At 47.1% G+C, this 68,360-nt stretch overlaps 11 protein-coding genes, 1 non-coding gene and 1 pseudogene across 13 annotated transcripts in view; 11 read left to right on the top strand and 2 right to left on the bottom strand.

Moving 5' to 3' along the window:
- LOC148163446 (leucine-rich repeat-containing protein 37A3-like) overlaps positions 1-1,309 on the bottom strand; it is a 21,642-nt gene extending 20,333 nt beyond the window's left edge. Inside the window, exons 1-2 of one of the 2 annotated variants that reach the window (XM_088028224.1) lie at positions 1,214-1,309; positions 569-643 (exon numbers count right to left, since the gene is read on the bottom strand). In XM_088028224.1, coding sequence (XP_087884350.1) covers positions 569-639 — 71 coding nt within the window. In that variant the 5' untranslated portion in view covers positions 640-643; positions 1,214-1,309. The remainder of the gene's footprint in view (positions 1-568; positions 644-1,213) is intronic. The other variant, XM_088028225.1, reaches the window with a different exon arrangement.
- Positions 1,310-19,574: 18,265 nt separating this feature from the next.
- On the bottom strand, positions 19,575-19,647 carry TRNAQ-CUG (transfer RNA glutamine (anticodon CUG)). Its single transcript has one exon. It is a non-coding gene; the product is annotated as a tRNA-Gln (tRNA).
- Positions 19,648-33,330: 13,683 nt separating this feature from the next.
- Positions 33,331-34,263, top strand: LOC148163444 (uncharacterized). The gene has a single exon (XM_088027099.1). The coding sequence runs from the start codon at positions 33,331-33,333 to the stop codon at positions 34,261-34,263; it is 933 nt and encodes a 310-aa protein (XP_087883225.1).
- A 208-nt stretch (positions 34,264-34,471) lies between these two features.
- LOC148163443 (uncharacterized) lies at positions 34,472-37,511 on the top strand. Its single transcript, XM_088028227.1, has one exon. The coding sequence runs from the start codon at positions 34,498-34,500 to the stop codon at positions 36,967-36,969; it is 2,472 nt and encodes an 823-aa protein (XP_087884353.1). The 5' UTR covers positions 34,472-34,497; the 3' UTR covers positions 36,970-37,511.
- LOC148163442 (uncharacterized) lies at positions 37,106-40,698 on the top strand. The gene has a single exon (XM_088027098.1). It carries the CDS (start codon positions 37,106-37,108, stop codon positions 39,482-39,484), a length of 2,379 nt encoding a protein of 792 aa, XP_087883224.1. The 3' UTR covers positions 39,485-40,698.
- A 354-nt stretch (positions 40,699-41,052) lies between these two features.
- Positions 41,053-43,607, top strand: LOC148163441 (uncharacterized). Its single transcript, XM_088027097.1, has one exon. It carries the CDS (start codon positions 41,079-41,081, stop codon positions 43,605-43,607), a length of 2,529 nt encoding a protein of 842 aa, XP_087883223.1. The 5' UTR covers positions 41,053-41,078.
- A 136-nt stretch (positions 43,608-43,743) lies between these two features.
- On the top strand, positions 43,744-46,417 carry LOC148163440 (uncharacterized). The gene is made up of 2 exons (XM_088027096.1): positions 43,744-44,253; positions 44,512-46,417. The coding sequence occupies exons 1-2, from the start codon at positions 43,744-43,746 to the stop codon at positions 46,120-46,122; spliced, it is 2,121 nt and encodes a 706-aa protein (XP_087883222.1). The 3' UTR covers positions 46,123-46,417.
- Positions 46,418-48,059: 1,642 nt separating this feature from the next.
- Positions 48,060-50,614, top strand: LOC148163439 (uncharacterized). The gene has a single exon (XM_088027095.1). The coding sequence runs from the start codon at positions 48,086-48,088 to the stop codon at positions 50,612-50,614; it is 2,529 nt and encodes an 842-aa protein (XP_087883221.1). The 5' UTR covers positions 48,060-48,085.
- A 136-nt stretch (positions 50,615-50,750) lies between these two features.
- On the top strand, positions 50,751-53,424 carry LOC148163438 (uncharacterized). Its single transcript, XM_088027094.1, has one exon. The coding sequence runs from the start codon at positions 50,751-50,753 to the stop codon at positions 53,127-53,129; it is 2,379 nt and encodes a 792-aa protein (XP_087883220.1). The 3' UTR covers positions 53,130-53,424.
- A 1,642-nt stretch (positions 53,425-55,066) lies between these two features.
- Positions 55,067-57,131, top strand: LOC148163437 (uncharacterized). The gene has a single exon (XM_088028231.1). The coding sequence runs from the start codon at positions 55,093-55,095 to the stop codon at positions 57,121-57,123; it is 2,031 nt and encodes a 676-aa protein (XP_087884357.1). The 5' UTR covers positions 55,067-55,092; the 3' UTR covers positions 57,124-57,131.
- A 2,373-nt stretch (positions 57,132-59,504) lies between these two features.
- LOC148163436 (leucine-rich repeat-containing protein 37A2-like) lies at positions 59,505-61,349 on the top strand (annotated as a pseudogene).
- Positions 61,350-62,102: 753 nt separating this feature from the next.
- On the top strand, positions 62,103-64,258 carry LOC148163435 (uncharacterized). The gene has a single exon (XM_088027093.1). It carries the CDS (start codon positions 62,687-62,689, stop codon positions 64,256-64,258), a length of 1,572 nt encoding a protein of 523 aa, XP_087883219.1. The 5' UTR covers positions 62,103-62,686.
- A 136-nt stretch (positions 64,259-64,394) lies between these two features.
- On the top strand, positions 64,395-67,068 carry LOC148163434 (uncharacterized). Its single transcript, XM_088027092.1, has one exon. The coding sequence runs from the start codon at positions 64,395-64,397 to the stop codon at positions 66,771-66,773; it is 2,379 nt and encodes a 792-aa protein (XP_087883218.1). The 3' UTR covers positions 66,774-67,068.
- The last annotated feature ends 1,292 nt before the right edge of the window (positions 67,069-68,360 follow it).

Genomic DNA, 68,360 nt, shown 5'->3' with positions numbered 1-68,360 from the left:
AGTATTTTACCTCCCCCAAAATGAAAACATACGCTCACACAAAGACCTGCACGTGACTGCTTTTAGCAGCTTTATTCATAATAGCCAAAAAACTAAGAACAACTCAAATGTCCATTAACTGATGAATGCATAAACAAACTTGTGTATCCATACAACTGGAATACTACTCAGCAATAAAAAGGAATGAACTGCAGATAGATGCAACAAGCTGGATGAATCTCAAAAGGATTATGCTGAGTGACAGGAGCCAATCACAAAAGACTACATACTGTATGATTTCATTTATAAGACATGGTGGGAAAGGCAAAACCTCAGGGACAAAAATGAGGCTGGTGGCTGCCAGGGGCTGATGGTGGGAAAAGGGGACTGACTGCAAACAAAAATGTTCTGTATCTCAGATGTGGTGGTGGTTACGTAACTATATGTTTGCCAAAACTCATCAAACTGTATACTTAAAAAGAGTAAGTTTTATTTAATGAAAATTATACCTCAATAAATCTGACTTAAGAAAAGAATAAAACAAACATAAACAACTAAGTGAAAATAAACATAAGAAAAATCAACTTACAGTTTTTCCAATTCAAGGGTCATCATGAGGATGCTCTCAATTGTTGGAAGTGACACCTGTGTTGTTCCCATGTCTCTGAAGGAGAAAGTCCAAACATGAATGATACCCAACACAAAAATTCTATACTTAAAAGGAGACTTAACAACATGTGATTAGTTAAATTCCGTCAAGCCAGCTCAAGAGTTAACTTGCTATGGACAATAATTTCAGAGAACATTTATTGAAGAAATTTAAATTTATGTGCATCATCAAATTAATCCCCGTGGTGATGAACAGTACAATCTCTTTTTACCATTATCCTACTTCTCATTCTCAATTGCATCCACCTCTCTTGATTAATCTTTTTTTTAAAAATAATGTACATCTTATTCCACTTTGCTTTTTGAGACAAATGATATTTCTACATACATGATAAATGATATTTCTGCGTACATCTGCATGTTCCATATCTGTATGTGTTCTTCAATACTGCTTTCTTCCTCTGCAGGCTGTCTTGCCCACACACATTGTTTCTTTGCCAATAATTCTTATTTCAATAACCCAGTTAAATTTAAATTATGACTTTTTAACCAAAATGCAAAACACTTAATCTTTAAAAAACAGCAGAAATCATCTCATGAGCCATGAGATTGTTGTAATACTTACAAATATTTTAATGCCGGCAATTTAAAAAGATATGAATCTTCAACAGTTGTCAGAGGGTTACGACTGAGAATTCTGAAAAATGCAATGGAATTAAAATTATCTGCATTTTCAACAACTACCATGAAAGTTTATGTTCCTTTTTTTGGTATGGGACTTGAAGGTTAAAAGTAATCATTTCCTGCCTTTGCCTATAAATCTGTAAAGCAGTCTCCCTTTGGGAACTACCCAGGTCTCTGAATGATAAAGTGGAAAAGAGAAAAAACATTTTTTTTTAAGTGGATGGCAAAGAACTTTTCAGGTTGAAAACCCCAGAAGAGACTACACTAGTAGGAAGCCCTGGCTCTGTAGGAAATACTATTTCTAGTGTCCTCCATGATTTAAGGTGCTTTTCTCTTATCTCTAGAAATTTAAAAAATTCCACAGTTTAAACCACCCAGGTAAAGACAAAAAGAGGACCAATTCCTCAGTTTTGGAGCCAAACAATATGGGCTAAATGTAGGAGGAACTGGTGAAAGCTATACTCCCACCACATGTTCCGTGTACCCTTGTATCACAGCCTTTGTCATGGCATGTCATCACCTATTTCCTTGTCAATCTCCTGGACGGTCAGCTCCTTGAGGGCAGGGACCATACTTGATTGTCATTGTCCCTGTGCCTGACATAGTGCTTGTTATTTACTAGTTATTTAATGAATGTTTGTTGAATAAGTAAATAACATTTTGTCATTCTTTGACACAAGTTTTTATTCCAAAATGTTGAATAAATTTTCTTCTCAATGCTTTAAAAACAAAAAAGGTGAAAGAAATAAGATGAAAGAAAAGAAAATCTTCCTTGAGGTTGACTCTACTCAAGAATCATTGCTGTACTTTTGCCAAATATTAGAAAGATAATCATCACAACCAATGCTATTGGACTGTAAGGTATCTGTGATCCGCATTTCACATTTAATCCTCACAATAGCCTTATGTGATAGATATGATCATTACCCCATTTTATAAATGAGGAAACTGAGGTACAGAGAGGTTATGTAATTTGTCCTAGATTGTCAAGAGAGTCAGAAGCAGAGCTGGAATTTGAATTCAAGTTTTGACTTCAAAGCCTGAGTTTAACTCGTATGAAGCAAAGGGGATTTAAAAATAGTGTTACCTTCAACTTAACTTTGAGAGCACTAAATATAGATATACTTTGTTGAACTTCATCTCTCCATCTGGGAGAGCTTCTCTGAGAATTACATTTTCTATTTTTATTCCTTTTCTCTAATCGTCTCCCATGATTAAGTGTTTAATTAGCCAATGGTCATTGAGACTTTAGAGATTTAAAACCATGTTATAGGCAAATCAGTTAAAATGGGAAAGTGAGGACATCTGAAAATTCATCTCTCATAAAAGCAACAACAACAATGACAAAAACTGGCAAAAATGGTCAGAATTAACTTTTTTAGAAGTTTGGAAAATTTAACCAACGGGCTTGCAGCAACCCAGAGAGCATTTATTAAATAAAAACTAATTTCTATAAGAACAGTGAGATCTGTTGTTTTAACTTGTCCTAGACCTCTGCTCTCTATCCTGATGGTCACCTTGAAAAATAGCCCACATCCCGGGGGAGCAAAATGGAGCTGGATTTCCTTAAAGCCTCATTTTCAAAGAGCTGTCATTGTTTTAACTGTATAGTGGGTTCCCTGGAAAACCTCACTTGAAAAGCTTGTCTTTGACCTCACTGAGAGCTGCACAATGCTAAAAGCCTCTTCTTCTCAAGGGGCATTTTTAAAAAACAATTACAGGTAAAGGTTTTATCCTGGTGGTCCTGTGAGGCAATGGATTAACAGGAGGGACAGAAAAATAGCCTAACCAAAAAGCTTAAAAGGAAAAAGCTGAGAAATAAGATGTCCACAGAGACTTTGAAATGCTTCAACATATTCCTGGGAAACCAGAAGACCACGAGACATATTCCTAGGAATGTAGGAAAAAGCTTAGCACTAATAAATGGGGTCAGCAAGGTTACACGATCCAAGATCGATGTGTAAAAATCAGCTGTATTTCTATACACTAGCAATGAGTAGTCCAAAATGAAATTAAGAAAACAATTCCATGTGTAACAATATTAAAAAGAATAAAATACTTAGGAAAAAAATTAACCAAAGAAGTACAAGACTACACTGAAAACTATAAAACATTGTTGAAAGAAATTAAAGAACATCAAAATAAATGGAAAGATATGCCACGTTCATGGATTAGAAGAAAATATTGTTAAAATGGCACTATGCCCCGAATTGAACGACGGTTTCAGCACACTCCCTATCAAAATCGCAGCTGACTTCTTTCCAGAAATTGGCAAGTTAATTCTAAAAATCATACATCAAATCAAAGGACCCAGAATAGCCAAAACAATCTTGATAAAGAAGAACAAAGTGGGAAGACTCATGTGTCCTGGTTTCAAAACCCAATTCAAAGCTATAGTAATCATAGTGTGATACTGGCATAAGAATAGACACATAGGGGCGCCTGAGTGGCTCAGTCGTTAAGTGTCTGCCTTCGGCTCAGGTCATGATCCCAAGGTCCTGGGATCGAGCCCCGCATTGGGCTCCCTGCTTGGCGGGAGGCCTGCTTCTCCCTCTCCCACTCCCCAAGCTTGTGTTCCCTCTCTCACTGTGTCTCTCTGTCAAATAAATAAATAAAATCTTTAAAAGAAAAAAAGAACAGACATATAAATCGATGGAACAGAACCGACTGTCCAGGAATAAATACTCACATTTATGTTCTATTAATTTTCAACAAGGATGCCAAAACAATTCAGTGTGGGAAGACTGGTCTTTTCAAATGGTGCTGGGACAACTGTATATCCACATACAAAATAATGTAGTTGGATTCTTACACTTCATACCATATATAAAAATTAACTCGAAATGGACCAACTACCTAAATGGAAGAGCTCAAGGTATAAAACTAGGAATCTTTCTGACCTTGGATTAGGCAACAGCTTCTTAGACATGACACCAAAAGTACAAATAACCAAAGGAAAAATAAATAAATTGGACTTTATAAAAAACAGACTTTTATGCTTCAAAGGACATTATCACAAAAGTGAAAGACAACTCACAGAATGGGAGAAAACATTTACAAATCATATGTCGGATAAAAGTCTAGTATTCAGAATATCCAGAATATAGAGAACTCTAACAACTCAATAAAAAGAAAAATAATCAAATTTTTAAATTGGCGAAGGATTTGAAGAGATGGTTCTCCGAAGAAAACACACAAATGGCCAATAAGCACATGAAAAGACGCTCGATGTCTTAAGTCATTAGACAAGTACAAATCAAGGCTATAATGAGATATTACTTTACACTCACTAAGATGGCTATAACCAAACAAACAGACAATGATAAGTGGTAGCAAGATTATGGAGAAACTGGAACCTTCATACATTGGTGGAAACATAAAATGGTGTAGTCACTTGTGGAAAACAGTTTGGCAGTTCCTCAAAAGGGTTAAACACAGAGTTACCACATCACCCAGCAATTCCACTTCTAGGAATGTACCCAAGAGAATTAAAAACCTATGTCCACACAAAACCTTGTATATGAATACTCAGCAGCATTATTGATAATAGTCAAAAAGTGGAAACAATCCAAATATCTAATAACTGAGGAATGAACAAAATGTGATGTATGTATACAAGGGAATATTATTCAGCCTTAAAAAGGAATGAAGTACTGAGACATGCTACATGGATAAACCTCGAAGCTAACATGCTGGGTGAAAGAAGCTAGACACACATTTCTACGAAATGTCCAGAAGGGGCAAATCTACAGGGACAGAAGGTAAATTAGTTGTTGCCAGGGCCTGGGAGGAAGGGAGAATGGGGAGTCACAGGTGATGGGTATGGTATTTCTTTGTGGGGCTGATGGAAATACCTTGGCATTAGTGCTGACTATTGTCTGTCAAAGTATACCATTGGACTGTATATTTTATGATGTTGCATATTATATTATGTGGATTCTATGTCCATTTAAAAAAAAAGAACCATATTGTGATAAATAGAGCACCAGTTGTCAGAAGACCAAATGTGTTGGTAGGTGGAGAAAAGGGGAGTAAAGGCTCAGACTCTTCCACAACGGAGGTCGGAGGGTGCCAATGGTGAGGCTGGGAGCCATGCTTTTTCTGGGCGGGGGTGGGGGTTGGGAGGCAGAGGGGGGTGGGGGGGTGGGGGGGTGGGGGGGTGGGGGGGTAGGGGGTGGGAAGAACCATGCATTTTTGTTCTTGCCTTGGAAACTCCCCTATTCTTCTTATTCTAGCCCATTCGTCTAGATTTTTTTCAGTACCATTAACATGTTGGATTTGTAACACTAGTTAATATTGAATAAGATAATGTTATAAAGAGGAAGAATGTGAGTGTCACATGTCTGGTTAAGCACAGTTCCTCAACTTTGAGGCTTTGGATGTCCTTTGCTTTGAAAAAAAATTGGCATTAAAATCTATAAGCTCATTGGTGGGCTCTGTGCAAGTGAGTTCCTCCACCTGTGCATGTTTCTCTGTTTTCCAAAATGACTATAATGCGTTATGTAGCCGAAACCATTTAGCAATTAGTTATCCTTCCCCCCCAAATTATCTCAGTTCTCTAACCCTCCACTCCTTCCTGGGTGCTCACCCATGGCCTTGTATCCATCAGCTCAGTGTTTCCTCTTAACCAGACCGCCCTTGTCCTACTGAGATTAACATCCTGCGTTTATCCCTAGTGAAACCAAAATATAGGGCCACTCTAAATTATCCTATTTCCTCCTCCTGTCTTTAGTGCTGTCTTTCCTTCATGAAAGCTGTGCCTGGGGGAAGGACAGAATGAGAAGTGACCCAACAGTTTACATATGGGGGACTCCACAGTAACTGTTTTTCTACAAACCACAAAACGAATGGTTTTAGAGGCACTGAGGACATCACACTAGAGACCATTTCCCTTTCAGTTCAATTCCCTCATTTTACAGATAAAAAGTGTGCTGACTCCTAGTCCATCAGCTTTTTGATATTCACGGACTTAATCTTTATAGGAGTAAAACATAACAACAGTTATGAGGCTTCAAAGGCTGTCTCATAATCAAAGTTGAAGGAATATTGTTCTAAATGATTTTTAAAAATATGCCTTATTTGAAGAGGAAAACTCAAGTATTTTTGCAAAAGCCTTTTGCTGTAGAACAACGGGACAGATTAAAGGTAGCTCACAAAATATATTTTCCTGTTATTTTTTTTCCTCCAAATTCGTCTATACAGGTCCAGACGGATGGGCTATGTTTCCTTTCTATTAACTGAGGAGACAGAGAAGAACTGAGGACTGAAGCATGTCATCACTGTCCTGAATGTACTGAAATCCTAACAGCCTTAGCTGAAAACATGTCCAAAGCAGGCAGTGAAAATAAATTTAAAATAGGACCAACTCCAAACTATCTATGCTAGAATCCGAAGGCAGGCAGGGAAAACTGGCTCCTTGGAGGAAGGCAGTCCAAGAAATAAGCAGAGTGACCTAGAACCTGTTCCAGTATGTTTGAAGTACTTGGGGATGGAGTAACCCCTTTCCTTTATTCATCTACATAGGTCCATGAGCCACGAGAACATGACCCCCCCTGTGAAGCTCCTCAATACAAGACATCTAACTTCATGACGTAAGTCCTTTCTCGGGGCGGGGTGGGGGAGGGCGAAGTCTAAAGAATCTGAAATGGTGGGCCTATATTTTAATCAAAGTTCTGAGAATAGCTTTGAAGAAGAGTTCCTGGCAGTGAGGAACAGCAAAAGAAGCAGGGGCCCCTGGAATCAGGAAGACCTAGGTTTGAATTCTGGCTGTCACATCCTGGTGAAGTGACTGGAGTAACAAACATCTCTGAGTCTCACTTAGCACCATTTACCTCATAAGGCAATCTGAGGATTAAATGAAAGAGCATGTGCAAAGCACCTCACATAAGGCCGGGCACAGAGTAGGTGCCTAGTAATAATGATGCTACATTTGCACTGGGCAGTGAGCAGAAAATCTGGGGATGCCCAGAGGTGGCATGGCCAGGAGCTCCAGAAGCATGGGACTGCCATAGGGAAAAGGAGCTCTCTGCTCTAAAGGTCCTATTCCAGTTAGAAACCAACTCCAAGAGACAACGCACAAAACGCCAAAGAGTCATCATTCAGCTCCTACTCCAAGGGAATGAGGAGCTGCCTTACTTGCAAAGCTCCTAGGCGGCTCTGCCACTTATGAACAGTGTGAACCTAGTCAAGTGACCCAATGTCTCTGAGTTTCAATTTCCTCGTCCCCAAAGTGGGGATAACGATATCCACATTGCAAGAGCTGTTGGAAACATGAAAATAAGATATAGTGTGAGAGAGCATGTATTGAGCATTTCCCATGAGCCAGGCACTATCTGAGAGTGTTGGGCACACTATCTTGCTTGTACAATACGTAAAGGTCCCTAGCCTACTGCCTGGAACACAGTAAGTGCCTACTAGAGGTAGGTAATAAAGAAATGTTATGGGGCAGAGGAAGAACTACTCTGCTTCCAAGAGAAAGAAGATGTGTTGTTAGGTACGTGGGAAGAATAAGATGCGGCTGGGAGAAGGAAAGTATAGTAGTTGCTGGGTAGGACTATGTCAAACCTTTTGAACTATTACAAATAGAAAATAATAAAACAGCCACCCGAAGTTCCCTCAAAGGACAGACCTGAGTTATTATTTTCATCCTGAACGTTTATGCCTTTCTGAATCGGAGAAGAAGCTGCCAGGATTTCCAGTACATAGCAAAAAGTGATGACGATACCCTGCAGTGTATAAACTTGTGTGTGCACACAGCCGTCTAAAGGAAACCGATACTGGATGACGGGGGAGCATTAGGGTGTCTCTGTGACTGCAGCTCGATTTGCCTTCACAGTGTGGCCATAACTACCTCAATGGTATTCTCAATAGTGGGGTAAATAATTCAGTAGGGGTAAGGCTTAGATTTTCCTCATTCTCTCTTAGTGCTTATGTTCTTGGCACAAGACTGATGCACCACAGACAAGCCGGCATGTGGATGTGATCTACGTGGATAAGGTAGAGGCCTCTACATTGTAGAGTCCTTCAGTTTCTAAAATCATGGAGCTTGTACTGTTAGAACCAATGAAGTGACTAAAAGAATTTTAAAAAATAAGCCATCAGTCTGGACCTGTGTAGGTGAATGAAGGAGAAGCACTTTAAAGTCAGAAAAAAAAAAATATACTTAACATTTAGGATTATCAACCACTGCTGGTTTTCCATAATATATTTCATTCCTGATTTCATCTGAAAGAGATATGATTATTACTAGCATTCAAAAAGTGGTAGCTTATTGAAACAAAATGAAACAGAAAGCCCCAAAAGTGGTACCTTCTTAAGAAGTTCTTGGAATGTCTTTGAGCTGGGTTTCAGATTTTTGTTTTGCCAGCACACCAGAGAACAGGCTCATTGGGTTTCTCCACCAAGAGGTATAACGTCTCAAACTCACCACCTTTACCAAGCACGCTATAACACCAAGAGTCTCTTACGAGAGTCTGAATTTCATTATAGTTAGGTGGGCAACATAGGAAAAAATCGGGTGGAATCAGGTGATAAAAATTCATGGATTCACTGAAAAACATTCACCGAGTGCCATGCCCACTCAAAATAGACTTTACCACACTGCTAACTAGTTCACTCTGTGTTTATCAATAACTTAGAGGCTTCATTCAAGAAACTTCCTGAGTTATAATTACCTGAAACCCAGGGGTAAATAAAGGATCTTGGGGGGCCTGAACCTCATCTACTTTGGGAAATCCTGTCTAATAAAAGCATGCAAAATTATGAATACAAAAAATTGCTAGGACCCCCTCCCAAGACCTTGGAAGGGGCCTGTGTAAATGAGGAGCCCTGAAGTGTAAGTTTGAGATAAATCTACCTCAGCTGGGGCCTCTAAGTTTCACAGACTAAGTTAATGCCAGAGAAAATATCGCTTCAACTTATAGAAACCAACTCCAAGAGACATAGGTTATATGTCACATAGGTAATAACATGACCTAATTCAAGGGGTAGCATCTTCCCTTGGCAACTTGCCTTTGAAAAGAGATGCAATAAAGTCTATATCTCACTATGGCAAACATTTCCTGAAGCGGACTAGCTTTGTCTATTAGAAAAATGTGGCTCCAAACAAAGGAGCCTCGCCCCCAATACACACTTACTATATTGTGATTTCTTTCAGAAGGAACCGTGAATTCGTTTCAGTAGAGCAGCTCTATTCAAACCATGTGACATGTGTATGAATTTATTTTCAACGCCAGCTAGCTCTGGTTCTTTAATTACCTTTTTCTGTCATTTAAGATGCACGCAGAAACTCAACACAAACAAGTTGTTGCCTCATCCATTACGAATCTTTCCTATCCTGCAACCCGTTGCCTACTTTGTCACCCCCCCACCTTGTGACCCTGCTGTACAGATGCCCGCATGACTCCCATGTGCTTTTCCCTCAACACCCATCTTCCTCCTCTGGTATGAAAGTTTCTTGGGGGCAGTCTTCTTTGCACCCCCAGTATTTAGTACAGCGTCGACACGTGGTGGGCATGGCACTCGGTGAATGTTTTTCAGTGAATCCACGAATTTTTATCACCTGATTCCACCCGATGTTTTCCTATGTTGCCCACCTAACTATAATGAAATTCAGACTCTCGTAAGAGACTCTTGGTGTTATAGCGTGCTTAGTAAAGGTGGTGAGTTTGAGACGTTATACCTCTTGGTGGAGAAACCCAATGAGCCTGTTCTCTGCTGTGCTGGCAAAACAAAAAACTGACCCTGAGGACTCCTTCCACGAGTGAGGCATCAGCAAATTGAGAGGAGAGAGGAGGCTGCTACAGATGGACGTCGGCGGCAACAGTTACTCAGCTCCAGACACACCCTCAACACCTTCATCCATTCTACAATAAACGGTGTGAAATTGTATTTCTGAACCACGAGACAGGTAAAATAGTCTTTTCCAAAGTCAGGTTTAGAGGAAGATCTTCACCTTGTGTCTAAACTGCCCCTCAGGCCATTGAACATACCCACTATGACTTGATATGTCATAGAGAAATCACGGAATTTTCCAGCTGAAAGCGAATAACAGGCTTCTTACTGAAGAACAGTCAGGAAAGAAAGCATATGAAATTAGGCTACAGCAATGTATGTTCTTTATGAATGTTTTCCCACACTACAACTTAACATAAACGCATTGTTTTCTGTACCTCAAAGGTTCCTACTGCCCCCGGATAGTTTACTTCAGAGGTATATACTTTTTGCTCTGGGTGACTGGGGAGAGAAGTGCCTTGTGGTAAGTTTTCAGGAGTTCTTTCTGCTTTACCATTTAAAAGAAGCTGATGGATGAGGAAGGACCCACACTTTTGCTCCCTGGACAACTCCGTGCTAAACTTAGTTCTTCGAAGCTTTATTTTGCATGAATTGAAGCAGTTAGGAACTTTGCACATGAGCAGGAATCAAAGTTAAATTCAAAAGTGGAATTTCAAGGACCATGCACCTGTTGGAGAAGCATCATTGTCATGGAGTCCCAGGATAATGCTGATTTGGCTGTTATTTGCTTGGGGTCTTTTATTGCCCACACCAAAGCTGAGTACTAGAGAAAGCGGAGTGTGCCATTTATGAGACAGACAAGTCTCTTGGCCTCTTTGTACCTTAGTTTCCTCATTTGAAGAAATGAATAGATTTTAAGACATACTTTTCAGAGTTCATACTAGGCTTATTACACCCACTGAACCAATAACTGTATGGTGTTTTTACACATAGTTATTTTTTTTTACATGTATTCATTTTCTATTTCACTTACAACTTGTATAAAAACTGCATTCCATGCCAGGCCTGAAATGTTCCAAAGCTCAGTTCTGTGAGTAAATTGCAACCAAGATTTCTAAAAAAAAAAAAAAAGACACAAGCAAAAGAAGAACAAAAGATATTCTTTCAGAACATTTATCCTTTGGCAGTGATTCCAATTTACATATGATGAAACATAACCTCAATACTCTCTCCATACACTGAAGAAATCTCACTATGGAAGATACTTTTTAAAAAAATTTTGCATGAAAGATTTATACTTTCATGTTTATACCTGTGGTGCATTAGATACAAATCAGTAAATGTTCAATAAATACTTGTGTTAAGTAATCTTTATTTCTCTAGAAAAATGTTTCACAACAACGGTACTAATGACATCTATGGTTGGATCGTCTTTGTTAGGAGGGACGGTCCTGTGCACTGGGGGTTGTTTAGCAGCATCTCAGGCCTCTGCCCACTAGATGCCGTAGCTCATCTACAGTCTGACGACCATAAATGTTTCCAGACACTGCCAAATGTCACCCGGGTGCAAAATCACCCCGGTTGAGAACCACTGCTCTAGAATGATTCAGTCTGATCTGTATACAATTCTCACACTAATCTTTGCCTCAGGCAAAAAAGATTTGCTACATAATTTTAGTAGCTTTCTACTAATAAAATTTCAATCATATTTCAAAATGATTCTAACAAAGAGGCTTACAATTAAGTTCAACAAAAATTCCAAGTATAATGAAATTATATTTGTAACTTACATAAACTGTAAAAAAGGTAGCGGTTCAAATGCACGTCTTTCAATAGATTGTATTTTATTGCAGGATAAATCTCTAGGAAAAGTAAAAGGAAAATATTGCCTCAATTATCTATTAGATATCTAATTAGTAGGATGACAGTATTGAATAAGTAGCTTTTGCCTACACTCTGAATCTCAGGAATTGTTTCTTGAACCTTCCAGAGCCCCTAACTCTACTTACCCTCTCCTCACCTCTCTTAAGAGAGTCTCACCTTCAAGATCTTCATAAATAAAATCCACAACTATAGATCTTGATAGATCTTGGAAGTAACCTCTCCTGAGAGCAGAAGAATTGATTAGAGGATCTTTTGTGGTCTCATCAATTTCTAGATTATGAGGTCAAGGTTTTTATCTCCACATACAATTATAATTTCTTTTTTCAAAGGTTTATTTATTTATTTATTTCAGAGAAAGAGAGCGAGCGAGCGAGCGAGAGAGCACAAGTAGGAGGGGCAGAGGGAGAGGGAGAGAGAATCCCAAGCAGACCCCGCACTGAGCACAGAGCCCAATGCGGGGCTCCATTTTAGGACACTGAGATCATGACCTGAGCTGAAACCAAGAGTCAGATGCTCAACCAGTTGTGCCACCCAGGTGCCCCTTATTTTATATATATATTTTTAATTTTTTTATTGTTATGTTAATCACCATATATTACATCATTAGTTTTTGGTGCAGTGTTCCATGATTCATTGTTTGTTCATAACACCCAGTGCTCCATGCAGAACGTGCCCTCCTCAATACCCATCACCAGGCTAACCCATCCCCCCACCCCCCTCCCCTCCAGAACCCTCAGTTTGTTTTTCAGAGTCCATCATCTCTCATGGTTCGTCTCCCCCTCTGACATACTCCCCTTTTCTTCCTCTCCTGTTATCTTCTTCTTTTTCTTTTTTCTTAAAATATGTTGCATTGTTTGTTTCAGAAGTACAGATCTGTGATTCAACAGTCTTGCACAATTCACAGCGCTCACCGTAGCACATACCCTCCCCAATGTCTATCACCCAGCCGCCCCATCCCTCCCACCCCCAACCACTCCAGTAACACTCAGTTTGTTTCCTGAGATTAAGAATTCCTCATATCAGTGAGGTCATGTGATACATGTCTTTCTCTGATTGACTTATTTCACTCACCATAACACCCTCCAGTTCCATCCACGTCGTTGCAAATGGCAAGATCTCATTCCTTTTGATGGCTGCATAATATTCCATTGTGTATATATACCACCTCTTCTTTATCCATTCATCTGTCGATGGGCATCTTGGCTCCTTCCACAGTTTGGCTATGGTGGACATTGCTGCTATAAACATTGGGGTACACGTACCCCTTCGGGTCCCTACATTTGTATCTTTGTGGTAAATACCCAGTAGTGCAATTGCTGGATCGAACGGTAGCTCTAATTTCAACTGTTTGAGGAACCTCCATACTGTTTTCCAGAGGGGTTGCACCAGCTTGCATTCCCACCAACAGTGTAGGAGGGTTCCCCTTTCTCCACATCCCCGCCAACAGCTGTCATTCCCTGACTTGTTAATTTTTGCCATTCTGACGGGTGTGAGGTGGTATCTCATTGAGGTTTTGATTTGGATTTCCCTGATGCCGAGCGATGTTGAGCACTTTTTCATGTGCCTGTTGGCCATTTGGATGTCTTCTTTGGAGAGATGTCTGTTCATGTCTTCTGCCCATTTCTTGATTGGATTATTTGTTCTTTGGGTGTTGAGTTTGATAAGTTCTTTATAGATTTTGGATACTAGCCCTTTATCTGATATGTCATTTGCAAATATTTTCTCCCATTCTGTCGGTTGTCTTTTGGTTTTGTGGACTGTTTCTTTTGCTGTGCAGAAGCTTTTTATCTTGATGAAATCCCAATAGTTCATTTTTGTCCTGGCTTCCCGTGCCTTTGGCGATGTTTCTAGGAAGAAGTTGCTGCGGCTAAGGTCGAAAAGGTTGCTACCTGTGTTCTCCTTTAGGATTTGGATGGACTCCTGTCTCACGTTTAGGTCTTTCAACCATTTGGAGTCTATTTGAGTGTGGTGTATGGAAATGGTACAGTTTCATTCTTCTGCATGTGGCTGTCCAATTTTCCCAACACCATTTGTTGAAGAGACTGTCTTTTTGCCATTGGACATTCTTTCCTGCTTTGCCAAAAATAAGTTGACCATAGAGTTGAGGGTCCATTTCTGGGCTCTCGATTCTGTTCCATTGATCGATGTGTCTGTTTTTGTGCCAGTACCATACTGTCTTGATGATGACAGCTTTGTAATAGAGCTGGAAGTCCGGAATTGTGATGCCACCGGCTTTGCTTTTCTTTTTCAGTATTCCTCTGGCTATTCTGGGTCTCTTCTGGTTCCATACAAATTTTAGGATGATTTCTTCCATTTCTTTGAAAAAAGTGGATGGTATTTTGATGGGGATTGCATTGAATGTGTAGATTGTTCTAGGTAGCATTGACATCTTCACAATGTTGATTCTCCCAATCCATGAGCATGGAACGTTTTTCCATTTCTTTGTGTCTTCTTCAATTTCTTTCCTGAGTATTTTATAGTTTTCTGAGTACAGATCCTTTGCCTCTTTGGTTAGATTTATTCCTAGGTATCTAATGGTTTTGGGTGCAATTGTAAATGGGATAGACTCCTTGATTTGTCTCTCTTCTGTCTTGTTGTTGGTGTATAGGAATTCCACTGATTTCTGTACATTGATTTTATATCCTGCTACTTTACTGAATTCCTGTATGAGTTCTACCAGTTTTGGGGTGGAGTCTTTTGGGTTTTCCACATACAGTATCATATCATCTGCAAAGAGTGAGAGTTTGACTTCCTCTTTGCCGATTTGGATGCCTTTGATTTCTTTTTGTTGTCTGATTGCCCTGGCTAGGACTTCTAATACTATGTTGAATAGCAGTGGTGAGAGTGGACATCCCTGCCGCGTTCCTGACCTTAGGGGAAAAGCTCTCAGCCTTTCCCCATTGAGAATGATATTCGCTGTAGGTTTTTCATAGATGGCTTTTATGATATTGAGGTATGTACCCTCTATCCCTATACTCTGAAGAGTTTTGATCAAGAAAGGATGCTGTACTTTGTCAAATGCTTTTTCTGCATCTATTGAGAGGATCATATGATTCTTGTTCTTTCTTTTGTTAATGTATTGTATCACGTTGATTGATTTGCGGATGTTGAACCAGCCTTGCAGCCCAGGAATAAATCCCACTTGGTCGTGGTGAATAATCCTTTTAATGTACTGTTGGATCCTATTGGCTAGTATTTTGGTGAGAATTTTTGCATCCATGTTCATCAAGGATATTGGTCTGTAATTCTCTTTTTTGATGGGGTCTTTGTCTGGTTTTGGGATCAAGGTAATGCTGGCCTCATAAAATGAGTTTGGAAGTTTCCCTTCCATTTCTATTTTTTGGAACAGTTTCAGGAGAATAGGTATTAATTCTTCTTGAAATGTCTGATAGAATTCCCCTGGGAAGCCATCTGGCCCTGGGCTTTTGTTTCTTGGGAGATTTTTGATGACTGTTTCAATTTCCTTAGTGGTTATAGGTCTGTTCAGGTTTTCTATTTGTTCCTGGCTCAATTTTGGTAGTTGATACATCTCTAGGAATGCACCCATTTCTTCCAGGTTATCTAATTTGCTGGCATAGAGTTGCTCATAATATGTTCTTATAATTGTTTGTATTTCTTTGGTGTTGGTTGTGATCTCTCCTCTTTCATTCATGATTTTGTTGATTAGGGTCATTTCTCTTTTCTTTTGGATCAGTCTGGCCAGGGGTTTATCAATCTTGTTAATTCTTTCAAAGAACCAGCTCCTAGTTTCGTTGATCTGTTCTACTGTTCTTTTGGTTTCTAGTTCATTGATTTCTGCTCTGATCTTTATGATTTCTCTTCTCCTGCTGGGTTTAGGCTTTATTTGCTGTTCTTTCTCCAGCTCCTTTAGGTGTAGGGTTAGGTTGTGTATTTGAGACCTGTCTTGTTTCTTGAGAAAGGCTTGTATTGCTATATACTTTCCTCTCAGGACTGCCTTTGCTGTATCCCAAAGATTTTGAACAGTTGTGTTTTCATTTTCATTGGTTTCCATGAATTTTTTTAATTCTTCTTTAATTTCCTGGTTGACCCATTCATTCTTTAGTAGGATGCTCTTTAGCCTCCATGTATTTGAGGTCTTTCCGACTTTCCTCTTGTGGTTGAGTTCTAGTTTCAAAGCATTGTGGTCTGAAAATATGCAGGGAATGATCCCAATCTTTTGGTACCGATTGAGACCTGATTTGTGACCTAGGATGTGATCAATTCTGGAGAATGTTCCATGGGCACTAGAGAAGAATGTGTATTCCGTTGCTTTGGGATGGAATGTTCTGAATATGTCTGTGAAGTCCATTTGGTCCAGTGTGTCATTTAAAGTCTTTATTTCCTTGTTGATCTTTTGCTTAGATGATCTGTCCATTTCAGTCAGGGGGGTGTTAAAGTCCCCCACTATTATTGTATTGTTGTCAATGTGTTTCTTTGCTTTTGTTATTAATTGCCTTATATAATTGGCCGCTCCCATGTTCGGGGCATAGATATTTACAATTGTTAGATCTTCTTGTTGGATAGACCCTTTAAGTAGGATATAGTGTCCTTCCTCATCTCTTATTACAGTCTTTGTTTTAAAATCTAATTTGTCTGATATAAGGATTGCCACCCCAGCTTTCTTTTGGTGTCCATTAGCATGGTAAATGGTTTTCCACCCCTCACTTTCAATCTGGGGGTGTCTTTGGGTGTAAAATGAGTCTCTTTCAGACAGCATATTGATGGGTCTTGTTTTTTAATCCAATCTGATAGCCTGTGTCTTTTGATTGGGGCATTTAGCCCATTTACATTCAGGGTAACTATTGAAAGGTATGAATTTAGTGTCATTGTATTACCTGTAAGGTGACTGTTAACTGTCTGTTGTCTGTGTTCGTTTCTGCTCTTTGCTGCTTTTAGGTTCTCTCTTTGCTTAGAGGACCCCTCTCAATATTTCTTGGAGGGCTGGTTTCGTGTTTGCAAATTCCTTTAGTTTTTGTTTGTTCTGGAAGCTTTTTATCTCTCCTTCTATTTTCAATGATAGCCTAGCTGGATATAGTATTCTTGGCTGCATATTTTTCTCGTTTAGTGCTCTGAAGATATCTTGCCAGTCCTTTCTGGCCTGCCAGGTCTCTGTGGATAGGTCTGTTGCCAATCTAATGTTTCTACCATGGTAGGTTACATATCTCTTCTCCCGAGCTGCTTTCAGGATTTTCTCTTTGTCTCTGAGACTCGTAAGTTTTACTATTAGATGTCGGGGTGTTGACCTATTATTATTGATTTTGAGAGGGGTTCTCTGTGCCTCCTGGATTTTAATGCCTGTTTCCTTCCTCACATTAGGGAAGTTCTCTGCTATAATTTGCTCCAATATACCTTCTGCCCCTCTCTCTCTCTCTTCTTCTTCTGGCATCCCAATTATTCTAATGTTGTTTCGTCTTATCGTATCACTTATCTCTCAAATTCTGCCCTCGTGATCCTGTAGTTCTTTCTCCCTCTTTTTCTCAGCCTCTTTATTTTCCATCATTTGGTCTTCTATATCGCTGATTCTCTCTTCTGCCTCATTTATCCTAGCATGTAGTGCCCCCATTTTTGATTGCACCTCATCAATAGCCTTTTTGATTTCGATTTGGTTAGATTTTAGTTCTTTTATTTCTCCAGAAAGGGTTTCTCTAATAACTTCCACGCTTTTTTCAAGCCCAGCTAGTATCTTTAAAGTCATGATTCTGAACTCTAGGTCCGACATCGTACTAATGTCCGTATTGAGTAGGTCCCTGGCTGACGGTACTACCTCTTGTTCTTTTTGCTGAGGTGATTTCTTTCGTCTTGTCATTTTGTCCAGAGGAGAATAGATGAATGAGAGAACAAAAGGCTAACAGGTTTACAACGTCCCCAGCAAATATACTGTATACAAATCAGAAAAGACCTGAAACCAGGGGAAAAGAAAGGGAAAGAAAGAAAAAAGAAAGAGAAAAAGAAAAAAAAAGATAAAATCAAAAACAAAACAATTCAAAAAAGGAGAATATGATCAAATATGATCAGGCTAGTGCATAGATCAGTGCCACACACTAGATTTTGGGCGTATTTTGGTCTGGTAGAAAAAAGTGCCTCCTAAAATTTTAAAGGAAGAAAGACATATATGTACAAAATAAGGGTTGATACAATGAAGGGATGGAAGATGACTGTAAAGATGAAAATTATAAAAGATTTTATAAAAGGACTTGATAAGATAAGTTGTTTGAAAAAAGAAAGAAGATTTAAGGAAAAAAAAGAAAAAAAAAGGAAAAAGGGAGAGAATGTGATCAGGCAGGAGACTAGGACAAAGCCATACACTAGTGATTTAGGGTATATTTTGATCTGTTAGAAGAAACTGTACCTCAAAATTTTAAAGAGAGAACAACTTATATATATATGCCAAAAACAAGGGTAACTACTATGAAGGGATAAAATATGACTCTAAAAATGAAAAAAAAATAAAAAATGTTTTTTTTTTTAAAAAAAGGGATTTATAAGATGTTGGTTGAAAAAGGGAAAAAGAAAAATAAAAAAAGTCAACAAAAATTAACTTTGATGAAATAATGAATCATGGTAAAAAAAAAAAAAAAAGCCATGAATCTATGTGCAGTATTCCCCTACCGCTGGAGTTCTCCTATTCTCCTTGATCGATCAACTTGGTCTTGGCTTGCTGGCTGTTTGTGCTCATCTTCTGGGGGAGGGGCCTGTTGCTGTGGTTTCCAAATGTCTTTGCCGGAGGCGGAATTGCCCCGCCCTTGTCGGTCCGGGCTAAGGAAGCTGCTCCGGTTTGCTCTCAGGAGCTTTTGTTCCCTGCAAGCTCTTGGTACAGCTTTGGAGGACCAGAGTGAAAATGGTGGCCTCCCAATCTCCACTCGGAGGAGCTGAGAACTCAGGGCCCCGCTCCTCAGTGCGCCCCCAGAGAAAAGCAGTCACTTCCGTGTCCCCGGTCTCCGGCCGCACTCCGTGCTCACCCGGCCTGTGATCGAGCGCCGCTATCTCTGGCACCCGACCCCGCTCGGAGTCTCCAAACCCAGCAGATCCCTGCAGTGCGTTCCCGCACCGCTCCTCCCCGGGAAGGAAGGGGAGTCTCCCCGGATCTGCTGCTTGTTGGGTCCCTGCTGGGGGAGCCGTGCCCCGACTGGGCCGCAGATCACAGTTTATGGCAACCCCGAGCTGAAAGCCCGCGACTCTGCTCCGTATCTGCAGCCGGCTTTCCTGCTCTGATACCTGGGAGCTCTGGCGCACTCAGGCACCCCCGGTCTCTCTGTGACCCCAAGGGTCCTGAGACCACACTGTCCCGGGAGGATTCCACCCCCCGCTTAGCCACTGCAGCGACGTCCCTCCGCCGAGCCAACTTCTAAAAGGTCCGATTTTGTGCTCCGCAGCTCTGTCACTTGCCAGAAGCGGCCGGCGGAGGCCCCTCCCCCGCCGTCTATCCTCCCGAATATCGCCTCGGATTCACTTCTCCGCACGCCCTACCTTCCAGTAAGTGGTCGCTTCTCTGTTCAGAGAGTTGTTGCTACTCTCCTGTTCGATCTCCTGTTGAGTTCGTAGGTGTTCAGAATGGTTTGATCCCTATTCAGCTGAATTCCTGAGACCAGACAAAATCTAGGTCTCCTACTCCTCCGCCATCTTGCTCCGCCCCCCCCTTATTTTATATTTTTTTAAAAGATTTTATTTTTCTCAAGTAATCTCTATACCCAATGTGGGTTTCGAACCTACAACCCCGAGATCCAGAGTCACTTGCTCTACCAACTGAGCCAGCCAGGCACACCTTAACCATCATTTTAAACACCTATTTTTAATATTGGTATAAGAATTCCCACACTGAAATCCTTAATCTGTTCTCTTGGTAGCTTAATATGTATTGATAATTGATAATACTGCTTACATAATTTACCTGCTTAGTTAAATATTTAATATTTAAATATTTATTTTAGCTTAAATTATAAAAAAATTCTGGGTTAATGGCATTCAAATTAATCTAAGTGTTCTATATTTTCTTGTCCTGTAGGTGATAATTTGAGGTTACCTTTAATTCCTCTCATTTTATTAAACCAACTTTTAGAAACCTTTTCTGTAAAAGCCAGATAGTAAATATTTTGGGCTTTGCAGGCCACATGCCATTTCTGTTGCATATTCTTCTCTTTCTCTTCTTTTCTCTTTTATAGCCCTTTAAGAATGTAAAAATCATCCTTCACTCATAGGCTGTATAAAGACAGACCATGGGTGGGATTTGATCCATGAGCCATAAACTAAATATAAATGTAAGCAGATGGTATATGAACACTTAGGAAACAAGGTTCCTATGGGTGTCCATAATTGCTCAGACCTCATTACCCCTTTCGCTCTGTAGGGTTTTTTTTCTGTCTATATCTTGTATATAAAATTTAAAAAACTGAAAACGCATAGAAAATATTTAATGCTAGAGATGGGCTGGGGCCCTACAGACTTACAGAACTGTAGAATTTTATTGTTAGAAGAAATTGTCACAATTATCTAATTTGAATCCCATATTTGTTTTATAGATAACTAAAAAGTCATAATAAATGATTAATTAACTTACAAATACTGGAGTGATAGTAGGCCTTCAAATGAGTCCTTATGTAATTCGGTCAAATAATTTTCCCTGAGAATTCTGAAAAATGAAAAGGTTATTTTTGCATCAAAATGCAAAATAACTACAACTATTTACTACCTAGGACTAACTTCCATATGGGAGAGGAAACCTGGGTAATGGTGCCCCCTAAATACATTAATTCTTATTTAATTTAGGAGTACTGATCTCTGCTGTGTTTCCATTCAAATCCTTCTTTTCATGTACTCCTTGTGTCCATCTCTCTCCATCTCTCTCTTCCCCCCCCCCCCCCACACACACATACTCCTATCCACTCTTTGCACCAAAATGCATATTTAAAGCCTACTCTCTGGATCACAAAGTCTCTGCTAGAACCCAGCTCTCGGTGCCAACAACCCTGGCAGAACTGCCATTTCCTCCTCTCTCTTCCCAAATTCTATTTGGAAGCCCCATATACAACTATAGCAGTGTGGCAGAGAAAGCCATTCGTTTATTTTCTCCCCGACTAAAAAATATTCTTGAGAACTAAAAAAATGTTCATTAATAAATGTTCAGTTTAGTAATTATCAAGCAAATACTCATGTAACACTATTCATGTCAAAAAGCCCTGCCTGCATCCCAGAAGCCCCCAGTGTGCCCCTTCCAATCACAACCCTCTCTCTGATTCCCCAGAAGTAACCACTATCCTGACTTTAATAATAATTTCCTTGCTTTTTGGGTTTTTTATTTTTTTCAAGATTCATTAATTTGAAAGATAGAGGGAGTGGTAGAGGGAGAGGGAGAGAGAGAGAATCTGTAGCAGACTCCCCACAGAGTGTAGAGCCCTGTCCCACGACCCTGAGATCATGACCTGAGCCCAACTCAAGAGTTGGGTGCTTAACCAACTGAGCCACCCAGGCCCCCCCAATTTCCTCGCTTTTTAAATGTAGTTTTACCTAACATATGGCAGCTGTAAACAACATAATTTAGTTTTGCCTCTTCTTGAACTCTATATAAATGGAATCATATTTTATGTATTATTTTCTATGATGCTTCTTTCATTCAACGTTATCTTATAAATTCATTATATTGTTGCGTGTAGCTGAGGTTGATTCATTTCAATGCCTAGTATTGCATGTCTTGCTACATGTGGCTACCGAATACTTGGGAGTAGCTAGTGTGACGGAGGAGCTGAATTTTTAATTTAGTTAATTTCAATTATTTTAAAATTTAAATTAAAAAACTGATACTCAACAGTTATTAGAAAATGTTTAAATATGTTTGCAAGGATGTGAGGTTAGCTTTTCAACTGTAAATTTTATGAAATCTAAATACAGTCAAGTATCTCTGATAAAAAAATTAGTAACCAAATTGAGATTTCAAAGAGGCAGTATGGGAAAAAGAACATAAACTCTCTCATTAACAATTTTTATACTGAGTACATGTAGAAATCATAATATTTTGGATATTTTGAAGACAGTTTAAATGTAGACTATCTTATTAATAATGTATCTAATGATTACACGTTGAAATGATAATATTTTGGAGATAAGAGCTAAACAAAATATATTAACATTTAGGTCATCTCTTTTTACTTTTAATTTTTAAGTGGCCACCAGAAAATTTGAGATGACTTGTGTGGCTTACGTTATATTTCAAATGAATTGTATTCCATTTTATGATGATACCACACTTTATTTATTCATTCTACTGTTGGTGGATACTAGAGTTTTCTAGTTTTTAGTTATTACAAACAGTCCTGCTTTGAACATTCTTGTACTTGTGCCTAAGTTTCTCTAGGATTTAATAGGGGTACAAAATTATTTTCCTAAGAGGTTGTGCTATTTCAGGTTGGCAGATGGAAATATGCCAAGTCTCTACCCTCCCAACCTCCACCAAAATCCCTAAGAATGATAGAAAAGATAAATTAAAAAATCCACAGCCTTAGCTCAAAGCCACGGGAGTAGCTAGTCCCTTGAGGCAGAGGTTCCTAACTATGGCAGGGAAGGAAGGCCCTCTCTGACTTGCCACTAGAAGTCACCTCCCACCTCTTCCTTAATTCTTAGGGGAATCCACCACAGAAAAACAAGCCCCAGCAGCTCATTCCACCTCTTCCCTAGTGCCAGAAAACAGAAGCGGTATAATCTCAACTACAAAGATAAATTGCACTCAGCAATGACCAAACAGTATGAGAAAGCCAGCTCCACTAAGGACAGAAAATAAAAACAAACATAAGAGCTCAAAGCCAATGAATCAAACTTAACGGGGAAAGCCCAAGGGGAGTTTAGAATAGCATAATTAATATCCTCAGACAGGTGTAAACAGTACCTCAACTCAAGATTATATGAATGAAAAGTGTTATCATTAATAAAAAACTCAGTCTATGAGCAGCAGAAATTGTAGTTGAATAATTAGAAAACAGAGCTCTGGCTTCTTATCAGTACTTGAAATTATATCTATTTATTATATTTACATATTTGATTTTATATTATATATTTGTAAACCCCTCGAGAACTGGGATATTTGGTCAATTTTATTCTTGAGCCTCTATCCCAGGCATGTAAAAACAGTTCCTGGCACATAGTAGATGCTCCATAAATATTTGTTGAATGACTAAGTGACAGGTATCAATATGCAAACATACTACCTTTATTTAAAACAAATTATCCATTTATTATCACTGATGAGGATAAGTACAACTTAATAATAAATAATAATGTCTTTAAATAATAAATTATAATAATTTATAATAATAATAAATGTCTTTCTCCACCCCCACCCCTTAATTTGTGACTCAATCTCAATCTTTTGAGACAAGAGACTTCTGAGAATTTCATAAAAGCTATGGACCTTTTCCCTAGAAAACTGCACTTTCTTGAATATCTGCAAAGGTGTGCACGTGATTTCAATTTGGGAATCATCCCTTCAGGGCACAGGTCTGTGAGGAGAATGGATTGAGTTCGGAGGAGGGCCAAACTTGGATGGATAATAAAATGATATATCACATATTGGTTGTAGATATCTCAAAATATCATTTATTCTCATCACTACCTTGAAGTTATAATTGTTATTGTACCTACCACTGTATCTTGTTATTTAATGTGTTAACAGAAGCAGGTTTATTGCTCTATCACTAATCTTTTTTAAAAAGTATTTTGAAAACTGTATTTCAATATAATTTCCTTTTACGATATATTTTAAATTATTATACATTTAAAAACATTATCCCAAGAACACAGGCTTCTGCAGATCATCAAATAGATATATGGAAAAAAAAGGTTAAAAATCCTGCCCCAGGGGACCAGTGATCCATAGTTAGGAACCTCTGCCTCAAGCTGAATTAGAAATCTGCAAATCTTACTGGATTCATGTTCTAGTATACAAACTCCCAAACACATGCTTTTGAAAAATTAATTTTTAAATTTCTATTTTTTTAAATTTTTTTATTGTTATGTTAATCACCATATATTACATCATTAGTTTTTGGTGCAGTGTTCCATGATTCATTGTTTGTTCATAACACCCAGTGCTCCATGCAGAACGTGCGCTCCTCAATACCCATCACCAGGCTAACCCATCGCCCTACCCCCCTCCCCTCTAGAACCCTCAGTTTGTTTTTCAGAGTCCATCATCTCTCATGGTTCGTCTCCCCCTCTGACATACTCCCCTTTTCTTCCTCTCCTGTTATCTTCTTCTTTTTCTTTTTTCTTAAAATATGTTATTTGTTTCAGAAGTACAGAACTGTGATTCAACAGTCTTGCACAATTCACAGCGCTCACCGTAGCACATACCTTCCCCAATGTCTATCACCCAGCCACCCCATCCCTCCCACCCCCAACCACTCCAGTAGCACTCAGTTTGTTTCCTGAGATTAATAATTCCTCATATCAGTGAGGTCATGTGATACATGTCTTTCTCTGATTGACTTATTTCACTCAGCATAACACCCTCCAGTTCCATCCACGTCGTTGCAAATGGCAAGATCTCATTCCTTTTGATGGCTGCATAATATTCCATTGTGTATATATACCACATCTTCTTTATCCATTCATCTGTCGATGGGCATCTTGGCTCTTTCCACAGTTTGGCTATGGTGGACATTGCCGCTATAAACATTGGGGTACACGTACCCCTTCGGGTCCCTACATTTGTGTCTTTGTGGTAAATACCCAGTAGTGCAATTGCTGGATCGAACGGTAGTTCTAATTTCAACTGTTTGAGGAACCTCCATACTGTTTTCCAGAGGGGTTGCACCAGCTTGCATTCCCACCAACAGTGTAGGAGGGTTCCCCTTTCTCCACATCCCCGCCAACATCTGTCGTTCCCTGACTTGTTAATTTTAGCCATTCTGACGGGTGTGAGGTGGTATCTCATTGAGGTTTTGATTTGGATTTCCCTGATGCCGAGCGATGTTGAGCACTTTTTCAGGTGCCTGTTGGCCATTTGGATGTCTTCTTTGGAGAAATGTCTGTTCATGTCTTCTGCCCATTTCTTGATTGGATTATTTGTTCTTTGGGTGTTGAGTTTGATAAGTTCTTTATAGATTTTGGATACTAGCCCTTTATCTGATATGTCATTTGCAAATATTTTCTCCCATTCTGTCGGTTGTCTTTTGGTTTTGTGGACTGTTTCTTTTGCTGTGCAAAAGCTTTTTATCTTGATGAAATCCCAATAGTTCATTTTTGTCCTGGCTTCCCGTGCCTTTGGCGATGTTTCTAGGAAGAAGTTGCTGCGGCTAAGGTCGAAAAGGTTGCTACCTGTGTTCTCCTTTAGGATTTGGATGGACTCCTGTCTCACGTTTAGGTCTTTCAACCATTTGGAGTCTATTTTTGTGTGTGGTGTAAGGAAATGGTACAGTTTCATTCTTCTGCATGTGGCTGTCCAATTTTCCCAACACCATTTGTTGAAGAGACTGTCTTTTTGCCATTGGACATTCTTTCCTGCTTTGTCAAAGATGAGTTGACCATAGAGTTGAGGGTCCATTTCTGGGCTCTCGATTCTGTTCCATTGATCGATGTGTCTGTTTTTGTGCCAGTACCATACTGTCTTGATGATGACAGCTGTGTAATAGAGCTGGAAGTCCGGAATTGTGATGCCACCAGCTTTGCTTTTCTTTTTCAGTATTCCTCTGGCTATTCTGGGTCTCTTCTGGTTCCATACAAATTTTAGGATGATTTGTTCCATTTCTTTGAAAAAAGTGGATGGTATTTTGATGGGGATTGCATTGAATGTGTAGATTGCTCTAGGTAGCATTGACATCTTCACAATGTTGATTCTCCCAATCCATGAGCATGGAACGTTTTCCCATTTCTTTGTGTCTTCTTCAATTTCTTTCCTGAGTATTTTATAGTTTTCTGAGTACAGATCCTTTGCCTCTTTGGTTAGATTTATTCCTAGGTATCTAATGGTTTTGGGCGCAATTGTAAATGGGATAGACTCCTTGATTTTTCTCTCTTCTGTCTTGTTGTTGGTGTATAGGAATGCCACTGATTTCTGTGCATTGATTTTATAGCCTGCTACTTGACTGAACTCCTGTATGAGTTCTAGCAGTTTTGGGGTGGAGTCTTTTGGGTTTTCCACATACAGTATCATATCATCTGCAAAGACTGAGAGTTTGACTTCCTCTTTGCCGATTTGGATGCCTTTGATTTCTTTTTGTTGTCTGATTGCTGTGGCTAGGACTTCTAATACTATGTTGAATAGCAGTGGTGAGAGTGGACATCCCTGCCGCGTTCCTGACCTTAGGGGAAAAGCTCTCAGCCTTTCCCCATTGAGAATGATATTCGCTGTAGGTTTTTCATAGATGGCTTTTATGATATTGAGGTATGTACCCTCTATCCCTATACTCTGAAGAGTTTTGATCAAGAAAGGATGCTGTACTTTGTCAAATGCTTTTTCTGCATCTATTGAGAGGATCATATGATTCTTGCTCTTTCTTTTGTTAATGTATTGTATCACATTGATTGATTTGCGGATGTTGAACCAGCCTTGCAGCCCAGGAATAAATCCCACTTGGTCCTGGTGAATAATCCTTTTAATGTACTGTTGGATCCTATTGGCTAGTATTTTGGTGAGAATTTTTGCATCCATGTTCATCAAGGATATTGGTCTGTAATTCTCTTTTTTGATGGGGTCTTTGTCTGGTTTTGGGATCAAGGTAATGCTGGCCTCATAAAATGAGTTTGGAAGTTTCCCTTCCATTTCTATTTTTTGGAACAGTTTCAGGAGAATAGGTATTAATTCTTCTTGAAATGTCTGATAGAATTCCCCTGGGAAGCCATCTGGCCCTGGGCTTTTGTTTCTTGGGAGATTTTTGATGACTGTTTCAATTTCCTTAGTGGTTATAGGTCTGTTCAGATTTTCTATTTTTTCCTGGTTCAATTTTGGTAGTTGATACATCTCTAGGAATGCACCCATTTCTTCCAGGTTATCTAATTTGGTGGCATAGAGTTGCTCATAATATGTTCTTATAATTGTTTGTATTTCTTTGGTGTTGGTTGTGATCTCTCCTCTTTCATTCATGATTTTGTGGATTTGGGTCATTTCTCTTTTCTTTTGGATCAGTCTGGCCAGGGGTTTATCAATCTTGTTAATTCTTTCAAAGAACCAGCTCCTAGTTTCGTTGATCTCTTCTACTGTTCTTTTGGTTTCTAGTTCATTGATTTCTGCTCTGATCTTTATGATTTCTCTTCTCCTGCTGGGTCTAGGCTTTATTTGCTGTTCTTTCTCCAGCTCCTTTAGGTGTAGGGTTAGGTTGTGTATTTGAGACCTCTCTTGTTTCTTGAGAAAGGCTTGTGTTGCTATATACTTTCCTCTCAGGACTGCCTTTGCTGTATCCCAAAGATTTTGAACAGTTGTGTTTTCATTTTCATTGGTTTCCAGGAATTTTTTTAATTCTTCTTTGATTTCTTGGTTGACCCATTCATTCTTTAGTAGGATGCTCTTTAGCCTCCATGTATTTGAGTTCTTTCCGACTTTCCTCCTGTGGTTGAGTTCTAGTTTCAAAGCATTGTGGTCTGAAAATATGCAGGGAATGATCCCAATCTTTTGGTACCGATTGAGACCTGATTTGTGACCTAGGATGTGATCAATTCTGGAGAATGTTCCATGGGCACTAGAGAAGAATGTGTATTCCTTTGCCTTGGGATGGAATGTTCTGAATATGTCTGTGAAGTCCATTTGGTCCAGTGTGTCATTTAAAGTCTTTATTTCCTTGTTGATCTTTTGCTTAGAGGATCTGTCCATTTCAGTCAGGGGGGTGTTAAAGTCCCCCACTATTATTGTATTGTTGTCAATGTGTTTCTTTGCTTTTGTTATTAATTGCCTTATATAATTGGCCACTCCCATGTTCGGGGCATAGATATTTACAATTGTTAGATCTTCTTGTTGGATAGACCCTTTAAGTAGGATATAGTGTCCTTCCTCATCTCTTATTACAGTCTTTGTTTTAAAATCTAGTTTGTCTGATATAAGGATTGCCACCCCAGCTTTCTTTTGGTGTCCATTAGCATGGTAAATTGTTTTCCACCGCCTCACTTTCAATCTGGGGGTGTCTTTGGGTCTAAAATGAGTCTCTTGCAGACAGCATATTGATGGGTCTTGTTTTTTAATCCAATCTGATAGCCTGTGTCTTTTGATTGGGGCATTTAGCCCATTTACATTCAGGGTAACTATTGAAAGGTATGAATTTAGTGTCATTGTATTACCTGTAAGGTGACTGTTAACTGTCTGTTGTCTGTGTTCGTTTCTGCTCTTTGCTGCTTTTAGGTTCTCTCTTTGCTTAGAGGACCCCTCTCAGTATTTCTTGGAGGGCTGGTTTCGTGTTTGCAAATTCCTTTAGTTTTTGTTTGTTCTGGAAGCTTTTTATCTCTCCTTCTATTTTCAATGATAGCCTAGCTGGATATAGTATTCTTGGCTGCATATTTTTCTCGTTTAGTGCTCTGAAGATATCTTGCCAGTCCTTTCTGGCCTGCCAGGTCTCTGTGGATAGGTCTGTTGCCAATCTAATGTTTCTACCATGGTAGGTTACATATCTCTTCTCCCGAGCTGCTTTCAGGATTTTCTCTTTGTCTCTGAGACTCGTAAGTTTTACTATTAGATGTCGGGGTGTTGACCTATTATTATTGATTTTGAGAGGGGTTCTCTGTGCCTCCTGGATTTTAATGCCTGTTTCCTTCCTCACATTAGGGAAGTTCTCTGCTATAATTTGCTCCAATATACCTTCTGCCCCTCTCTCTCTCTCTTCTTCTTCTGGGATCCCAATTATTCTAATGTTGTTTCGTCTTATCATATCACTTATCTCTCGAATTCTGCCCTCGTGATCCTGTAGTTGTTTCTCTTTTTCTCAGCCTCTTTATTTTCCATCATTTGGTCTTCTATATCGCTGATTCTCTCTTCTGCCTCATTTATCCTAGCATGTAGTGCCCCCATTTTTGATTGCACCTCATCAATAGCCTTTTTGATTTCGATTTGGTTAGATTTTAGTTCTTTTATTTCTCCAGAAAGGGTTTCTCTAATAACTTCCACGCTTTTTTCAAGCCCAGCTAGTATCTTTAAAGTCATGATTCTGAACTCTAGGTCCGACATCGTACTAATGTCCGTATTGAGTAGGTCCCTGGCTGACGGTACTACCTCTTGTTCTTTTTGCTGAGGTGATTTCTTTCGTCTTGTCATTTTGTCCAGAGGAGAATAGATGAATGAGAGAACAAAAGGCTAACAGGTTTACAACGTCCCCAGCAAATATACTGTATACAAATCAGAAAAGACCTGAAACCAGGGGAAAAGAAAGGGAAAGAAAGAAAAAAGAAAGAGAAAAAGAAAAAAAAAAGAAAAAAAAGATAAAAACAAAAACAAAACAATACAAAAAAGGCAGAATATGATCAAATATGATCAGGCTAGTGCATAGATCAGTGCCACACACTAGATTTTGGGCATATTTTGGTCTGTTAGATAAAAGTGCCTCCTAAAATTTTAAAGGAAGAAAGACATATATGTACAAAATAAGGGTTGATACAATGAAGGGATGGAAGATGACTGTAAAGATGAAAATTATAAAAGATTTTATAAAAGGACTTGGTAAGATAAGTTGTTTGAAAAAAGAAAGAAGATTTAAGAGAAGAAAAAAGGAAAAAGGGAGAGAATGTGATCAGGCAGCAGACTAGAACAAAGCCATACACTAGTGATTTAGGGTATATTTTGATCTGTTAGAAGAAACTGTACCTCAAAATTTTAAAGAGAGAACAACTTATATATATATGCCAAAAATAAGGGTAACTACTATGAAGGGATAAAATATGACTCTAAAAATGAAAAATAAAAAATGTTTTTTTTTTAAAAAAGGGATTTATAAGATGTTGGTTGAAAAAGGGAAAAAGAAAAATACAAAAAAACAGTCAACAAAAATTAACTTTGATGAAATAATGAATCATGGTAAAAAAAAAAAAAAAGCCATGAATCTATGTGCAGTATTCCCCTACCGCTGGAGTTCTCCTATTCTCCTTGATCGATCAACTTGGTCTTGGCTTGCTGGCTGTTTGTGCTCATCTTCTGGGGGAGGGGCCTGTTGCTGTGGTTTCCAAATGTCTTTGCCGGAGGCGGAATTGCCCCGCCCTTGTCGGTCCGGGCTAAGGAAGCTGCTCCGGTTTGCTCTCAGGAGCTTTTGTTCCCTGCAAGCTCTTGGTACAGCTTTGGAGGACCAGAGTGAAAATGGTGGCCTCCCAATCTCCACTCGGAGGAGCTGAGAACTCAGGGCCCCGCTCCTCAGTGCGCCCCCAGAGAAAAGCAGTCACTTCCGTGTCCCCGGTCTCCGGCCGCACTCCGTGCTCACCCGGCCTGTGATCGAGCGCCGCTATCTCTGGCACCCGACCCCGCTCGGAGTCTCCAAACCCAGCAGATCCCTGCAGTGCGTTCCCGCACCGCTCCTCCCCGGGAAGGAAGGGGAGTCTCCCCGGATCTGCTGCTTGTTGGGTCCCTGCTGGGGGAGCCGTGCCCCGACTGGGCCGCAGATCACAGTTTATGGCAACCCCGAGCTGAAAGCCCGCGACTCTGCTCCGTATCTGCAGCCGGCTTTCCTGCTCTGATACCTGGGAGCTCTGGCGCACTCAGGCACCCCCGGTCTCTCTGTGACCCCAAGGGTCCTGAGACCACACTGTCCCGGGAGGATTCCACCCCCCGCTTAGCCACTGCAGCGACGTCCCTCCGCCGAGCCAACTTCTAAAAGGTCCGATTTTGTGCTCCGCAGCTCTGTCACTTGCCAGAAGCGGCCGGCGGAGGCCCCTCCCCCGCCGTCTATCCTCCCGAATATCGCCTCGGATTCACTTCTCCGCAAGCCCTACCTTCCAGTAAGTGGTCGCTTCTCTGTTCAGAGAGTTGTTGCTACTCTCCTGTTCGATCTCCTGTTGAGTTCGTAGGTGTTCAGAATGGTTTGATCCCTATTCAGCTGAATTCCTGAGACCAGACGAAATCTAGGTCTCCTACTCCTCCGCCATCTTGCTCCGCCCCCTTGTTATCTTTTTTAATTGATTTGTAGAAAAAGTCAATGTAGACACAAATGATTTTGGAAAAAACATTACACTCAAAGCAATTAACTGGCATTTTTCATGACAGCTTGTGTATCGTATCATTAGTTCAACTTGAGTAGATAAGTCATAAATGACTCCTGAATTAGTAATAAAAGACATAGTAGTCATAGTAATCTAAACATAAGAATTATGATCCCACTAAAGTAGATCCCCCACCCTTCGTCTGATATTTTATCGGTAAGGGAGAAATGCTAAAACCAAGCAAATTTTCTTTTATTTTATGAATTTCTTAGATACTATTTATAATTTGTATTTCCCCATGATAGTGTCTGACTTGGAGATTTTATTTCCCATACTTGTAAGAAAACTGAAAGTAATTTGGCCCAAGAAATAAATAACATTACTTTTCTTTAGGGAGTGGAGGGCGATGGGTAGGCTGAGGGACAGGAGTAGCAGAAAAACTTTGAATTGTGTACTATATACCTTTTGAATTATGAGCCATGTGAATACATATATATAAAACATATTTTTAGAAAATAAATAGAAATTTAAAAATTAATTTTTCAAAAGCATGTGTTTGGGAGTTTGTATACTAGAACATGAATCCAGTAAGATTTGCAGATTTCTAATTCAGCTTGAGGCAGAGGTTCCTAACTATGGATCACTGGTCCCCTGGGGCAGGATTTTTAACCTTTTTTTTCTATATATCTATTTGATGATCTGCAGAAGCCTGTGTTCTTGGGATAATGTTTTTAAATGTATAATAATTTAAAATATATCGTAAAAGGAAATTATATTGAAATACAGTTTTCAAAATACTTTTTAAAAAAGATTAGTGATAGAGCAATAAACCTGCTTCTGTTAACACGTTAAATAACAAGATACAGTGGTAGGTACAATAACAATTATAACTTCAAGGTAGTGATGAGAATAAATGATATTTTGAGATATCTACAACCAATATGTGATATATCATTTTATTATCCATCCAAGTTTGGCCCTCCTCCGAACTCAATCCATTCTCCTCACAGACCTGTGCCCTGAAGGGATGATTCCCAAATTGAAATCACGTGCACACCTTTGCAGATATTCAAGAAAGTGCAGTTTTCTAGGGAAAAGGTCCATAGCTTTTATGAAATTCTCAGAAGGCTCTTGTCTCAAAAGATTGAGATTGAGTCACAAATTAAGGGGTGGGGGTGGAGAAAGACATTTATTTATTATTAGTATAAAGACATTATTATTTATTATTAAGTTGTACTTATCCTCATCAGTGATTATAAATGAATAATTTGTTTTAAATAAAGGTAGTATGTTTGCATATTGATACCTGTCACTTACTCATTCAACAAATATTTATGCGTTGGGGCACGCAGTTGCTAACAGTGCGCGCATCACGGGGCTGCCATAACGGTTCGGCTTCCACTTGCGCGCAGCGGGAGATCCCCGAGGAGCCTGCGCCCACCCCAGCGCAACCGGAGGCCCCGGCTCCGCCTGCAGAGCGCCCCGAGGAGGCTGGGCCCACCCCAGCGCAGCCGAAGGCCCCAGCTCCGCCAGCAGAGCGCCCCGAGGAGGCTCGGCCCACCGCAGTCCAGCCGGAGGCCCCGGCTCAGCCAGTAGAGCGCCCCGAGGAGGCTGCGCCCACCGCAGTCCAGCTAGAGGCCCTGACCTGGTTCGCTGCGCCCCAGAGCCTCCGCGTGTCATGTCCCGACTGCGCCTCTGGGTCCTGCTGCTCCTCCTCACGTGGCAATCATTGTGTCTGCTGGTCCAGGCAGCTCAGCCTCCCGAGTGGGCCCTGGACCCTGCCCAGCTGACCGCCGACCTCCTGGGGCCCACTGAGCCCTGGTCTTCGCACTCCTCTAAATTCCCGCCCGAATCGCCCCAGGTACTTACACCCCCAGCAGAGCCGGGGGTCTTTCATTACTTGGGGTCCTCAGCTCCAGCCCAGATGTGGGCGCTGCCTAAGGAGTTGACTGAAACTTTGGTTCCGTTTCCCGACACGATATAGTTGGTGAGCTGCCCCCAGAGGCAGATCAGGATCTGAATGACAAGCTAACCCAGCTTTTTGAAGGGTTCCCAGAGGTGGTTCCAAGGCTAGGTTGGGATCAGAATCAGACCATAGCTCCGCCTCCTCCACTCCAAAGTAAGATTAAAACTGTAGGTCTAGATCAGGCTGAAGATCACCAATCATTTGAAATACTTGCTCCGCCTCTGGATAGTCACAGTTCAAAGCCAACAAAGTTCACTGTTTCACGCCCAAACCTGGAGAAAGATCTAGCTCAGCATCAAAGGCTTGCCAAAGTTGTTGGAACTCCAAACCAATTTACAAATAAAGACCACCTAGAACAAGAGTTGCAGGATGATTATTCAGATTCCAGTATGGATATCCTATATCCTGAGGAGAACCTACCAATGGATTTCCCAGGGGGATCAGATCAACCTCCAAAGCTCCCTGAGGAGGTTGAAATTCCTCCACTCCGGCAGAAGACCCCAAATCATCTAGAGTTGCCTGAGGAAGCTGAATCTTTTTTGTCTCAGGTGGAGTCAAAGGCCCAACATCCAGAGCGCCCTGAAGAGATAGAAACATCTCCAATTCAACAGGGGTCTCCATCTCTGCCTCCAGAGATCCTTAAGGAAGCTGTAAACCCACAGGAGGCCCCAGCTGAGCCTTCAAGTACCGTTGAAGAGATCAAACCTTCAGTCCAACAGGAAGCCTCCGATCACCCTACACAGGCCCCTGAGGAAGTAGAACCTTTGACCCCTCAGGAGGCCCAAGCTCAACCTCCAGAGCCATCTAAGGAGACGGTACCTCAACCAACAGCACATGAGGGGAATGTGCCATCTCTAAGTAAGAATGAAGCTCAGTGGCCAAACTTCTCCAACGTCACTGTTAAACCTGTGGATCTGGTACTTACTGTAACTCTAACTCAGCCTCCAGAGCGCACCGAGGAGGCTCAGGCTTCTCCAACCCAGCAGGAGGCCCCAGCTCAGCCTGTAGAGCGCCCCGAGGATGCTGTGCCTACACCAGTCCAGCTAGAGGCCCCAGTTGAGCCACTAGATCTCCCCGAGGAGGCTGGGCCCACTGCAGTCCAGCTGGAGGTGCCGGCTTGGCCAGCAGAGCTCCCCGAGGAGGCTGGGCCCATCCCAGCCAAGCCGGAGGTCCCGGCTCAGCCTGCAGAGCGCCCTGAGGCTGCTGGGCCCACCCCAGCCCTGCCGGAGGCCCCGGCTCCTGCTGCAGAGCGCCCCGAGGAGCCTGGGCCCAACCCAGTGCAGCCGGAGGCCCCGGCTCCGCCAGCAGAGCGCCCCGAGTAGCCTGGGCCCAATGCAGCGCAGCCGGAGGCCCCGGCTCCGCCTGCAGAGCGCCCCGAGGAGCCTGGACACACCCCAGCGCAGCCGGAGGCCCCGGCTCAGCCAGCGGAGCGCCCCGAGGAGGCTGGGCCCACCCCAGCCCAGCCAGAAACCCTGGCTCAGCGTGTAGAGCGCCCCGAGGAGGCTGGACCTAGTCCAGTCCAGCAGGAGGCCCCAACTCTAGTTCCATAGTTTCCTATGGAGTATCTACTTCAACCTTCAGTAAGTGATGAGGTGATAAGTCAACCTATCAGCCACTATCTAACTTATTTAAGGTTTTCCAGTGTTACACATAAATCTGCGGATGTGGAACTTACCATAACTCCAGAGCCGGCTAAGGAGGTTGAATCTTCTACAGCCCAGCAGGAGGCTCCACCTCAGCCTCCTGAGCAGACTGAGGAAGCAGAGCCTTCTCCAACCCAGCGAGAGACCTCAGCTAAGCCTCCAGAGGCGGTTGAGCCTTCAAGTGAGCAGCAACCAGCTCAGCCTTCTCAGTCTCCTGGGCGGCTTGAACCTTTTCTAACTCAGCAGGAGACCCCAGCTCAGTCTTCAGAGCCTCCTGAGGAAGCTAAGCCTCCAAGCGTACAGGAACCACCAGCTCTGCTTTCTGAGCCTAGTGAGGAATGTGAACTTTCTCTGACTCAGCAGGAGATCCCAGCTCAGCCCCCAGAGAATCCTGAAGAGGCAGAACATTCTCTAGCTCAGCAGGAGCCCCCAGCTCCGCTGCCAGAGCCTTTTGGAGAAGCTGAATCTTCCTCAACCCAGGAGGAGACCTCAGCTCAGGCTGCAGAGCTCCCTAATGAGGCAGAATCTTCAACCCAGCAAGAGACCCCAGCTCAGTCTCCAGGAGAGATAGAATCTTCAGCAACCCTGCAAGAACAACCAGCTCAGCCTCCAGAGCTGCCTTCTGGGGAGGTGGAACCTTCTCCAACCCAGCAGGAGCACCCAGCTCAACCTCTAGGGCATCATGAGGTGACCGTTTCGCCTCCAGGTCACCATCATGTTCAATATTTAAACCTGCCCAATGTCAGTGTTAAACCTGCAGATGTGCAGTTTACTATAACACCAGAACCCATTACAGAGGTGGGACCTTTGCCAGTTCAGGATGAGGCTGCAGCTCAGCCCTCTGTGCCCCTTAAAGTGGAACCATTTGCAATGCAGCATGAAGCCCCAACTCGGCCTCTACAGTCCCCTGAGGAAGCTGAACCTTTGCCAGTTCAACAGGAGACTCCAACTGAATCCCCAGAATCTACCACACAGGAGAAACCTCCAACACAGCAGGAAACCCCAGTTCAGCATCCCGAGGGTCCTGGAGAAGTTAACCCTCCCACAACCCAACAGGAGGCCCTGGCTCAGCAATCACAGAGCCCCGAGGGTGAACCATATTCCACCCAGGAGGAGGCCCTGGCCAAACCTCCAGAGACCCAGGAAGAGGGTGAACCTTTTCCACCCCAGCAGGAGGCCCCAGCTGAGCTTCCACAGACCCCTGTAGAGGCCGAACCTTCCTCAATACAGGAGGAGAGCCAGGGGCATCATCCACAGACTCCTGAGAAAGTTAAACCTTCAACCCAGCAGGAGACCCCAGTCCAGCATCCACAAGCCCCCGAGGAAGGAAAACTGTCTCCATCCCAGGAGGAGGCTCCAGCCCAATTTCCACAGACCCCTGAGAAGGGTGAATCTTCAACCCAGGACGAGAGCCAGGGTGGGGATCCACAGACATCTGAGCAGGTTGCACCTTCTCCAACCCAACAAGAAGCCCCAGCTGAGCACCTGCAGACCCCTGAGGGGATCAAACCTTCTACAACCCAGGAGGAGTCCCCAGTTCAGCACCCTCAGGTCCCAGAGGAGGGTGAGCCTTTTCCAACCCAACCGGAGACCCCAACGGAGTATCCAGAGTCTCTTGAGGGGATTGAACGTTCTCCAGGCCATTCAGAGACCACAGTTCAGCATCCAAATCCCCTTGGGGAGGTTAAACCTGCAACCCATCAGGAGGCCCCAAGTCAGCATCTACAGACCTCTGAGGAAGTTAACCCTTCTGCCATCCAGCAGGAAGCCATAGCTCAGCATCCAGAGCCTTCCGGTGAGGTTGAACCTCCTCCAACCCAACAGGAGGAGGTCCCAGCTTACTCTCCAGAGCATCATGTGGTAACAGTTTCTCCTCTAGGTAGGAGTCAAGCTCAGCTTCTGCTGTTGCCCAGTGTCACTGTTAAACCTGTGGATCTGGCACTAACCATAACTCCAGGGTCCACTAATGAGGTTGAAACTTTTCTACCCCAACAAGAGGCCTCAGCTCAGTCTGCGGTGTTCCCTGAGCAGTTGGAACCTTCTCCAATCCAGCAGGAGGCCCGAGATCATCCAGCACCCCCTGAAAATGTTGAACCTTCTCCAATCCAGCAGGAAGTCCCAACTCAGCCTGAAGCTCTTCCTGAGGAAATTGAACCATCTCCAATCCAGCGGGAGGTCCCAGATCAGCCTCCAGCACCCCCTGAAAATTTTGAACCTTTTCCAGTGCAGCAGGGTGTCCCAATTCAGCCTGAAGATCTTCCTGAGGAAATTGAACTTCCTCCAAGCCAGCAGTGGAGCTCAGCTCTGTGTCAAGTGTCTGTTGTGGGTGTAGAACCTTCTCTAGGTCCAGCACGCGGTCCCAGCTCAGCGTCCAAAGCCCAGTGAGGGGATCGGGCCTTCTCCAGTTCAGTATGAGCACCCAGCTCAGTCTCCAGAGTCCTCTACAGATATTGTATCTCAGGCTCCAGTACATCATGAGGTGACATTCTCACCTCTAGGTCCCGGTCAAGCTCAGCATCCAATGTTGCCCAGTACCACAGTTCAACCTATAGTTCTGGAGGCTTCCATAACTCCAGTGCCAACTAAGGTTGAACATTCTCCAGTGCAACAGGAGATCCCTGCTCAGGCTCCAGTTCCCCCTGAGCAGATTGAATTTTCTTCAATCCAGTTCAAGCCTCTTTCCCACTCTCCAGAGATCCCCAAAAATGAATCTCTTCCAGGCCAACAGGAGCTCATAGCTCAGACTCCAGACCCTCCTAACGAGGTAGAACCTGCTTCAGGCCAACAGGAGGTCCTAGCTGAGCCATCAGAGCCCCCTAAGGAGATTGAACCATCTGCAAATGAACATGCAGTCTCAGCTCATCCTCCAAAGCCCACTGAGAAGGTCAAACCTCCACCCCAGCAGGAGGCTCCAGCTCAGTCTTCTGTCCTCCAGCAGGCCCTAGCTACATCTCCTGAGCCCCCCAAGGAGGTAGAACTTTTTCCCACACAGCCAGATTCCCCATCTCAGCCTCCAGAGCCCCCTGAGAAGGTAGAACCATACCCACTCCAGCAGGAAGCCCCTGCTCAGCCTTTAGAGCCCCCTAATGAGGCAGAATCTTCAACCCAGCAGGAGGCTCTAGCTCAGTCTCCAGTTCACCAACAGGCCCCAGCTAAATCTCCTGGGCCCCTTAAGGAGTTAGAACTTTCTCCAACCCAGCAGGAGGCCCCAGCTCAGTCCCCTGTCCCCCAGCAGGCCCCAGCTATATCTCCTGAGCCCCCTAAGGAGGTGGAATCTTCTCCCACACAGCCAGAGGCCCCAGCTCAGCCTTCAGAGCCCCCTGAGAAGGTAGAACCATCTCTAGCCCAGCAGGAAGCCCCAGCTCAGCCTCTAGAACTCCCTGACAAAGTGGAACCTTTTCCAGCCTCTCAAGAGACCCATTCTCAGCTTCCACAGTCTCCTGAGAAGGTAGAATCCTCTCCAGTCCTGCAAGAAGCCCCATCTCTACCTCTAGAGCCCCTTAAGGAGGTAGAACCTTCTCCAACCCAGCAGGAGGCTCTAGCTCAGCCTCCAGAACCACCTAAGGAGGTTGTAGCACAACCTCCAGTCCATAATGAGGTGACAGTTCCACCTCTAGGACAAGCGCAAGCTCAGCATTCAAACTTGCCCAGTGCCACTGTTAAACCTGTTGATCTGGAGCTTACTGTAACTCCAGAACCTACTACAGAGGCTGAGCCTTCCAAGGCCCTGCAGCAGACTCTATCTCTTCCAGAGGACCCCGAGGTGACACTTCCACATCCAGAGCACGTTCAGGCTCAGCAAGAGCATTTGACTGAAGTCACAGCTCAACCTTTAGACCTGGAGCTTACCGTAACTCCAGAACCCACTACAGAGTTTGAACATTCTACAGCCCTGAAGAAAACTACAGCTCCTCCAAAGGACCTCGAAGTGACATTTGCACACCTAGAGCAGGTTCAGACTCAGCATCCAACTTTGGCTGAAGTCACAGTTCAACCTTTGGACCTGGGGCTTACCATGACTCCAGAATTCACTAAGGACACTGAACTTTCTCTACCTAGGCGGGGGACCCCAATTCAGCCTCCAGAGCCACCTAAGCAGGTTGTTGTAGCTCAATCTCCAGTATATCAGGAGGAGATTGTTCAGACACCAGGTCAAGATCAAGCTCAGCATCCATCATCACCCAATGTAACAGTTCAACCTTTGGACCTGGAGCTTACTGTAAGTCCAGAACCCACTAAAGAAGTTGAACAGTTTACAACGCTGAAAAAGACTACATCTCCTCCAAAAGACCTTGAGGTGACACTTGCACTTTCAGAGCAGGTTCAGTCTCACCATCCAACCTTAAATAAAGTCACAGTTAAACCTTTGGACCTGGAACTTACCATGACTCCAGAATCTGCTGCCGAGGTTGAACCTTCTCCAGCCATGCATGAGATCCCAGATCAGCATCCAGAGCCGACTAAGGAACTTGTATCCCAACCTCACATATATCAAGAGGCAGCAGTTCCAACACCACATCAGGATCAAGCTCAGCATTGGTGGTCACCAAATGTGACAGTTCAACCTTTGGATCTGGAGCTTACCATAACTCCAGAATCTACTACAGAGGTTAAACAGTCTACAACCCTGCAGCAGACTACAATTCCTCCAAAGGACCTTGAGGTGACATTTCCACAGTCAGAGCAGGTTCAGGTTCAGCATCCAACCTTAAATAAAGTCACGGTTAAACCTTTGGACCTGGGGCTTACCATCACTCCAGAACCTACTACAGAGACTGAAACTTCTCCAACCATGCAAGAGACCCCAGCTCAGCCTCCAGAGCCACCTAAGGAGGTTGTAGTTCAATATCCATTTCATCAGGAGGTGACAGCTCCACCTCCAAGTAAGGATCAAGGTTAGCATCCAGCATCACCCAGCACCACATTGCATCCTGTGGACTTGGGGCTTACCATTACTCCAAAACCGATTACAGGGGCTGCACGTTCTACAACCATGAAGAAGACTATAGCTCCTCCTCCAAAGGACCTTGAGGTGACACTTGCCCATCCAGAACAGGCTCAGAGTCAACATCCAAACCTGACTAAAGTCACGGTTCCACCTATGGACCTGGAAATTACTGTACGTCCGCAACCAGAGTCATCTGAGACAGTTTTTCCCCCAACGACCCAGCATTCAGTGCTGCATTTTGTAAAATATACCCCAGAAAAGTCATACGCAACTTTAACTGAGCAACCAGAAGAGAATGCTACCACGAACATCAACATATGTGAGCTCTGTATCTGCAAAGATGAGACGCTGTCGTGTACTGGTTTCAGCCCAAAGCAGAGGCTCCACAGAGTGCCTGTGCCAGAGCCCAGCACCTACAATGGCACCTTCACCATCTTGTAAGAATTGCCTTTCCTCATTTGTTCTCTGCCTCCTGCTTGCCATGGCAGCCTTTTCTTCGAGGTCTTCCTGGGCCTTCCTCATCTCCCCAACCCATGTTGACTTTCTGTTTTTACCTTTTCTCTGTCAACTGTCCCTTATCTTGGTTTTGCCAATTCAGCAGGGGTCTCCATCTCCACCTCCAGAGATCCTTAAGGAAGCTGTAAACCCACAGGAGGCCCCAGCTGAGCCTTCAAGTACCGTTGAAGAGATCAAACCTTCAGTCCAACAGGAAGCCTCCGATCACCCTACACAGGCCCCTGAGGAAGTAGAACCTTTGACCCCTCAGGAGGCCCAAGCTCAACCTCCAGAGCCATCTAAGGAGACGGTACCTCAACCAACAGCACATGAGGGGAATGTGCCATCTCTAAGTAAGAATGAAGCTCAGTGGCCAAACTTCTCCAACGTCACTGTTAAACCTGTGGATCTGGTACTTACTGTAACTCTAACTCAGCCTCCAGAGCGCACCGAGGAGGCTCAGGCTTCTCCAACCCAGCAGGAGGCCCCAGCTCAGCCTGTAGAGCGCCCCGAGGATGCTGTGCCTACACCAGTCCAGCTAGAGGCCCCAGTTGAGCCACTAGATCTCCCCGAGGAGGCTGGGCCCACTGCAGTCCAGCTGGAGGTGCCGGCTTGGCCAGCAGAGCTCCCCGAGGAGGCTGGGCCCATCCCAGCCAAGCCGGAGGTCCCGGCTCAGCCTGCAGAGCGCCCTGAGGCTGCTGGGCCCACCCCAGCCCTGCCGGAGGCCCCGGCTCCTGCTGCAGAGCGCCCCGAGGAGCCTGGGCCCAACCCAGTGCAGCCGGAGGCCCCGGCTCCGCCAGCAGAGCGCCCCGAGTAGCCTGGGCCCAATGCAGCGCAGCCGGAGGCCCCGGCTCCGCCTGCAGAGCGCCCCGAGGAGCCTGGACACACCCCAGCGCAGCCGGAGGCCCCGGCTCAGCCAGCGGAGCGCCCCGAGGAGGCTGGGCCCACCCCAGCCCAGCCAGAAACCCTGGCTCAGCGTGTAGAGCGCCCCGAGGAGGCTGGACCTAGTCCAGTCCAGCAGGAGGCCCCAACTCTAGTTCCATAGTTTCCTATGGAGTATCTACTTCAACCTTCAGTAAGTGATGAGGTGATAAGTCAACCTATCAGCCACTATCTAACTTATTTAAGGTTTTCCAGTGTTACACATAAATCTGCGGATGTGGAACTTACCATAACTCCAGAGCCGGCTAAGGAGGTTGAATCTTCTACAGCCCAGCAGGAGGCTCCACCTCAGCCTCCTGAGCAGACTGAGGAAGCAGAGCCTTCTCCAACCCAGCGAGAGACCTCAGCTAAGCCTCCAGAGGCGGTTGAGCCTTCAAGTGAGCAGCAACCAGCTCAGCCTTCTCAGTCTCCTGGGCGGCTTGAACCTTTTCTAACTCAGCAGGAGACCCCAGCTCAGTCTTCAGAGCCTCCTGAGGAAGCTAAGCCTCCAAGCGTACAGGAACCACCAGCTCTGCTTTCTGAGCCTAGTGAGGAATGTGAACTTTCTCTGACTCAGCAGGAGATCCCAGCTCAGCCCCCAGAGAATCCTGAAGAGGCAGAACATTCTCTAGCTCAGCAGGAGCCCCCAGCTCCGCTGCCAGAGCCTTTTGGAGAAGCTGAATCTTCCTCAACCCAGGAGGAGACCTCAGCTCAGGCTGCAGAGCTCCCTAATGAGGCAGAATCTTCAACCCAGCAAGAGACCCCAGCTCAGTCTCCAGGAGAGATAGAATCTTCAGCAACCCTGCAAGAACAACCAGCTCAGCCTCCAGAGCTGCCTTCTGGGGAGGTGGAACCTTCTCCAACCCAGCAGGAGCACCCAGCTCAACCTCTAGGGCATCATGAGGTGACCGTTTCGCCTCCAGGTCACCATCATGTTCAATATTTAAACCTGCCCAATGTCAGTGTTAAACCTGCAGATGTGCAGTTTACTATAACACCAGAACCCATTACAGAGGTGGGACCTTTGCCAGTTCAGGATGAGGCTGCAGCTCAGCCCTCTGTGCCCCTTAAAGTGGAACCATTTGCAATGCAGCATGAAGCCCCAACTCGGCCTCTACAGTCCCCTGAGGAAGCTGAACCTTTGCCAGTTCAACAGGAGACTCCAACTGAATCCCCAGAATCTACCACACAGGAGAAACCTCCAACACAGCAGGAAACCCCAGTTCAGCATCCCGAGGGTCCTGGAGAAGTTAACCCTCCCACAACCCAACAGGAGGCCCTGGCTCAGCAATCACAGAGCCCCGAGGGTGAACCATATTCCACCCAGGAGGAGGCCCTGGCCAAACCTCCAGAGACCCAGGAAGAGGGTGAACCTTTTCCACCCCAGCAGGAGGCCCCAGCTGAGCTTCCACAGACCCCTGTAGAGGCCGAACCTTCCTCAATACAGGAGGAGAGCCAGGGGCATCATCCACAGACTCCTGAGAAAGTTAAACCTTCAACCCAGCAGGAGACCCCAGTCCAGCATCCACAAGCCCCCGAGGAAGGAAAACTGTCTCCATCCCAGGAGGAGGCTCCAGCCCAATTTCCACAGACCCCTGAGAAGGGTGAATCTTCAACCCAGGACGAGAGCCAGGGTGGGGATCCACAGACATCTGAGCAGGTTGCACCTTCTCCAACCCAACAAGAAGCCCCAGCTGAGCACCTGCAGACCCCTGAGGGGATCAAACCTTCTACAACCCAGGAGGAGTCCCCAGTTCAGCACCCTCAGGTCCCAGAGGAGGGTGAGCCTTTTCCAACCCAACCGGAGACCCCAACGGAGTATCCAGAGTCTCTTGAGGGGATTGAACGTTCTCCAGGCCATTCAGAGGCCACAGTTCAGCATCCAAATCCCCTTGGGGAGGTTAAACCTGCAACCCATCAGGAGGCCCCAAGTCAGCATCTACAGACCTCTGAGGAAGTTAACCCTTCTGCCATCCAGCAGGAAGCCATAGCTCAGCATCCAGAGCCTTCCGGTGAGGTTGAACCTCCTCCAACCCAACAGGAGGAGGTCCCAGCTTACTCTCCAGAGCATCATGTGGTAACAGTTTCTCCTCTAGGTAGGAGTCAAGCTCAGCTTCTGCTGTTGCCCAGTGTCACTGTTAAACCTGTGGATCTGGCACTAACCATAACTCCAGGGTCCACTAATGAGGTTGAAACTTTTCTACCCCAACAAGAGGCCTCAGCTCAGTCTGCGGTGTTCCCTGAGCAGTTGGAACCTTCTCCAATCCAGCAGGAGGCCCGAGATCATCCAGCACCCCCTGAAAATGTTGAACCTTCTCCAATCCAGCAGGACGCCCGAGATCATCCAGCACCCCCTGAAAATGTTGAACCTTCTCCAATCCAGCAGGAAGTCCCAACTCAGCCTGAAGCTCTTCCTGAGGAAATTGAACCATCTCCAATCCAGCGGGAGGTCCCAGATCAGCCTCCAGCACCCCCTGAAAATTTTGAACCTTTTCCAGTGCAGCAGGGTGTCCCAATTCAGCCTGAAGATCTTCCTGAGGAAATTGAACTTCCTCCAAGCCAGCAGTGGAGCTCAGCTCTGTGTCAAGTGTCTGTTGTGGGTGTAGAACCTTCTCTAGGTCCAGCACGCGGTCCCAGCTCAGCGTCCAAAGCCCAGTGAGGGGATCGGGCCTTCTCCAGTTCAGTATGAGCACCCAGCTCAGTCTCCAGAGTCCTCTACAGATATTGTATCTCAGGCTCCAGTACATCATGAGGTGACATTCTCACCTCTAGGTCCCGGTCAAGCTCAGCATCCAATGTTGCCCAGTACCACAGTTCAACCTATAGTTCTGGAGGCTTCCATAACTCCAGTGCCAACTAAGGTTGAACATTCTCCAGTGCAACAGGAGATCCCTGCTCAGGCTCCAGTTCCCCCTGAGCAGATTGAATTTTCTTCAATCCAGTTCAAGCCTCTTTCCCACTCTCCAGAGATCCCCAAAAATGAATCTCTTCCAGGCCAACAGGAGCTCATAGCTCAGACTCCAGACCCTCCTAACGAGGTAGAACCTGCTTCCGGCCAACAGGAGGTCCTAGCTGAGCCATCAGAGCCCCCTAAGGAGATTGAACCATCTGCAAATGAACATGCAGTCTCAGCTCATCCTCCAAAGCCCACTGAGAAGGTCAAACCTCCACCCCAGCAGGAGGCTCCAGCTCAGTCTTCTGTCCTCCAGCAGGCCCTAGCTACATCTCCTGAGCCCCCCAAGGAGGTAGAACTTTTTCCCACACAGCCAGATTCCCCATCTCAGCCTCCAGAGCCCCCTGAGAAGGTAGAACCATACCCACTCCAGCAGGAAGCCCCTGCTCAGCCTTTAGAGCCCCCTAATGAGGCAGAATCTTCAACCCAGCAGGAGGCTCTAGCTCAGTCTCCAGTTCACCAACAGGCCCCAGCTAAATCTCCTGGGCCCCTTAAGGAGTTAGAACTTTCTCCAACCCAGCAGGAGGCCCCAGCTCAGTCCCCTGTCCCCCAGCAGGCCCCAGCTATATCTCCTGAGCCTCCTAAGGAGGTGGAATCTTCTCCCACACAGCCAGAGGCCCCAGCTCAGCCTTCAGAGCCCCCTGAGAAGGTAGAACCATCTCTAGCCCAGCAGGAAGCCCCAGCTCAGCCTCTAGAACTCCCTGACAAAGTGGAACCTTTTCCAGCCTCTCAAGAGACCCATTCTCAGCTTCCACAGTCTCCTGAGAAGGTAGAATCCTCTCCAGTCCTGCAAGAAGCCCCATCTCTACCTCTAGAGCCCCTTAAGGAGGTAGAACCTTCTCCAACCCAGCAGGAGGCTCTAGCTCAGCCTCCAGAACCACCTAAGGAGGTTGTAGCACAACCTCCAGTCCATAATGAGGTGACAGTTCCACCTCTAGGACAAGCGCAAGCTCAGCATTCAAACTTGCCCAGTGCCACTGTTAAACCTGTTGATCTGGAGCTTACTGTAACTCCAGAACCTACTACAGAGGCTGAGCCTTCCAAGGCCCTGCAGCAGACTCTATCTCTTCCAGAGGACCCCGAGGTGACACTTCCACATCCAGAGCACGTTCAGGCTCAGCAAGAGCATTTGACTGAAGTCACAGCTCAACCTTTAGACCTGGAGCTTACCGTAACTCCAGAACCCACTACAGAGTTTGAACATTCTACAGCCCTGAAGAAAACTACAGCTCCTCCAAAGGACCTCGAAGTGACATTTGCACACCTAGAGCAGGTTCAGACTCAGCATCCAACTTTGGCTGAAGTCACAGTTCAACCTTTGGACCTGGGGCTTACCATGACTCCAGAATTCACTAAGGACACTGAACTTTCTCTACCTAGGCGGGGGACCCCAATTCAGCCTCCAGAGCCACCTAAGCAGGTTGTTGTAGCTCAATCTCCAGTATATCAGGAGGAGATTGTTCAGACACCAGGTCAAGATCAAGCTCAGCATCCATCATCACCCAATGTAACAGTTCAACCTTTGGACCTGGAGCTTACTGTAAGTCCAGAACCCACTAAAGAAGTTGAACAGTTTACAACGCTGAAAAAGACTACATCTCCTCCAAAAGACCTTGAGGTGACACTTGCACTTTCAGAGCAGGTTCAGTCTCACCATCCAACCTTAAATAAAGTCACAGTTAAACCTTTGGACCTGGAACTTACCATGACTCCAGAATCTGCTGCCGAGGTTGAACCTTCTCCAGCCATGCATGAGATCCCAGATCAGCATCCAGAGCCGACTAAGGAACTTGTATCCCAACCTCACATATATCAAGAGGCAGCAGTTCCAACACCACATCAGGATCAAGCTCAGCATTGGTGGTCACCAAATGTGACAGTTCAACCTTTGGATCTGGAGCTTACCATAACTCCAGAATCTACTACAGAGGTTAAACAGTCTACAACCCTGCAGCAGACTACAATTCCTCCAAAGGACCTTGAGGTGACATTTCCACAGTCAGAGCAGGTTCAGGTTCAGCATCCAACCTTAAATAAAGTCACGGTTAAACCTTTGGACCTGGGGCTTACCATCACTCCAGAACCTACTACAGAGACTGAAACTTCTCCAACCATGCAAGAGACCCCAGCTCAGCCTCCAGAGCCACCTAAGGAGGTTGTAGTTCAATATCCATTTCATCAGGAGGTGACAGCTCCACCTCCAAGTAAGGATCAAGGTTAGCATCCAGCATCACCCAGCACCACATTGCATCCTGTGGACTTGGGGCTTACCATTACTCCAAAACCGATTACAGGGGCTGCACGTTCTACAACCATGAAGAAGACTATAGCTCCTCCTCCAAAGGACCTTGAGGTGACACTTGCCCATCCAGAACAGGTTCAGAGTCAACATCCAAACCGGACTGAAGTCACAGTTCTAGCTATGGACCTGGAAATTACTGTAACTGCAGGATCCGATATGGAGGTTCAACCTTCTCCAACCTTGCAAGAGATCCCAGCTCAGCCTCCAGAGCCACCTAAGGAGGTTGTAGTTCAATATCCATTCCATCAGGAGGTGACAGCTCCAACTCCGTGTAAGGATCAAGGTCAGCATCCAGCGTCACCCAGCACCACAGTTCATCATGTGAACTTGGGGCTTACCATTACTCCAGAACCTATTACAGAGCCTACACATTCTACAGCCACGAAGAAGACTATAGCTCCTCCTCCAAAGGACCTTGAGGTGACACTTGCCCATCCAGAACAGGCTCAGAGTCAACATCCAAACCTGACTAAAGTCACGGTTCCACCTATGGACCTGGAAATTACTGTACGTCCGCAACCAGAGTCATCTGAGACAGTTTTTCCCCCAACGACCCAGCATTCAGTGCTGCATTTTGTAAAATATACCCCAGAAAAGTCATACGCAACTTTAACTGAGCAACCAGAAGAGAATGCTACCACGAACATCAACATATGTGAGCTCTGTATCTGCAAAGATGAGACGCTGTCGTGTACTGGTTTCAGCCCAAAGCAGAGGCTCCACAGAGTGCCTGTGCCAGAGCCCAGCACCTACAATGGCACCTTCACCATCTTGTAAGAATTGCCTTTCCTCATTTGTTCTCTGCCTCCTGCTTGCCATGGCAGCCTTTTCTTCGAGGTCTTCCTGGGCCTTCCTCATCTCCCCAACCCATGTTGACTTTCTGTTTTTACCTTTTCTCTGTCAACTGTCCCTTATCTTGGTTTTGCCAATTCAGCAGGGGTCTCCATCTCCACCTCCAGAGATCCTTAAGGAAGCTGTAAACCCACAGGAGGCCCCAGCTGAGCCTTCAAGTACCGTTGAAGAGATCAAACCTTCAGTCCAACAGGAAGCCTCCGATCACCCTACACAGGCCCCTGAGGAAGTAGAACCTTTGACCCCTCAGGAGGCCCAAGCTCAACCTCCAGAGCCATCTAAGGAGACGGTACCTCAACCAACAGCACATGAGGGGAATGTGCCATCTCTAAGTAAGAATGAAGCTCAGTGGCCAAACTTCTCCAACGTCACTGTTAAACCTGTGGATCTGGTACTTACTGTAACTCTAACTCAGCCTCCAGAGCGCACCGAGGAGGCTCAGGCTTCTCCAACCCAGCAGGAGGCCCCAGCTCAGCCTGTAGAGCGCCCCGAGGATGCTGTGCCTACACCAGTCCAGCTAGAGGCCCCAGTTGAGCCACTAGATCTCCCCGAGGAGGCTGGGCCCACTGCAGTCCAGCTGGAGGTGCCGGCTTGGCCAGCAGAGCTCCCCGAGGAGGCTGGGCCCATCCCAGCCAAGCCGGAGGTCCCGGCTCAGCCTGCAGAGCGCCCTGAGGCTGCTGGGCCCACCCCAGCCCTGCCGGAGGCCCCGGCTCCTGCTGCAGAGCGCCCCGAGGAGCCTGGGCCCAACCCAGTGCAGCCGGAGGCCCCGGCTCCGCCAGCAGAGCGCCCCGAGTAGCCTGGGCCCAATGCAGCGCAGCCGGAGGCCCCGGCTCCGCCTGCAGAGCGCCCCGAGGAGCCTGGACACACCCCAGCGCAGCCGGAGGCCCCGGCTCAGCCAGCGGAGCGCCCCGAGGAGGCTGGGCCCACCCCAGCCCAGCCAGAAACCCTGGCTCAGCGTGTAGAGCGCCCCGAGGAGGCTGGACCTAGTCCAGTCCAGCAGGAGGCCCCAACTCTAGTTCCATAGTTTCCTATGGAGTATCTACTTCAACCTTCAGTAAGTGATGAGGTGATAAGTCAACCTATCAGCCACTATCTAACTTATTTAAGGTTTTCCAGTGTTACACATAAATCTGCGGATGTGGAACTTACCATAACTCCAGAGCCGGCTAAGGAGGTTGAATCTTCTACAGCCCAGCAGGAGGCTCCACCTCAGCCTCCTGAGCAGACTGAGGAAGCAGAGCCTTCTCCAACCCAGCGAGAGACCTCAGCTAAGCCTCCAGAGGCGGTTGAGCCTTCAAGTGAGCAGCAACCAGCTCAGCCTTCTCAGTCTCCTGGGCGGCTTGAACCTTTTCTAACTCAGCAGGAGACCCCAGCTCAGTCTTCAGAGCCTCCTGAGGAAGCTAAGCCTCCAAGCGTACAGGAACCACCAGCTCTGCTTTCTGAGCCTAGTGAGGAATGTGAACTTTCTCTGACTCAGCAGGAGATCCCAGCTCAGCCCCCAGAGAATCCTGAAGAGGCAGAACATTCTCTAGCTCAGCAGGAGCCCCCAGCTCCGCTGCCAGAGCCTTTTGGAGAAGCTGAATCTTCCTCAACCCAGGAGGAGACCTCAGCTCAGGCTGCAGAGCTCCCTAATGAGGCAGAATCTTCAACCCAGCAAGAGACCCCAGCTCAGTCTCCAGGAGAGATAGAATCTTCAGCAACCCTGCAAGAACAACCAGCTCAGCCTCCAGAGCTGCCTTCTGGGGAGGTGGAACCTTCTCCAACCCAGCAGGAGCACCCAGCTCAACCTCTAGGGCATCATGAGGTGACCGTTTCGCCTCCAGGTCACCATCATGTTCAATATTTAAACCTGCCCAATGTCAGTGTTAAACCTGCAGATGTGCAGTTTACTATAACACCAGAACCCATTACAGAGGTGGGACCTTTGCCAGTTCAGGATGAGGCTGCAGCTCAGCCCTCTGTGCCCCTTAAAGTGGAACCATTTGCAATGCAGCATGAAGCCCCAACTCGGCCTCTACAGTCCCCTGAGGAAGCTGAACCTTTGCCAGTTCAACAGGAGACTCCAACTGAATCCCCAGAATCTACCACACAGGAGAAACCTCCAACACAGCAGGAAACCCCAGTTCAGCATCCCGAGGGTCCTGGAGAAGTTAACCCTCCCACAACCCAACAGGAGGCCCTGGCTCAGCAATCACAGAGCCCCGAGGGTGAACCATATTCCACCCAGGAGGAGGCCCTGGCCAAACCTCCAGAGACCCAGGAAGAGGGTGAACCTTTTCCACCCCAGCAGGAGGCCCCAGCTGAGCTTCCACAGACCCCTGTAGAGGCCGAACCTTCCTCAATACAGGAGGAGAGCCAGGGGCATCATCCACAGACTCCTGAGAAAGTTAAACCTTCAACCCAGCAGGAGACCCCAGTCCAGCATCCACAAGCCCCCGAGGAAGGAAAACTGTCTCCATCCCAGGAGGAGGCTCCAGCCCAATTTCCACAGACCCCTGAGAAGGGTGAATCTTCAACCCAGGACGAGAGCCAGGGTGGGGATCCACAGACATCTGAGCAGGTTGCACCTTCTCCAACCCAACAAGAAGCCCCAGCTGAGCACCTGCAGACCCCTGAGGGGATCAAACCTTCTACAACCCAGGAGGAGTCCCCAGTTCAGCACCCTCAGGTCCCAGAGGAGGGTGAGCCTTTTCCAACCCAACCGGAGACCCCAACGGAGTATCCAGAGTCTCTTGAGGGGATTGAACGTTCTCCAGGCCATTCAGAGGCCACAGTTCAGCATCCAAATCCCCTTGGGGAGGTTAAACCTGCAACCCATCAGGAGGCCCCAAGTCAGCATCTACAGACCTCTGAGGAAGTTAACCCTTCTGCCATCCAGCAGGAAGCCATAGCTCAGCATCCAGAGCCTTCCGGTGAGGTTGAACCTCCTCCAACCCAACAGGAGGAGGTCCCAGCTTACTCTCCAGAGCATCATGTGGTAACAGTTTCTCCTCTAGGTAGGAGTCAAGCTCAGCTTCTGCTGTTGCCCAGTGTCACTGTTAAACCTGTGGATCTGGCACTAACCATAACTCCAGGGTCCACTAATGAGGTTGAAACTTTTCTACCCCAACAAGAGGCCTCAGCTCAGTCTGCGGTGTTCCCTGAGCAGTTGGAACCTTCTCCAATCCAGCAGGAGGCCCGAGATCATCCAGCACCCCCTGAAAATGTTGAACCTTCTCCAATCCAGCAGGACGCCCGAGATCATCCAGCACCCCCTGAAAATGTTGAACCTTCTCCAATCCAGCAGGAAGTCCCAACTCAGCCTGAAGCTCTTCCTGAGGAAATTGAACCATCTCCAATCCAGCGGGAGGTCCCAGATCAGCCTCCAGCACCCCCTGAAAATTTTGAACCTTTTCCAGTGCAGCAGGGTGTCCCAATTCAGCCTGAAGATCTTCCTGAGGAAATTGAACTTCCTCCAAGCCAGCAGTGGAGCTCAGCTCTGTCTCAAGTGTCTGTTGTGGGTGTAGAACCTTCTCTAGGTCCAGCACGCGGTCCCAGCTCAGCGTCCAAAGCCCAGTGAGGGGATCGGGCCTTCTCCAGTTCAGTATGAGCACCCAGCTCAGTCTCCAGAGTCCTCTACAGATATTGTATCTCAGGCTCCAGTACATCATGAGGTGACATTCTCACCTCTAGGTCCCGGTCAAGCTCAGCATCCAATGTTGCCCAGTACCACAGTTCAACCTATAGTTCTGGAGGCTTCCATAACTCCAGTGCCAACTAAGGTTGAACATTCTCCAGTGCAACAGGAGATCCCTGCTCAGGCTCCAGTTCCCCCTGAGCAGATTGAATTTTCTTCAATCCAGTTCAAGCCTCTTTCCCACTCTCCAGAGATCCCCAAAAATGAATCTCTTCCAGGCCAACAGGAGCTCATAGCTCAGACTCCAGACCCTCCTAACGAGGTAGAACCTGCTTCAGGCCAACAGGAGGTCCTAGCTGAGCCATCAGAGCCCCCTAAGGAGATTGAACCATCTGCAAATGAACATGCAGTCTCAGCTCATCCTCCAAAGCCCACTGAGAAGGTCAAACCTCCACCCCAGCAGGAGGCTCCAGCTCAGTCTTCTGTCCTCCAGCAGGCCCTAGCTACATCTCCTGAGCCCCCCAAGGAGGTAGAACTTTTTCCCACACAGCCAGATTCCCCATCTCAGCCTCCAGAGCCCCCTGAGAAGGTAGAACCATACCCACTCCAGCAGGAAGCCCCTGCTCAGCCTTTAGAGCCCCCTAATGAGGCAGAATCTTCAACCCAGCAGGAGGCTCTAGCTCAGTCTCCAGTTCACCAACAGGCCCCAGCTAAATCTCCTGGGCCCCTTAAGGAGTTAGAACTTTCTCCAACCCAGCAGGAGGCCCCAGCTCAGTCCCCTGTCCCCCAGCAGGCCCCAGCTATATCTCCTGAGCCCCCTAAGGAGGTGGAATCTTCTCCCACACAGCCAGAGGCCCCAGCTCAGCCTTCAGAGCCCCCTGAGAAGGTAGAACCATCTCTAGCCCAGCAGGAAGCCCCAGCTCAGCCTCTAGAACTCCCTGACAAAGTGGAACCTTTTCCAGCCTCTCAAGAGACCCATTCTCAGCTTCCACAGTCTCCTGAGAAGGTAGAATCCTCTCCAGTCCTGCAAGAAGCCCCATCTCTACCTCTAGAGCCCCTTAAGGAGGTAGAACCTTCTCCAACCCAGCAGGAGGCTCTAGCTCAGCCTCCAGAACCACCTAAGGAGGTTGTAGCACAACCTCCAGTCCATAATGAGGTGACAGTTCCACCTCTAGGACAAGCGCAAGCTCAGCATTCAAACTTGCCCAGTGCCACTGTTAAACCTGTTGATCTGGAGCTTACTGTAACTCCAGAACCTACTACAGAGGCTGAGCCTTCCAAGGCCCTGCAGCAGACTCTATCTCTTCCAGAGGACCCCGAGGTGACACTTCCACATCCAGAGCACGTTCAGGCTCAGCAAGAGCATTTGACTGAAGTCACAGCTCAACCTTTAGACCTGGAGCTTACCGTAACTCCAGAACCCACTACAGAGTTTGAACATTCTACAGCCCTGAAGAAAACTACAGCTCCTCCAAAGGACCTCGAAGTGACATTTGCACACCTAGAGCAGGTTCAGACTCAGCATCCAACTTTGGCTGAAGTCACAGTTCAACCTTTGGACCTGGGGCTTACCATGACTCCAGAATTCACTAAGGACACTGAACTTTCTCTACCTAGGCGGGGGACCCCAATTCAGCCTCCAGAGCCACCTAAGCAGGTTGTTGTAGCTCAATCTCCAGTATATCAGGAGGAGATTGTTCAGACACCAGGTCAAGATCAAGCTCAGCATCCATCATCACCCAATGTAACAGTTCAACCTTTGGACCTGGAGCTTACTGTAAGTCCAGAACCCACTAAAGAAGTTGAACAGTTTACAACGCTGAAAAAGACTACATCTCCTCCAAAAGACCTTGAGGTGACACTTGCACTTTCAGAGCAGGTTCAGTCTCACCATCCAACCTTAAATAAAGTCACAGTTAAACCTTTGGACCTGGAACTTACCATGACTCCAGAATCTGCTGCCGAGGTTGAACCTTCTCCAGCCATGCATGAGATCCCAGATCAGCATCCAGAGCCGACTAAGGAACTTGTATCCCAACCTCACATATATCAAGAGGCAGCAGTTCCAACACCACATCAGGATCAAGCTCAGCATTGGTGGTCACCAAATGTGACAGTTCAACCTTTGGATCTGGAGCTTACCATAACTCCAGAATCTACTACAGAGGTTAAACAGTCTACAACCCTGCAGCAGACTACAATTCCTCCAAAGGACCTTGAGGTGACATTTCCACAGTCAGAGCAGGTTCAGGTTCAGCATCCAACCTTAAATAAAGTCACGGTTAAACCTTTGGACCTGGGGCTTACCATCACTCCAGAACCTACTACAGAGACTGAAACTTCTCCAACCATGCAAGAGACCCCAGCTCAGCCTCCAGAGCCACCTAAGGAGGTTGTAGTTCAATATCCATTTCATCAGGAGGTGACAGCTCCACCTCCAAGTAAGGATCAAGGTTAGCATCCAGCATCACCCAGCACCACATTGCATCCTGTGGACTTGGGGCTTACCATTACTCCAAAACCGATTACAGGGGCTGCACGTTCTACAACCATGAAGAAGACTATAGCTCCTCCTCCAAAGGACCTTGAGGTGACACTTGCCCATCCAGAACAGGTTCAGAGTCAACATCCAAACCGGACTGAAGTCACAGTTCTAGCTATGGACCTGGAAATTACTGTAACTGCAGGATCCGATATGGAGGTTCAACCTTCTCCAACCTTGCAAGAGATCCCAGCTCAGCCTCCAGAGCCACCTAAGGAGGTTGTAGTTCAATATCCATTCCATCAGGAGGTGACAGCTCCAACTCCGTGTAAGGATCAAGGTCAGCATCCAGCGTCACCCAGCACCACAGTTCATCATGTGAACTTGGGGCTTACCATTACTCCAGAACCTATTACAGAGCCTACACATTCTACAGCCACGAAGAAGACTATAGCTCCTCCTCCAAAGGACCTTGAGGTGACACTTGCCCATCCAGAACAGGCTCAGAGTCAACATCCAAACCTGACTAAAGTCACGGTTCCACCTATGGACCTGGAAATTACTGTACGTCCGCAACCAGAGTCATCTGAGACAGTTTTTCCCCCAACGACCCAGCATTCAGTGCTGCATTTTGTAAAATATACCCCAGAAAAGTCATACGCAACTTTAACTGAGCAACCAGAAGAGAATGCTACCACGAACATCAACATATGTGAGCTCTGTATCTGCAAAGATGAGACGCTGTCGTGTACTGGTTTCAGCCCAAAGCAGAGGCTCCACAGAGTGCCTGTGCCAGAGCCCAGCACCTACAATGGCACCTTCACCATCTTGTAAGAATTGCCTTTCCTCATTTGTTCTCTGCCTCCTGCTTGCCATGGCAGCCTTTTCTTCGAGGTCTTCCTGGGCCTTCCTCATCTCCCCAACCCATGTTGACTTTCTGTTTTTACCTTTTCTCTGTCAACTGTCCCTTATCTTGGTTTTGCCAATTCAGCAGGGGTCTCCATCTCCACCTCCAGAGATCCTTAAGGAAGCTGTAAACCCACAGGAGGCCCCAGCTGAGCCTTCAAGTACCGTTGAAGAGATCAAACCTTCAGTCCAACAGGAAGCCTCCGATCACCCTACACAGGCCCCTGAGGAAGTAGAACTTTTGACCCCTCAGGAGGCCCAAGCTCAACCTCCAGAGCCATCTAAGGAGACGGTACCTCAACCAACAGCACATGAGGGGAATGTGCCATCTCTAAGTAAGAATGAAGCTCAGTGGCCAAACTTCTCCAACGTCACTGTTAAACCTGTGGATCTGGTACTTACTGTAACTCTAACTCAGCCTCCAGAGCGCACCGAGGAGGCTCAGGCTTCTCCAACCCAGCAGGAGGCCCCAGCTCAGCCTGTAGAGCGCCCCGAGGATGCTGTGCCTACACCAGTCCAGCTAGAGGCCCCAGTTGAGCCACTAGATCTCCCCGAGGAGGCTGGGCCCACTGCAGTCCAGCTGGAGGTGCCGGCTTGGCCAGCAGAGCTCCCCGAGGAGGCTGGGCCCATCCCAGCCAAGCCGGAGGTCCCGGCTCAGCCTGCAGAGCGCCCTGAGGCTGCTGGGCCCACCCCAGCCCTGCCGGAGGCCCCGGCTCCTGCTGCAGAGCGCCCCGAGGAGCCTGGGCCCAACCCAGTGCAGCCGGAGGCCCCGGCTCCGCCAGCAGAGCGCCCCGAGTAGCCTGGGCCCAATGCAGCGCAGCCGGAGGCCCCGGCTCCGCCTGCAGAGCGCCCCGAGGAGCCTGGACACACCCCAGCGCAGCCGGAGGCCCCGGCTCAGCCAGCGGAGCGCCCCGAGGAGGCTGGGCCCACCCCAGCCCAGCCAGAAACCCTGGCTCAGCGTGTAGAGCGCCCCGAGGAGGCTGGACCTAGTCCAGTCCAGCAGGAGGCCCCAACTCTAGTTCCATAGTTTCCTATGGAGTATCTACTTCAACCTTCAGTAAGTGATGAGGTGATAAGTCAACCTATCAGCCACTATCTAACTTATTTAAGGTTTTCCAGTGTTACACATAAATCTGCGGATGTGGAACTTACCATAACTCCAGAGCCGGCTAAGGAGGTTGAATCTTCTACAGCCCAGCAGGAGGCTCCACCTCAGCCTCCTGAGCAGACTGAGGAAGCAGAGCCTTCTCCAACCCAGCGAGAGACCTCAGCTAAGCCTCCAGAGGCGGTTGAGCCTTCAAGTGAGCAGCAACCAGCTCAGCCTTCTCAGTCTCCTGGGCGGCTTGAACCTTTTCTAACTCAGCAGGAGACCCCAGCTCAGTCTTCAGAGCCTCCTGAGGAAGCTAAGCCTCCAAGCGTACAGGAACCACCAGCTCTGCTTTCTGAGCCTAGTGAGGAATGTGAACTTTCTCTGACTCAGCAGGAGATCCCAGCTCAGCCCCCAGAGAATCCTGAAGAGGCAGAACATTCTCTAGCTCAGCAGGAGCCCCCAGCTCCGCTGCCAGAGCCTTTTGGAGAAGCTGAATCTTCCTCAACCCAGGAGGAGACCTCAGCTCAGGCTGCAGAGCTCCCTAATGAGGCAGAATCTTCAACCCAGCAAGAGACCCCAGCTCAGTCTCCAGGAGAGATAGAATCTTCAGCAACCCTGCAAGAACAACCAGCTCAGCCTCCAGAGCTGCCTTCTGGGGAGGTGGAACCTTCTCCAACCCAGCAGGAGCACCCAGCTCAACCTCTAGGGCATCATGAGGTGACCGTTTCGCCTCCAGGTCACCATCATGTTCAATATTTAAACCTGCCCAATGTCAGTGTTAAACCTGCAGATGTGCAGTTTACTATAACACCAGAACCCATTACAGAGGTGGGACCTTTGCCAGTTCAGGATGAGGCTGCAGCTCAGCCCTCTGTGCCCCTTAAAGTGGAACCATTTGCAATGCAGCATGAAGCCCCAACTCGGCCTCTACAGTCCCCTGAGGAAGCTGAACCTTTGCCAGTTCAACAGGAGACTCCAACTGAATCCCCAGAATCTACCACACAGGAGAAACCTCCAACACAGCAGGAAACCCCAGTTCAGCATCCCGAGGGTCCTGGAGAAGTTAACCCTCCCACAACCCAACAGGAGGCCCTGGCTCAGCAATCACAGAGCCCCGAGGGTGAACCATATTCCACCCAGGAGGAGGCCCTGGCCAAACCTCCAGAGACCCAGGAAGAGGGTGAACCTTTTCCACCCCAGCAGGAGGCCCCAGCTGAGCTTCCACAGACCCCTGTAGAGGCCGAACCTTCCTCAATACAGGAGGAGAGCCAGGGGCATCATCCACAGACTCCTGAGAAAGTTAAACCTTCAACCCAGCAGGAGACCCCAGTCCAGCATCCACAAGCCCCCGAGGAAGGAAAACTGTCTCCATCCCAGGAGGAGGCTCCAGCCCAATTTCCACAGACCCCTGAGAAGGGTGAATCTTCAACCCAGGACGAGAGCCAGGGTGGGGATCCACAGACATCTGAGCAGGTTGCACCTTCTCCAACCCAACAAGAAGCCCCAGCTGAGCACCTGCAGACCCCTGAGGGGATCAAACCTTCTACAACCCAGGAGGAGTCCCCAGTTCAGCACCCTCAGGTCCCAGAGGAGGGTGAGCCTTTTCCAACCCAACCGGAGACCCCAACGGAGTATCCAGAGTCTCTTGAGGGGATTGAACGTTCTCCAGGCCATTCAGAGGCCACAGTTCAGCATCCAAATCCCCTTGGGGAGGTTAAACCTGCAACCCATCAGGAGGCCCCAAGTCAGCATCTACAGACCTCTGAGGAAGTTAACCCTTCTGCCATCCAGCAGGAAGCCATAGCTCAGCATCCAGAGCCTTCCGGTGAGGTTGAACCTCCTCCAACCCAACAGGAGGAGGTCCCAGCTTACTCTCCAGAGCATCATGTGGTAACAGTTTCTCCTCTAGGTAGGAGTCAAGCTCAGCTTCTGCTGTTGCCCAGTGTCACTGTTAACCTGTGGATCTGGCACTAACCATAACTCCAGGGTCCACTAATGAGGTTGAAACTTTTCTACCCCAACAAGAGGCCTCAGCTCAGTCTGCGGTGTTCCCTGAGCAGTTGGAACCTTCTCCAATCCAGCAGGAGGCCCGAGATCATCCAGCACCCCTGAAAATGTTGAACCTTCTCCAATCCAGCAGGACGCCCGAGATCATCCAGCACCCCTGAAAATGTTGAACCTTCTCCAATCCAGCAGGAAGTCCCAACTCAGCCTGAAGCTCTTCCTGAGGAAATTGAACCATCTCCAATCCAGCGGGAGGTCCCAGATCAGCCTCCAGCACCCCCTGAAAATTTTGAACCTTTCCAGTGCAGCAGGGTGTCCCAATTCAGCCTGAAGATCTTCCTGAGGAAATTGAACTTCCTCCAAGCCAGCAGTGGAGCTCAGCTCTGTCTCAAGTGTCTGTTGTGGGTGTAGAACCTTCTCTAGGTCCAGCACGCGGTCCCAGCTCAGCGTCCAAAGCCCAGTGAGGGGATCGGGCCTTCTCCAGTTCAGTATGAGCACCCAGCTCAGTCTCCAGAGTCCTCTACAGATATTGTATCTCAGGCTCCAGTACATCATGAGGTGACATTCTCACCTCTAGGTCCCGTCAAGCTCAGCATCCAATGTTGCCCAGTACCACAGTTCAACCTATAGTTCTGGAGGCTTCCATAACTCCAGTGCCAACTAAGGTTGAACATTCTCCAGTGCAACAGGAGATCCCTGCTCAGGCTCCAGTTCCCCCTGAGCAGATTGAATTTTCTTCAATCCAGTTCAAGGCCTCTTTCCCACTCTCCAGAGATCCCCAAAAATGAATCTCTTCCAGGCCAACAGGAGCTCATAGCTCAGACTCCAGACCCTCCTAACGAGGTAGAACCTGCTTCAGGCCAACAGGAGGTCCTAGCTGAGCCATCAGAGCCCCCTAAGGAGATTGAACCATCTGCAAATGAACATGCAGTCTCAGCTCATCCTCCAAAGCCCACTGAGAAGGTCAAACCTCCACCCCAGCAGGAGGCTCCAGCTCAGTCTTCTGTCCTCCAGCAGGCCCTAGCTACATCTCCTGAGCCCCCCAAGGAGGTAGAACTTTTTCCCACACAGCCAGATTCCCCATCTCAGCCTCCAGAGCCCCCTGAGAAGGTAGAACCATACCCACTCCAGCAGGAAGCCCCTGCTCAGCCTTTAGAGCCCCACTAATGAGGCAGAATCTTCAACCCAGCAGGAGGCTCTAGCTCAGTCTCCAGTTCACCAACAGGCCCCAGCTAAATCTCCTGGGCCCCTTAAGGAGTTAGAACTTTCTCCAACCCAGCAGGAGGCCCCAGCTCAGTCCCCTGTCCCCCAGCAGGCCCCAGCTATATCTCCTGAGCCCCCTAAGGAGGTGGAATCTTCTCCCACACAGCCAGAGGCCCCAGCTCAGCCTTCAGAGCCCCCTGAGAAGGTAGAACCATCTCTAGCCCAGCAGGAAGCCCCAGCTCAGCCTCTAGAACTCCCTGACAAAGTGGAACCTTTTCCAGCCTCTCAAGAGACCCATTCTCAGCTTCCACAGTCTCCTGAGAAGGTAGAATCCTCTCCAGTCCTGCAAGAAGCCCCATCTCTACCTCTAGAGCCCCTTAAGGAGGTAGAACCTTCTCCAAACCCAGCAGGAGGCTCTAGCTCAGCCTCCAGAACCACCTAAGGAGGTTGTAGCACAACCTCCAGTCCATAATGAGGTGACAGTTCCACCTCTAGGACAAGCGCAAGCTCAGCATTCAAACTTGCCCAGTGCCACTGTTAAACCTGTTGATCTGGAGCTTACTGTAACTCCAGAACCTACTACAGAGGCTGAGCCTTCCAAGGCCCTGCAGCAGACTCTATCTCTTCCAGAGGACCCGAGGTGACACTTCCACATCCAGAGCACGTTCAGGCTCAGCAAGAGCATTTGACTGAAGTCACAGCTCAACCTTTAGACCTGGAGCTTACCGTAACTCCAGAACCCACTACAGAGTTTGAACATTCTACAGCCCTGAAGAAAACTACAGCTCCTCCAAAGGACCTCGAAGTGACATTTGCACACCTAGAGCAGGTTCAGACTCAGCATCCAACTTTGGCTGAAGTCACAGTTCAACCTTTGGACCTGGGGCTTACCATGACTCCAGAATTCACTAAGGACACTGAACTTTCTCTACCTAGGCGGGGGACCCCAATTCAGCCTCCAGAGCCACCTAAGCAGGTTGTTGTAGCTCAATCTCCAGTATATCAGGAGGAGATTGTTCAGACACCAGGTCAAGATCAAGCTCAGCATCCATCATCACCCAATGTAACAGTTCAACCTTTGGACCTGGAGCTTACTGTAAGTCCAGAACCCACTAAAGAAGTTGACACAGTTATACAACGCTGAAAAAGACTACATCTCCTCCAAAAGACCTTGAGGTGACACTTGCACTTTCAGAGCAGGTTCAGTCTCACCATCCAACCTTAAATAAAGTCACAGTTAAACCTTTGGACCTGGAACTTACCATGACTCCAGAATCTGCTGCCGAGGTTGAACCTTCTCCAGCCATGCATGAGATCCCAGATCAGCATCCAGAGCCGACTAAGGAACTTGTATCCCAACCTCACATATATCAAGAGGCAGCAGTTCCAACACCACATCAGGATCAAGCTCAGCATTGGTGGTCACCAAATGTGACAGTTCAACCTTTGGATCTGGAGCTTACCATAACTCCAGAATCTACTACAGAGGTTAAACAGTCTACAACCCTGCAGCAGACTACAATTCCTCCAAAGGACCTTGAGGTGACATTTCCACAGTCAGAGCAGGTTCAGGTTCAGCATCCAACCTTAAATAAAGTCACGGTTAAACCTTTGGACCTGGGGCTTACCATCACTCCAGAACCTACTACAGAGACTGAAACTTCTCCAACCATGCAAGAGACCCCAGCTCAGCCTCCAGAGCCACCTAAGGAGGTTGTAGTTCAATATCCATTTCATCAGGAGGTGACAGTTCCACCTCCAAGTAAGGATCAAGGTTAGCATCCAGCATCACCCAGCACCACATTGCATCCTGTGGACTTGGGGCTTACCATTACTCCAAAACCGATTACAGGGGCTGCACGTTCTACAACCATGAAGAAGACTATAGCTCCTCCTCCAAAGGACCTTGAGGTGACACTTGCCCATCCAGAACAGGCTCAGAGTCAACATCCAAACCTGACTAAAGTCACGGTTCCACCTATGGACCTGGAAATTACTGTACGTCCGCAACCAGAGTCATCTGAGACAGTTTTTCCCCCAACGACCCAGCATTCAGTGCTGCATTTTGTAAAATATACCCCAGAAAAGTCATACGCAACTTTAACTGAGCAACCAGAAGAGAATGCTACCACGAACATCAACATATGTGAGCTCTGTATCTGCAAAGATGAGACGCTGTCGTGTACTGGTTTCAGCCCAAAGCAGAGGCTCCACAGAGTGCCTGTGCCAGAGCCCAGCACCTACAATGGCACCTTCACCATCTTGTAAGAATTGCCTTTCCTCATTTGTTCTCTGCCTCCTGCTTGCCATGGCAGCCTTTTCTTCGAGGTCTTCCTGGGCCTTCCTCATCTCCCCAACCCATGTTGACTTTCTGTTTTTACCTTTTCTCTGTCAACTGTCCCTTATCTTGGTTTTGCCAATTCAGCAGGGGTCTCCATCTCCACCTCCAGAGATCCTTAAGGAAGCTGTAAACCCACAGGAGGCCCCAGCTGAGCCTTCAAGTACCGTTGAAGAGATCAAACCTTCAGTCCAACAGGAAGCCTCCGATCACCCTACACAGGCCCCTGAGGAAGTAGAACCTTTGACCCCTCAGGAGGCCCAAGCTCAACCTCCAGAGCCATCTAAGGAGACGGTACCTCAACCAACAGCACATGAGGGGAATGTGCCATCTCTAAGTAAGAATGAAGCTCAGTGGCCAAACTTCTCCAACGTCACTGTTAAACCTGTGGATCTGGTACTTACTGTAACTCTAACTCAGCCTCCAGAGCGCACCGAGGAGGCTCAGGCTTCTCCAACCCAGCAGGAGGCCCCAGCTCAGCCTGTAGAGCGCCCCGAGGATGCTGTGCCTACACCAGTCCAGCTAGAGGCCCCAGTTGAGCCACTAGATCTCCCCGAGGAGGCTGGGCCCACTGCAGTCCAGCTGGAGGTGCCGGCTTGGCCAGCAGAGCTCCCCGAGGAGGCTGGGCCCATCCCAGCCAAGCCGGAGGTCCCGGCTCAGCCTGCAGAGCGCCCTGAGGCTGCTGGGCCCACCCCAGCCCTGCCGGAGGCCCCGGCTCCTGCTGCAGAGCGCCCCGAGGAGCCTGGGCCCAACCCAGTGCAGCCGGAGGCCCCGGCTCCGCCAGCAGAGCGCCCCGAGTAGCCTGGGCCCAATGCAGCGCAGCCGGAGGCCCCGGCTCCGCCTGCAGAGCGCCCCGAGGAGCCTGGACACACCCCAGCGCAGCCGGAGGCCCCGGCTCAGCCAGCGGAGCGCCCCGAGGAGGCTGGGCCCACCCCAGCCCAGCCAGAAACCCTGGCTCAGCGTGTAGAGCGCCCCGAGGAGGCTGGACCTAGTCCAGTCCAGCAGGAGGCCCCAACTCTAGTTCCATAGTTTCCTATGGAGTATCTACTTCAACCTTCAGTAAGTGATGAGGTGATAAGTCAACCTATCAGCCACTATCTAACTTATTTAAGGTTTTCCAGTGTTACACATAAATCTGCGGATGTGGAACTTACCATAACTCCAGAGCCGGCTAAGGAGGTTGAATCTTCTACAGCCCAGCAGGAGGCTCCACCTCAGCCTCCTGAGCAGACTGAGGAAGCAGAGCCTTCTCCAACCCAGCGAGAGACCTCAGCTAAGCCTCCAGAGGCGGTTGAGCCTTCAAGTGAGCAGCAACCAGCTCAGCCTTCTCAGTCTCCTGGGCGGCTTGAACCTTTTCTAACTCAGCAGGAGACCCCAGCTCAGTCTTCGGAGCCTCCTGAGGAAGCTAAGCCTCCAAGCGTACAGGAACCACCAGCTCTGCTTTCTGAGCCTAGTGAGGAATGTGAACTTTCTCTGACTCAGCAGGAGATCCCAGCTCAGCCCCCAGAGAATCCTGAAGAGGCAGAACATTCTCTAGCTCAGCAGGAGCCCCCAGCTCCGCTGCCAGAGCCTTTTGGAGAAGCTGAATCTTCCTCAACCCAGGAGGAGACCTCAGCTCAGGCTGCAGAGCTCCCTAATGAGGCAGAATCTTCAACCCAGCAAGAGACCCCAGCTCAGTCTCCAGGAGAGATAGAATCTTCAGCAACCCTGCAAGAACAACCAGCTCAGCCTCCAGAGCTGCCTTCTGGGGAGGTGGAACCTTCTCCAACCCAGCAGGAGCACCCAGCTCAACCTCTAGGGCATCATGAGGTGACCGTTTCGCCTCCAGGTCACCATCATGTTCAATATTTAAACCTGCCCAATGTCAGTGTTAAACCTGCAGATGTGCAGTTTACTATAACACCAGAACCCATTACAGAGGTGGGACCTTTGCCAGTTCAGGATGAGGCTGCAGCTCAGCCCTCTGTGCCCCTTAAAGTGGAACCATTTGCAATGCAGCATGAAGCCCCAACTCGGCCTCTACAGTCCCCTGAGGAAGCTGAACCTTTGCCAGTTCAACAGGAGACTCCAACTGAATCCCCAGAATCTACCACACAGGAGAAACCTCCAACACAGCAGGAAACCCCAGTTCAGCATCCCGAGGGTCCTGGAGAAGTTAACCCTCCCACAACCCAACAGGAGGCCCTGGCTCAGCAATCACAGAGCCCCGAGGGTGAACCATATTCCACCCAGGAGGAGGCCCTGGCCAAACCTCCAGAGACCCAGGAAGAGGGTGAACCTTTTCCACCCCAGCAGGAGGCCCCAGCTGAGCTTCCACAGACCCCTGTAGAGGCCGAACCTTCCTCAATACAGGAGGAGAGCCAGGGGCATCATCCACAGACTCCTGAGAAAGTTAAACCTTCAACCCAGCAGGAGACCCCAGTCCAGCATCCACAAGCCCCTGAGGAAGGAAAACTGTCTCCATCCCAGGAGGAGGCTCCAGCCCAATTTCCACAGACCCCTGAGAAGGGTGAATCTTCAACCCAGGACGAGAGCCAGGGTGGGGATCCACAGACATCTGAGCAGGTTGCACCTTCTCCAACCCAACAAGAAGCCCCAGCTGAGCACCTGCAGACCCCTGAGGGGATCAAACCTTCTACAACCCAGGAGGAGTCCCCAGTTCAGCACCCTCAGGTCCCAGAGGAGGGTGAGCCTTTTCCAACCCAACCGGAGACCCCAACGGAGTATCCAGAGTCTCTTGAGGGGATTGAACGTTCTCCAGGCCATTCAGAGGCCACAGTTCAGCATCCAAATCCCCTTGGGGAGGTTAAACCTGCAACCCATCAGGAGGCCCCAAGTCAGCATCTACAGACCTCTGAGGAAGTTAACCCTTCTGCCATCCAGCAGGAAGCCATAGCTCAGCATCCAGAGCCTTCCGGTGAGGTTGAACCTCCTCCAACCCAACAGGAGGAGGTCCCAGCTTACTCTCCAGAGCATCATGTGGTAACAGTTTCTCCTCTAGGTAGGAGTCAAGCTCAGCTTCTGCTGTTGCCCAGTGTCACTGTTAAACCTGTGGATCTGGCACTAACCATAACTCCAGGGTCCACTAATGAGGTTGAAACTTTTCTACCCCAACAAGAGGCCTCAGCTCAGTCTGCGGTGTTCCCTGAGCAGTTGGAACCTTCTCCAATCCAGCAGGAGGCCCGAGATCATCCAGCACCCCCTGAAAATGTTGAACCTTCTCCAATCCAGCAGGACGCCCGAGATCATCCAGCACCCCCTGAAAATGTTGAACCTTCTCCAATCCAGCAGGAAGTCCCAACTCAGCCTGAAGCTCTTCCTGAGGAAATTGAACCATCTCCAATCCAGCGGGAGGTCCCAGATCAGCCTCCAGCACCCCCTGAAAATTTTGAACCTTTTCCAGTGCAGCAGGGTGTCCCAATTCAGCCTGAAGATCTTCCTGAGGAAATTGAACTTCCTCCAAGCCAGCAGTGGAGCTCAGCTCTGTCTCAAGTGTCTGTTGTGGGTGTAGAACCTTCTCTAGGTCCAGCACGCGGTCCCAGCTCAGCGTCCAAAGCCCAGTGAGGGGATCGGGCCTTCTCCAGTTCAGTATGAGCACCCAGCTCAGTCTCCAGAGTCCTCTACAGATATTGTATCTCAGGCTCCAGTACATCATGAGGTGACATTCTCACCTCTAGGTCCCGGTCAAGCTCAGCATCCAATGTTGCCCAGTACCACAGTTCAACCTATAGTTCTGGAGGCTTCCATAACTCCAGTGCCAACTAAGGTTGAACATTCTCCAGTGCAACAGGAGATCCCTGCTCAGGCTCCAGTTCCCCCTGAGCAGATTGAATTTTCTTCAATCCAGTTCAAGCCTCTTTCCCACTCTCCAGAGATCCCCAAAAATGAATCTCTTCCAGGCCAACAGGAGCTCATAGCTCAGACTCCAGACCCTCCTAACGAGGTAGAACCTGCTTCAGGCCAACAGGAGGTCCTAGCTGAGCCATCAGAGCCCCCTAAGGAGATTGAACCATCTGCAAATGAACATGCAGTCTCAGCTCATCCTCCAAAGCCCACTGAGAAGGTCAAACCTCCACCCCAGCAGGAGGCTCCAGCTCAGTCTTCTGTCCTCCAGCAGGCCCTAGCTACATCTCCTGAGCCCCCCAAGGAGGTAGAACTTTTTCCCACACAGCCAGATTCCCCATCTCAGCCTCCAGAGCCCCCTGAGAAGGTAGAACCATACCCACTCCAGCAGGAAGCCCCTGCTCAGCCTTTAGAGCCCCCTAATGAGGCAGAATCTTCAACCCAGCAGGAGGCTCTAGCTCAGTCTCCAGTTCACCAACAGGCCCCAGCTAAATCTCCTGGGCCCCTTAAGGAGTTAGAACTTTCTCCAACCCAGCAGGAGGCCCCAGCTCAGTCCCCTGTCCCCCAGCAGGCCCCAGCTATATCTCCTGAGCCCCCTAAGGAGGTGGAATCTTCTCCCACACAGCCAGAGGCCCCAGCTCAGCCTTCAGAGCCCCCTGAGAAGGTAGAACCATCTCTAGCCCAGCAGGAAGCCCCAGCTCAGCCTCTAGAACTCCCTGACAAAGTGGAACCTTTTCCAGCCTCTCAAGAGACCCATTCTCAGCTTCCACAGTCTCCTGAGAAGGTAGAATCCTCTCCAGTCCTGCAAGAAGCCCCATCTCTACCTCTAGAGCCCCTTAAGGAGGTAGAACCTTCTCCAACCCAGCAGGAGGCTCTAGCTCAGCCTCCAGAACCACCTAAGGAGGTTGTAGCACAACCTCCAGTCCATAATGAGGTGACAGTTCCACCTCTAGGACAAGCGCAAGCTCAGCATTCAAACTTGCCCAGTGCCACTGTTAAACCTGTTGATCTGGAGCTTACTGTAACTCCAGAACCTACTACAGAGGCTGAGCCTTCCAAGGCCCTGCAGCAGACTCTATCTCTTCCAGAGGACCCCGAGGTGACACTTCCACATCCAGAGCACGTTCAGGCTCAGCAAGAGCATTTGACTGAAGTCACAGCTCAACCTTTAGACCTGGAGCTTACCGTAACTCCAGAACCCACTACAGAGTTTGAACATTCTACAGCCCTGAAGAAAACTACAGCTCCTCCAAAGGACCTCGAAGTGACATTTGCACACCTAGAGCAGGTTCAGACTCAGCATCCAACTTTGGCTGAAGTCACAGTTCAACCTTTGGACCTGGGGCTTACCATGACTCCAGAATTCACTAAGGACACTGAACTTTCTCTACCTAGGCGGGGGACCCCAATTCAGCCTCCAGAGCCACCTAAGCAGGTTGTTGTAGCTCAATCTCCAGTATATCAGGAGGAGATTGTTCAGACACCAGGTCAAGATCAAGCTCAGCATCCATCATCACCCAATGTAACAGTTCAACCTTTGGACCTGGAGCTTACTGTAAGTCCAGAACCCACTAAAGAAGTTGAACAGTTTACAACGCTGAAAAAGACTACATCTCCTCCAAAAGACCTTGAGGTGACACTTGCACTTTCAGAGCAGGTTCAGTCTCACCATCCAACCTTAAATAAAGTCACAGTTAAACCTTTGGACCTGGAACTTACCATGACTCCAGAATCTGCTGCCGAGGTTGAACCTTCTCCAGCCATGCATGAGATCCCAGATCAGCATCCAGAGCCGACTAAGGAACTTGTATCCCAACCTCACATATATCAAGAGGCAGCAGTTCCAACACCACATCAGGATCAAGCTCAGCATTGGTGGTCACCAAATGTGACAGTTCAACCTTTGGATCTGGAGCTTACCATAACTCCAGAATCTACTACAGAGGTTAAACAGTCTACAACCCTGCAGCAGACTACAATTCCTCCAAAGGACCTTGAGGTGACATTTCCACAGTCAGAGCAGGTTCAGGTTCAGCATCCAACCTTAAATAAAGTCACGGTTAAACCTTTGGACCTGGGGCTTACCATCACTCCAGAACCTACTACAGAGACTGAAACTTCTCCAACCATGCAAGAGACCCCAGCTCAGCCTCCAGAGCCACCTAAGGAGGTTGTAGTTCAATATCCATTTCATCAGGAGGTGACAGCTCCACCTCCAAGTAAGGATCAAGGTTAGCATCCAGCATCACCCAGCACCACATTGCATCCTGTGGACTTGGGGCTTACCATTACTCCAAAACCGATTACAGGGGCTGCACGTTCTACAACCATGAAGAAGACTATAGCTCCTCCTCCAAAGGACCTTGAGGTGACACTTGCCCATCCAGAACAGGTTCAGAGTCAACATCCAAACCGGACTGAAGTCACAGTTCTAGCTATGGACCTGGAAATTACTGTAACTGCAGGATCCGATATGGAGGTTCAACCTTCTCCAACCTTGCAAGAGATCCCAGCTCAGCCTCCAGAGCCACCTAAGGAGGTTGTAGTTCAATATCCATTCCATCAGGAGGTGACAGCTCCAACTCCGTGTAAGGATCAAGGTCAGCATCCAGCGTCACCCAGCACCACAGTTCATCATGTGAACTTGGGGCTTACCATTACTCCAGAACCTATTACAGAGCCTACACATTCTACAGCCACGAAGAAGACTATAGCTCCTCCTCCAAAGGACCTTGAGGTGACACTTGCCCATCCAGAACAGGCTCAGAGTCAACATCCAAACCTGACTAAAGTCACGGTTCCACCTATGGACCTGGAAATTACTGTACGTCCGCAACCAGAGTCATCTGAGACAGTTTTTCCCCCAACGACCCAGCATTCAGTGCTGCATTTTGTAAAATATACCCCAGAAAAGTCATACGCAACTTTAACTGAGCAACCAGAAGAGAATGCTACCACGAACATCAACATATGTGAGCTCTGTATCTGCAAAGATGAGACGCTGTCGTGTACTGGTTTCAGCCCAAAGCAGAGGCTCCACAGAGTGCCTGTGCCAGAGCCCAGCACCTACAATGGCACCTTCACCATCTTGTAAGAATTGCCTTTCCTCATTTGTTCTCTGCCTCCTGCTTGCCATGGCAGCCTTTTCTTCGAGGTCTTCCTGGGCCTTCCTCATCTCCCCAACCCATGTTGACTTTCTGTTTTTACCTTTTCTCTGTCAACTGTCCCTTATCTTGGTTTTGCCAATTCAGCAGGGGTCTCCATCTCCACCTCCAGAGATCCTTAAGGAAGCTGTAAACCCACAGGAGGCCCCAGCTGAGCCTTCAAGTACCGTTGAAGAGATCAAACCTTCAGTCCAACAGGAAGCCTCCGATCACCCTACACAGGCCCCTGAGGAAGTAGAACCTTTGACCCCTCAGGAGGCCCAAGCTCAACCTCCAGAGCCATCTAAGGAGACGGTACCTCAACCAACAGCACATGAGGGGAATGTGCCATCTCTAAGTAAGAATGAAGCTCAGTGGCCAAACTTCTCCAACGTCACTGTTAAACCTGTGGATCTGGTACTTACTGTAACTCTAACTCAGCCTCCAGAGCGCACCGAGGAGGCTCAGGCTTCTCCAACCCAGCAGGAGGCCCCAGCTCAGCCTGTAGAGCGCCCCGAGGATGCTGTGCCTACACCAGTCCAGCTAGAGGCCCCAGTTGAGCCACTAGATCTCCCCGAGGAGGCTGGGCCCACTGCAGTCCAGCTGGAGGTGCCGGCTTGGCCAGCAGAGCTCCCCGAGGAGGCTGGGCCCATCCCAGCCAAGCCGGAGGTCCCGGCTCA

This window comes from Eumetopias jubatus, unplaced genomic scaffold, assembly GCF_037043125.1.
Source record: "Eumetopias jubatus isolate StellerSeaLion01/CBP00866 unplaced genomic scaffold, mEumJub1_p1.0 scaffold_10, whole genome shotgun sequence".
Taxonomy (NCBI): domain Eukaryota; kingdom Metazoa; phylum Chordata; class Mammalia; order Carnivora; family Otariidae; genus Eumetopias; species Eumetopias jubatus.
Note: the sequence above shows the minus strand (reverse complement) of the source record. Positions and strands in the feature narration are given on the sequence as shown.

Bases quoted from the DNA above. Each gene is read 5' to 3' on its own strand.
- LOC148163442 (XM_088027098.1), top strand. From the start codon at position 37,106: ATGTTGCCCAGTACCACAGTTCAACCTATAGTTCTGGAGGCTTCCATA.
- LOC148163434 (XM_088027092.1), top strand. From the start codon at position 64,395: ATGTTGCCCAGTACCACAGTTCAACCTATAGTTCTGGAGGCTTCCATA.
- LOC148163435 (XM_088027093.1), top strand. From the start codon at position 62,687: ATGCAGCATGAAGCCCCAACTCGGCCTCTACAGTCCCCTGAGGAAGCT.
- LOC148163439 (XM_088027095.1), top strand. From the start codon at position 48,086: ATGGAGTATCTACTTCAACCTTCAGTAAGTGATGAGGTGATAAGTCAA.
- LOC148163444 (XM_088027099.1), top strand. From the start codon at position 33,331: ATGGATATCCTATATCCTGAGGAGAACCTACCAATGGATTTCCCAGGG.
- LOC148163437 (XM_088028231.1), top strand. From the start codon at position 55,093: ATGGAGTATCTACTTCAACCTTCAGTAAGTGATGAGGTGATAAGTCAA.
- LOC148163440 (XM_088027096.1), top strand. From the start codon at position 43,744: ATGTTGCCCAGTACCACAGTTCAACCTATAGTTCTGGAGGCTTCCATA. The intron at 44,254-44,511 runs GTAGAACCATAC...TCTCCCACACAG, and splicing joins CTCCAGAGCCCCCTGAGAAG to CCAGAGGCCCCAGCTCAGCC.
- LOC148163438 (XM_088027094.1), top strand. From the start codon at position 50,751: ATGTTGCCCAGTACCACAGTTCAACCTATAGTTCTGGAGGCTTCCATA.
- LOC148163443 (XM_088028227.1), top strand. From the start codon at position 34,498: ATGGAGTATCTACTTCAACCTTCAGTAAGTGATGAGGTGATAAGTCAA.
- LOC148163441 (XM_088027097.1), top strand. From the start codon at position 41,079: ATGGAGTATCTACTTCAACCTTCAGTAAGTGATGAGGTGATAAGTCAA.